Source organism: Phocoena phocoena, chromosome 10, assembly GCF_963924675.1.
Source record: "Phocoena phocoena chromosome 10, mPhoPho1.1, whole genome shotgun sequence".
Lineage (NCBI taxonomy): Eukaryota > Metazoa > Chordata > Mammalia > Artiodactyla > Phocoenidae > Phocoena > Phocoena phocoena.
Genome location: NC_089228.1, coordinates 43,873,071 through 43,945,159, shown reverse-complemented (window position 1 = coordinate 43,945,159; position 72,089 = coordinate 43,873,071). Strand labels below are relative to the sequence as shown.

The window sequence follows — 72,089 nt, the reverse complement described above, 5'->3', positions numbered from 1 at the left end:
AAGGGGATGTGAACAGAAGTTGTATGTGCCATTTGTGGCCGTGGTCCATGAAACCCTTCCTTTGCATTCTTCCATACTCTTTCCTCCTTCCACTTGACTGGGAAGAACAGGACAGTAGTGACCTTGGAAGCCCTGTTCTGAGGATGGCAGGGCCTCTCTCATCCTAGGTCCTTTAATGCCTATGTGGGGGAGAGGGGTCTAGCCAATCCACACACCTGCCCAGGACTGTCACCTGAGCCAAGGCATGAAATTTGATTGTCTTTGATCCATCAATCAGTGTTTGTTACTTCAGCCTAGTATAGCCTAAATAATACATGCGATCGACACAAAGCACAGTAAACCCATATTTTCTATTTGGATTTTGGCAGGGCTTTTTACAGATGGGAAATAGTCTAGACAGACATTCACCCAGCAAACAGCAATTCAGGACATTCCTGGCTTTAGAACTAGTTAGTCCTTCTTTTCAACATTGGAGTAGGTCTCAGCTAGAACAAGGGGTTAGTTAATCCTCAAAAGGGTTAAGCCCAGAACACTTTGGCAGTGTTGCCAGTGAGCATCAGGAAACTTAGGGGACAGGAAGTGTCCAGCTGCAGGGCATCATCAGTTCAAAAACCACAGGATCACAACTGGAGACTGAGGAGCCCACGTTGTCTGTGAATCATTGAGTTGAAACCAGGAAGAAGAGGTCAGTGTCTGGAGTTGGTCAAGTTGGCAAAATCAAGAACCCCAGGGGATGGCAAGTCAATATGCAAGTCAAGAAAGCCAGAATCCAGTCTGCTGGGTTCAAATCCCAGCTTCACTCCTGACTAATTATGAAATCTTGGGCAAGTTATTAACGTTTCCAGGCTGATTTATTTCTCCTTCTACAAAACTTGGGTAATAAAGCTATGTATTTCAAAGGGTCATTGTGAAAATTAAGTATATCTAAAAGGCTTAGATCAGTGCCTGGCACATAGTAAGCATTCAGGAAATGATGACTATTTTTCATGCCTACGAAGCAGAGGATGGTGGAGTACGCCTTGTGGGGCTCAGGATACAGTGCAAACCAGGAGCCTGGCCAGAAAGGGCTGAGCACCAGGCTCTCCTCAATACAGATATTCCCATCTGAAGCTGTGGCCTGTGGCTTTTAGTCTTGGCCTACCTGGATCTGAAGTGGGGAGTAGCTGGGTCATCCCACTACCCTACAACACCCCATGACTCACCACCAGTGGCCACCACTGGCCAGACAGCATGTAGGAGCTTCCTGGCCCCTTACATGGGGAAGAGAGGGCAGCAACAGCAGGAATCGCCTGTCCTGAGGGAAGACACCCCTAAGGCCTCCTGGGCGGACACCAGTCAGTTCATTGAGATTGACCAGGAGAAGAGAGATGGGGAATAGAACTTGCATGGGTGTCAAAGTCTCAGATCCTCTAAATATCAGCTATGTGACTTTTGGTTGAGTCTCTGAACTTTACTCTTTTCTCATCTAAAATGCTATTTTAAATTGCTACATTATGAATAAATAAGGTAATGTGGTATCTTATGAAATACCTGATAGGGCATAGCTCAATAAATCTTTAACACATGTCAGTGGAAGGAGGGAACTGGTGTTTATACGGTATGTGCTGATGGGTGAGTGGCTGGTGGGCATGTGAACAATTTAGTTTATTCCAGAAACCACACTTGGAAGCATTGTTGGTTGTGATTAAACATTTAATTATGTCCAGCGTGTGGTGAGTTGATTCTGGTGCTGTAAGGTATCATTAAGACTCTGTGTGGGGCTTCCCTGGTGGCGCAGTGGTTGAGAGTCCGCCTGCCAATGCAGGGGATAGGGGTTCGTGCCCCGGTCCGGGAGGATCCCACATGCTGCGGAGCGGCTGGGCCCGTGAGCCATGGCCGCTGAGCTTGCGCGTCCGGAGCCCGTGCTCCGCAACAGGAGAGGCCACAACAGTGAGAGACCCGCGTACCGCAAAAAAAAAAAAAAAAAAACTCTGTGTGTGCTCGGTCTAGTGGGCGTACCATGGCACTCTAGGGGCTGCTCCCTGAGTTCCTCTGCATTAGCAGTACTGCTCTGTGGTTTGCCCATGGTCTGGGGACACCTTACTCCAGGGCCTCCTCGTGGCTTCCATCATGGTTCTCCATGGTTCTGCCCCGTGTGTTATGTATGGCTCCTCATTCACAGACAGAAGCCGTGGGTGATTGTGTTTGCACTCCTTTTATTACTGGGCTTTCAATGTTTCCACCATGTGTTGGATCCTCTTCTGGAACTTCACCTCGGGCTGAGTTCTTAGGTACAATGAACATTTCCAGACTTTGCAGGGAAGTCCTAATTCTACGGAAGTGGCCTTATCTCCTGCTTTGCTTCTTCATGCCTCCTAAACCTCATCCACGCTAATCGCTCGGAGACCACCTTCCTGCCTCTGCATGACCATATACAGTATTGCCTCAGCTAGGAATGCCTGGTCCCTGGGGAGCGTAGGGATGGGCAGATGGGTCTTTGTGTCATTTGCTGGTGAGGTGATTTACTCTTACAGATATATTCTGCTTTTTTGACATTAGAGTCCATTCCCTCAACTACTTTCTGGACTTTTAAACAGCCTCCTGTATGTTCTTCCTGCTGGTCTCTCCCTGCTCAACTCTGTCCTCATAGCCTCCAGAATGATGTCACTTACTAAATTGCTCTTCACGATGGAAAGAGTTTTGAACAATGGGTCTGGGTGTGTGCCTTCATCACAGTTTCTCTGAGACACTCAGGGCAGATCATTTACCCTCTCAGGGACTCCGTTTTTCACCTATAAATTAGCCATGTTGGACTATATAAAGTCTAATGTCTGTACTTGTTCTGCAGGTCTGGATGAAGGGAGTGGTTTTACAACCTTCATTGTCTTATAGACTCAGATGACAACTGTGCATGAGGATATTTCTGACTCCAAAATGTCACCGGCTCTTATGAGAAACTATGGGATCCATTTTGTGTAAAAATAATGTTAGTGAAGAATTCATCGGGGCAAAACACCCTCTGTTATATAGAAGAATACAGAGAGAGAGACTGAGCGCATGATGAGAGATGATCAGTATGTTGTGTGTGTATCTTGGGAGGGCGGCATGGAAGCCCATACGTAATAGAATTCAGGTAGAGGAGCAAAGCCAGGGCAGAGATGGTCCAGATTCTCAGTATCAAGAAGCCACTGCCCAGGACCTGGAGGGAAAGCTGGGTTAGGCCACCCAGAGTTCAGATGGTGATAGCAAGAACCAAGAAGAAGGAGGACAGTGTCAAAAAACTACAGGAGAGGGCTTCCCTGGTGGCGCAGCAGTGAGAGGCCTGCGTACCGCAAAAACAAAAAACAAAAAACAAAAAAACAAAAACAAACGGTTGCTTGGAAAAACTTAAGTGTAGGCTTCACATAATTTTTATTAATTGATACACAGCCTTTTCAGTAAACAATTTCAGAGAGTGTGTTTTTCAGGCAATTCTGTTTTATCTTCTCTTTTGCATCATTATGGATTTATGACTCTCTGATACCTTAATGCAACCTTGTTTCCTTTCAACATCTAGAATCTACAAACTAATCCTGATTCTTTTCTTCCCTGCCCAGAAATATGGAGTCAACTATCCTCCAAGGGCATTTGTTCCTTTCATTGGAGAATAGTTTTAGAACCCACAAGCACTAGTTCCACAAATAAGCTTGTCCCACATTCCAACTGGAATTTGGCAGATGGCAGCAAAAATATCCAACGGCATAAATCACTGTAGGGACGGAACAGATAAAGCCTCCTTTAAAAACATGTCCATTGCTATTTCCAATTCATCTCAATTTTAATAAGTTCTTCTTGGCTTGTTCTAACAGAAGAGGTTATCAATCCGTTCTTTTTTTTTTTCAATTTTTGAACAACTGATTTTTCTTGTTTCCATGAGTATTAATTTCTTAAAAGCAATATATTATCATACCAAACCAGAAGTCTGAATATCAGTGTTGCCTCCCCAAATTCAGAAGCCTCCACATCTTTTCTTATCTCCACCCTCAGCTCAGCCATCCTGAAACTAGCTTCACGGTGAGCAGGTCCCATCGATTCTTTGGTCAGCATCGTCTTAGCACCAGTATCTGAAAGGAGAGAAACCCTAGCCTCCATCTAGGGGAACAGCAAAGAAACTAAGATTTTGGAACACTCAGGGTGACACATAGATGGCTTGTTTGCTTAATAAAAGATAATAATAAAACGTAGAATACAAAGTTTAAAAAATCCTCTGTCAATTTTTTCCATTTGAGCTCCCAATTGGAATTTATTTTCTCTTTATATTTTTTCTTTCATTAGTGCCTTCATATATTTACAGGGCAACATTTTTAGGAAAAAATTGTAGTTTCATACAAGCCCATAGGTATATACAGTGTCCTGTACCGACTCACAAGGGTCAACTTTGCACATCTCTTCCCAATTCTGCACTCAGTGATATCACGTTTGTAGCTTACAATCAGCCATAATGGAAGTATTTACACCATGGAAATAGGCAAACACTATCAACCAGGACTTTCCACCCAGAGGGCTGGTTTTTAAGCATATATCAGGACAACTCTGGGTACACACCTCAGTTTTACCAAAACTGGTCAAAATGTCAGAACAAAAAATCAATTGATATACTATACAATTCTATATTCTGATATAGAATTATCAGAATAATATGCCAAACATTATGGTTGAGAATTCCCACTCAAGAAATTTACATAGAGTAGCTTTTGGAGCTTTATGTAATTTTTGTAATATTCACTGCGTAGTGCTCCCCGGAGCCAACCCTTGAAAGACAAAAAGTACAATTGGGTTATAGTACATTTTAGTTATAATTCCATTTAGTTATTCACCAGTTTCAAGTAATTTCCAGATATTTTTGATCCATTCCCCAGAGGCCTTTATTTCCACAACAGACAACATAGAGAATTCAGTAATTTCTAGTTATTAGCATTTCTCTGCTGATATCCAATTTTTTACATGAATTAATACACACCATGCTCTCTCCTCGATGTCACATTCTGTAGTAACTGTGTATTATCTGGATGATGTGGAGGATAGAACCCAGCAAACTTGGAGCATGGGGTCTGGCTTTACCAAAATCTAAAACGAGCTAAAGGAATGTGAAGTTTCCTCATTGGGTCTGAGTGGGGCTGGCCCACTAATTTGTTCTTTCAGGTGGTCTGTCATGGCACCCCTGGTGTTATTCCCAGGAATGTAATGGCCTCAGGTATCTAATCGTTGGAAACTGTTCATGGTAGAGGTTCTCTTTTTGTTGTTCATTTAGCACCTGAATTTAGGCAGGAAACATTTCTACTTGAAGGCTCTGTGTAGTTTGATTCCCTGCCTTGTTATTGCCACTTCCACAGAGAAGTGGCCTCCCAAAGTGAGGAAGCCAGGACACTCTGTCCCTCCAGCTGCCTTGGGACAGTACTCGTCCTGCTTCCTCTTTCTGGGAGTATGGCGTTCTGAGCTATAGCCCATCTGAGTCTAGCACGCTTCCTCCCTACTTCTGGCACTCCCTCTCACCCAGCCCCACACCTCGAGCAGGACTTCCCCTGGCATTGCCCCCAGATTCTCACTTGCCCTTTAAGCTTGGCTAGGTCTGGCTGTGCTCTCTCAAGGACACAGATCCATGGCCTGGTTGGTGCTTCAGGCATCTGCCTGTGCTTGGCCGCCCCAGCTCCCAGCAGAATGCCAGCCCCGATGCCCTCGCTCTCCTGTGCTCTGAGTTTCCCTCCACCTAATACTGTCCATTTTACATCCCTCCACATTCTACTACGTTCCATTATCTTCTACTGTGCTTTCTCACCTGTTACCAAAGGAAAGTTGGGAGAGAGGGAGGGGTACATTCTAACTCTTCCCCCTTTTGCCATGTCAGAAACGAGCAGAAACCACAGTACAACCCAGATAAAAAATTGACTCTGAACAAGTATCTTTGTTTTCTAAGACTTGTAACCTTGGAGAGACCCCAGGTTAATCAGTAGTCTCCCTTACCTCCCCAAGCATGTTTGTGTCTGGCTAATACTGTTGACCATTTCCATATAGCTTTTAATTCTGTTCTTTCTTCAAACCAGGAATTATTTCATATCTTCTTTTTGATTTCCAAGACGATAGATATTTCTTGGATTATATTTCTTGGATATATCTTGTTTTGCTAGTACCCCGAGATTGCAGCCCAGAAATGTTGTAATAGTTTATAAATTCTCATAAGTAGCGTATGAGAATTTTTCCCACATCCTTGCCAAAACTTGATAATTTTTAATTTTTGCCATTGTGGTGGTTGTACAACAATATCTTTTTTCTGCACATCCCTGAAGAAAGACACATATCTTCAGGCTGAAGAAACTTGAGTCCTGAGCAAAATAAATAAAAATAAATCCATACTTAGTGATGTCATAGTGAAACTTCAGAACACCAAAGACAAAACGAAAAATCTCAAAATCAGCCAAAGGGAAAATACGGTTTACTTACAATGGAAGGACCAGCAGACTGACAACGCATTTCTCATTGGCAATTACAGAGGTCAGGAGACAATAGGACAATATCTTCAAAATGCTGTTGGGAGGAAAAAAAAAAAAACCTGTCAAACTAAAACTCTATATTATTCTCCCAGTGGTTTTGTCTGTGCATCCTCAATTGACCTCCCCCACCTTCTTCAGAAATACATACTGAGGGTAGGTGTCGAAGCTGGGAAAATCCTAGAACCTCATGCCTTCTGGTCATATGATTGTTCCCTTCCTTTGTCCAGAGCCTTTTGGCTCTACCCCAGGATTGTAAATACCACTTGGCAAGGCAGAGTTCTTTGGTTAACCAAATATTTCATGTTCCTAAAGCCTGCCCCACCTCAGGGAGCTTTGTTCAATTTGCTTAGCCCTAGTGCATACATGGTTCTAGGTCCAGAGATGGGGACCAACATATGCTTTTCGCAGCCCAGTTTGGCTCCAGACCTTTTTCTATATCAGTAAACAGACTGCCTAGACTCTATCTGATCACAGTAGTCATCACAGCAGTCAGGTTCCTAGAGTTCTAGATGACTAAAAAGTGGTAAGCTGACCTCTGTCAACTAGCCTCCTGTACAAAAGCCTCTCTGAAAAGTTATTTCCATCTAAGTGTGCTAAATCTTTCAGATTCAAAAAGTTTATCTTCTTTGGTCTGCACAGTAGCCCTGTGAGAAAGGGAAGGTGAGGTAGGCGTCATCCTTTCACTTTCACAAATAAAGAAATCACAACACATGGGTCAAATGACTTGACCAAAGTCATACAGCTAATGAGAAACAAAACCATGTCTGAGCCCAGTTTTTGTTATAATTGCCCTTTCCAGAATCCAGGGATTTTTGCCCATTTTCCTGAAACTTTCTTTGACCTACTACTTTCAGTGCCAACAATTGGAAAACGTATTAATTGACAATATTCAATCTCTTTTTTTTTTTTTTTTTTTGCGGTGCGCGGGCCTCTCACTGTTGTGGCCTCTCCTGCCGCGGAGCACAGGCTCCGGACGCGCAAGCTCAGCAGCCATGGCTCAGGGGCCCAGCCGCTCCGCAGCATGTGGGATCCTCCCGGACCAGGGCACGAACCCGTGTCCCCTGCATCGGCAGGCGGACTCTCAACCACTGCGCCACCAGGGAAGCCCCCTATATTCACTCTTATGTGAAGCTATTATATGTTTGCAAAATAGCCAAATGTAGACAGCAAGATAGGAAATATCAAGAAATTGAGTGTATGTTTAGAAATCAGCTAATTAATTTTTTAAAAATCAAGATGTATATTATACTGAGAGGTTAGCATATTCAAATGAAATCTTATTTTATAAATACTCATTGCAGATAAAGCTTAAATAGGAATACTCATAGAAATATTGCTCAGGGCAGAGGAAAAAACGATTTGAAAAATCAAAGAATTTCAGTTGAATAGATTATTATTTTCTGAAAGCTTAAGTAAAATCGCGTACCTTGATCATGAGAGTTACTCTCTGGAATAGTGGCAAGGATCCTTGTGGGATCCTGACATTATATCATTATCTACTTCTAGATACTCTGACAAATGAAGGCAGAGGACCCTGCAACAGAGGAAGGACTCTGCCCATTTCGTTTTTCTGAGTGGATAACATGAGTTCACATTTGGTCTTCCCCTGGCATAGAGTCTGCAGCTGCAGCTCCTCAGATGAAATGCTTTATTCCTCACTAGGGCCAGGGTATGGAAAATAATCACATTTTTCTCTAAGACACAGATGTAATCCCTGAGTAAATGAGCTGGAGGATGAGAGCAGCCTGAAAGTTTTAGGAGGAAGTGTCTTACAGGAAGTCATACAGCATAGGGGACCTTTTGTGTACAAGCTGTTACTAAGCGCATCTTAAGAAAGACAATGACATACTTATTTTAAGGATGATGCTTTTCTTACTATTCTTATTATCTTTTAAAAAGGAATTGCAAACATGGCACATTTCTAGGTAGAGTCTGCTCACCACAGCAGAGTGGAAAGTAGACCACATCCACACTCTGCCAGATCAACAGCACAGTGGAAATGAAGGTTTAAAAAGGGGCCAAAAGGAGATTCAAGGCCATGCTTTCAAAGCTTTTTCCATAAATCCCAGAAAATGACAGTTGTCCATATCATGTAATCGAGGGGAATGAGAAACAACACAGGGATATGAAACCATGGTCCTCGCCCTTATGAGGACTGCGTTCTAGGGGCAAAGACAGGGGATAAGTATACAAATAAGTACATGAGGTAAATACAAGTAGTGAAGAGAACTATGACTATGAGAATGAGTGTCGTGTTTCCCTGTTTTACTGAGTGAGTACTTTGTACATGCCAGTTCTATGTTCATTCCTTGCATGTTCTTCCTACTTAATTGTCCTTATCTATAAAATGAAGCCTAAAGAGCTTTCGTCACTTATCCAAGTTCACACAACCAATAACAGACAGGGGTTTGACCACAGGTGTGTTTCAGCTCCCTCACTCTGAATCACTGCACACACCACCTTTCCTAACAATGGTAAAGTGATAGCTGCCATAGTCAACTCCCACTTCTGTGGAGAGTGTGAGAGGTGCCCTGATCTGTGCCCTTGGCCCAGACCCGTCCCTATACCCTCCCACCCATGAGCCCATCAACCAATAAAGCAAGTGCTAGCCGACCCAGGCTGTACTAAATGCCCCTGTGAATCTAGGCATCCAGCCCCATATGGATGGAGGAGATGGTAGCGTACTCTTAGGTGTGCTCAGCTATCCTCTGGAATAGTTGTGTGACCTTGAGCACCTGAAGTTGTCATCTGGGCCCTCTGCCTGATGGTTGGAATTCTCATTTCTGAGTCTTTACTTACATACTACTCAATAAATCTCTAAATAATTTTCTCTTCAGTATATTTTCATTATTTACTCAGTCAGAAAATATTGACCTTGTTGGCCAGTGACACTGGTGATGAGAAGACTTGTCCATGAACTTGAGGACAGACGCTTTTGTTTTGATCTCTTAGATATAAATTAAAAAGTGCTTCCTGCTCCAGGGTCCCATGTGAAAGGAGAGCTCCTAAAACACATGGGTGGAGAGCAAAGGTCAGGTAGTCCTCTAAAAATTTTAAATGGGGCCTTAGATTTTGAGACAAAATGAGTTCTCTATTTAGGAAGGGAAAATACACACACACACAAACACACCTGATTTTTTCCCCCTGTGTAAATAATGTCCTGGGTTAAACAATTTCATTGGCATAATGAATTCCCTGTATGAGCAAGTCACTGTGTAACCCTGTTCTAAATCAGTTATATCCCAGTAGGGGTTAGAAGTGTTCAGAAAACAGAGCTGCCTTAAGAAGCAGCTTTATAAAGCTTTGTTGGGTGATACATGTACACTAAAGCTTTTCCATTCACAAGTCGAAGGAGAGAGGATATTGGAATGACATGCCAACCAAACCTTCGTGCTGTTTGGGCAAGGAGCACTGCTGGGTTTACCCTGCCAGGAGCTCAGTACCTCCCATCTGCATGTGATTTTGCGTGCAGGGGTGACAGGGAATCAAGGATGGAAGGAAGGGAGCCAACCTCCCCCAGAGCACATGAAGCAGCAGAAGGAAAGAAGCCACAAAAAGGGAAGAATCTCTCTCTCTCTCTCTCTCTCTCTCTCTCTCTCTGTCTCTCTCTCTCTCTCTCTCTTTCTCTCTCTCTCTCTCTCTCTCTCTCTCTCTCTCACACACACACACACACACACACACACACACACACACATACATGCTTGGTGCTAAATACTTCCAGCTCTTCAGTAGGACTCCAGAGATTCTCTTACGAGGACTTCAAAAGCTCACTGAAGGGAAACTAACACCAGAAGAAAAGGGAAGGTATCACGTGAGAAGCTGCATTCAAGTATTTGAGGACTTTTGGAGACTTGAGTCAATGAAAGTAGCAGCAAATTAAAACTGTAGGTGAAAGCAAGTTACAGAGGTAGATTCAGCAATGACGCAACCATCCTAACTCAAGAGAACGCATCTGCGTGACATGTTGGTACCTTTGTACCAGGCCACTTGCGGAAGCGAAGAAAATTGGGATTGGGGAGGCCTGGAGCCAGAATGCACCTGGATGTGGGTCAGCACCCCTCTCAGGGTCATTCTTGGTCACCTGACCGTGGGGACCTGCATGAATCATAGTGGTGCTGGTTTGGGTGGAATCTCAGTTAGCAGCTAAGAACAAGATCTGGAGAAGGCAGCAAAGACGGTGTGAAACCCAGAGCAATAAAAGTACATAAAATTGTTAGTAGCTCTGCTAGAAATCTGAACACCAAGATCTTCTGTGAACTTAAGCTGTGAGAAAACAGATGGGTGAGGGAAAGAGACGGAAGGAAGACAGGAGCTAGAAGGAGAGGAAGGGTAGCAGTTCAACGGGGGCAGAGTGGTCCCCTTCTGCCCCTAGCTTTTTCTGTGTTCCCAGCCCTACCCACTAGGATCGGTGAGCGAATCATTTAAGATCTCAAGTCTCGGGAAGAAGCTGTGGCTTAGAAAAATAATGGAGTTGAAGTTCTCAATAAATCCGCTGTGCATGATCTTTGCATCAGAGGAGGAAAATCATAGGGAATGAAATGAGCAGGATCATTTTAAAAGTAAAGATTTGGTTGGCAGATTACCACAGTAAGAAGATGAAAGAAAAGTCAGGAAAGTCAAATGTGACCAAAATCCACATTAACAAAAGTTGAAGAAAACAGACACCATTTACATTCCAAGCCGAATAATGAGGTGTCAGCAAGGCATCAGCTGGAAGAAAAACGTTGGAAAATGATTCTTTTTTTCACTGCTTGCAGCCAAAGCTCTAGTTGAAAATAAATGCAAAATTTTGCAGCTGGCAGTAGAGATTCTTAATGATCTCCATCAGCAGAAAACTAAGATTCTGTTAAGGGGTCTGACTCAGAAAACTTATAAGCCAGAAGAGAGAGAACAGAAGCTGTCAGCTGCAGAAGGGGATGTTCACAGAGAATTCAAGAAACAGAAGAGAAATTATAGTGAAGATAGATTATGTAAAAATCTGTTGGATCACCCTGTGGGGAAAAAAAGCCCAAGACACCAGGCTTTTTCTTTTTGATGCATCAAGATTTCTTCCTGGAGAGAAGAGAGATGCTGCCTTCCAGAGATAGAAATTGCAGATAGCAAACCCAAAGATTGGTGTACTTCAGAGATTTCAGAAATAAACCAAATCCAGGAAGGTCACGAAGTAAATCCCATCAGTGAGAGGTCCTGGGAGACAGGCTGACTCCCTGAGCACACTCCCTGGGAGTACTGGGGCCCTCGACCCCACTGTGCCCTTCACATCCTTCTTGCTATGGAAGAGGCATGCCTACAAGTGAATGCGTTGTGAATGGGCTGCCACCTGGGTAGAGGGACCTATGAGGTGTCAGGAAAACTTTACGCTCTGATCTGCAAACATGACTTGATGAAAAACTGCCAGAATGTCTACTGAATCCCACACCGTCTGAATGACAGACTACCCAACCTTCCTTGATGGTGGACACAATCGAGATATCTCCACTTCACCATTCATCAAACAGACTTGCCTGGAGGTCAACACAGGGCTGTACATGGACCACCACCTGGACCAAAGGACTATTTTCAGGATCTGATAAAATATCTGCCTCTAATATTGGCCTTGGTGTGGTTTCATTAACAAAGAATGGCCCTAAGAGCTCTTACTTTCTCCAGGGAGGGCTGGCTTAGCTAATGCTGATGCCACTAACTTCCTATCTTTATCAGGAATATCTGTCATAAATATAAATCACATAAACCACTAACACTGCCATCAGCCACCTTCTCAAACATGGACCCACACGTTCCCAACCTTTCTTCCTGGTGAGCTTACAGCTCCTTGCTAAAGAAAACTTTAGAAACATAGATCCTCTTGCCCTAAGAAAGTACCTTCTTTCTTGACCCTAATTACTTGAGATTATCTACCTTTCTCTCTCTACAAAATACATACAACCTTTGGGTTCTAGAAAGGAGCTTGTCCAGATATCACTACCTGCCCCCCCAGGCTTCCAGCCTCAGGTTATGAATGGACCCTTGGGATAGTTCAGGTGTTTCAAAATCCAGTGTGAATGTTACTTTGGTAATTAGGTTAACGCTCTTAGAACTTAGTTTTGTTGTTAAGAGATCTTTTTGAACCAAATGACTCAAATCTGATAGGTATTTGATTTACTATAAAGTATGACCACCGCTTGAGCTGATGCCTCTCACTTTCTCCACTCTCCTCAAACCTGTTTTATGTACTAACGTAGTTTATACAGTTAATGTAGCTTGCGCGACAGAGATGGGTTTTAATATATGCTGAATATAACACTTTTTCATAAATTTGCTTAAAAGGAAAAGTGTAGGAATAATTATCATGACTGTTTGCTAATCTATGTTCTTTTGCTCATCCATACTTTGCATAAACCTTGATCAAAAGTCAAAACACTCAACTTGGTGGTAGGTGAACTGTTGCCTAAGAGGAACTAAGTAGTCACTGAAATACCCATCAACTAAACCCAAACCTGCAGTGTGATGCCAAAGAATACACTCTTCAAGAAATCACTTAGAAGATTACCAACATAAGTATTCTCTCCATGTTTGGGCATTCCCTGGTGGTCCAGTGGTTAGGACTTGGCGCTTTCACTGCCAGGGCACAGGTTCAATCCCCTCGTCAGGGAACTGAGATCCCATAAGCCACATGGCACACACACCCCAAAATTTTTGCTCTCAGCCATGAAAGTGGATTTTGTTGGGCTCCTTTACCCCAGTGGGACCCTTTATCTATATAAAATTAGAAGTCAACACAGACCCTGAAAGCTGCCTTAGTTGACATGCAGGTAGCCTGTCAGCTCCACATCCGTCTCATCTCATAAGGTGGCATCTCCGAGTGCCCCAGGGCTCCACCAAGCTCAGTTTAGCAACTTCTAGGTCACAACACAATAGCAATAAGGTCAAGGTCATGGTTTCAATGGCCACGGAGGCCATAACCAACTTCTTCCATTTACAAACATAAAACACTATGTGGTATGAGATAGATAACAGTTGATACTCAACAGAAAGAAATTTTTATCAGTATTCTTAACCAGCATTCTTGCAAGTGTGTACCTGTGTTACAAATAAGAAGAGTGAGTATGCAAGATCCCTCCAAATTGCAAATATACACCCTACTGTTGGGTCAACAGCATCATCTTTGTCTGTTAAAAACACTTCATTTTATTTCAGCAGAGATAGTAAGTACCTGTCAGTGATGTTATTAACGGGGCCGAGACATGTGCTATGGAGTCAGGCAAGACGCTCTCCTGGGAGAATGACTTTCCACATTTCTCTGGTGTTAGAACGAACAGCAGCCCAGATGGATGCTCAGCAAATTACTGTCTCACAGCACAGCCCCATCTCGCTGTGATCTGTCAGCATTTTTGCAGCTTCCCACAGTGAAAAAGCTTCCTCATGATTCTGTATTCCTTGGGAAGATTAGACTCTGCCTTTTTTTCCTCCAACTCTTACATCTTCCATCTGAGACCATGTGGGTCTCAGATTTAGATCTTAGATTTACATCTAAATGTGAAGTTGTAGGCAATGACTTAGTGGCACAATATTGCCTTGAGCTGTAAATTAATTAATTAATTAATGAAACTCATCTGGAGACAGGTTTTTTTAAGAAGATTTCAAAGACCTTAGATAAATTGGTTTCTTTATAACCCTCTCCACTGTCCTCATATCTCTGACCCCTGCCGCACTGCCACCACTGCCACTCCCATTTGTGAACAGGCCACTTCACCTCCCACTTCAAAAGAAAATCAAAGCCACAGGCAGGAACTGCCTCAGGCTCCTGCAAACCCACAAGAATCTGTGCTCTCCTTTCCTCCTTCCCTTTTTTCCAATGAGAAGGAACCCCTGCTCCATGCCTGATCTCCTTACCTGTGTCCCAGATCCCTCCCGCCAACCTCCTCAGTCCCTGGCTCCATCAGTTATCTCCCCCTCCGCCTCTTACACCCACTCCACTGCCTCTTTCCCAGTAGCATTCAACAGGCCCAAGTGCCAACTGGGTTCATGGAGCATTCCAGCTATTGCCCCATCCTCTGCCTCCCTTCATGGTCGAGCTTAGTTGAGGGAGTTGCATCTACCTTCACGAATTCCTCTCCTCACCTCCCATTGACTCCCAGAGAGGATGCCCTACAAGGTCGCCCTTCAAAGTCTTCACCCTACGAGATTCCTTGTTGCTAAACACAATAGACACCTTTGACTTCTCAAAAGTATCTAAACTTTTGGAAAATTATTCCTATTTAAAAAATAACAAACAAACATCCATTCAGTCAACAAGCATTTATTGAGTTCTGACTAGTGCTGGGAACTTAGAATGTGGCAGTAAACAGGTGTTGGCAACTGTGGAGTTTACATTAGGAGGAGATGGGGACCCAAGCCATAAACAATGAAACATATGAACAAGATAATTCCATAAGTTGGTAGGTGCTAGAGTGATGGGATAGAGAGTAACTATGGAAACCACACTGAGTTCCAAAGGAAGCCTCTCTGAAATGATATTTGAGCTGAAGGCACGAGTACAAAGATCTTGGGCCAGAATGTCACAGGCAGAATAAACAGCAAGAACGGAGTCCTGAGGTTGGCACAAGCACTGAATAGATATGACAACATGTCGTTTACATGTACAAAAGGAGAGACCAGAAAGAGGCAAGAGTGTGTGCTCTTGCTGGGTAAGGAGAGGGCTTCTGAGCCACAAGTGAAGTGGACCAAGTCTGGAAGAACAATGAGCTTTGTACCCTTTTGGGTTGGGGCCTGGCTCCACCTCCCCTCCACGGGCCTCCTGAGTAGAAGTGTTGGAGGAGTAGAGGAGGGTCTGTTGCCTGCCTCCTCCACCCTTCAAATCCAACTTTAGAAGCCAATAAGCAAATCAGCCAGCTTAAAACAAGCTGGAAGAGCTTCTGGAATGGACCCCGCTGGAGCCTGAAGAGAGACGGATCCCCTCACCCCTCTCCGATCCCTCAACTCTGAGCTGGATAGGGAAAGTAGCCCAAGAGGGGTTTCTACAAGGCCACTTCTGGCTACACAGTGGAACCCAAAGTCAAGGTCAGCCCCTGAAGGGAGTGTGTTAGATTTCAGTCTTCTCAGATCAGCTTCAGTGGTCAGGGTCCTGGACTTGGAGGGGCTCTCCAGTATTTGTGCCTGGGAGACAAAATGAGCCCAAAGATATTCTCCCAAAGCCAAGTTCCCAAACACACACACACACACACACACACACACACGCACACCAATCCACAGGAACACAGGTGATCTATGGGTCCTCTGTCTAACCTGGGGGCAATGACCCCCAGCATGTGTGTGTGTGTATAGGGGGTGTGGTAGAACCAGAGTGGAGTGGAGGTTTAGTTCCTGTGGCCCTGATCGAGAGCCCATACTCAAGATCAAAGTCCTTTTCCAGAGCCTGGGACTGTAGATAGTGGGAGCAAATCAAAAAGAAGAGATGAGGGCTTCCCTGGTGGCGCAGTGGTTAAGAGTCCACCTGCCGATGCAGGGGACATGGGTTCGTGCCCCAGTCCGGGAAGATCCCACATGCCACGGAGCGGCTGGGCCCGTGAGCCATGGCCGCTGAGCCTGCGCGTCCAGAGCCTGTGCTCTGCAACGGGAGAGGCCACAACAAAAAAAAAAAAAAAAAAAAGAAGAAGAGATGAGAAGTCAACCCTGGTCCATTATAATTGGCTTCAGACCCCACCACCACAGAATGTCCTCAGATGCAGGGAGGGAAGTCTTGGACGGCTTAACTGGCCTAACTCGCTCCTTCCTTGACCTAGTTATCCTCTCCCCAAGGCCAAGTTCCTCTCCTAGTTTTCCTGATTCCTCTACAGTATGTAAAGGGGCTGAGCCAGGGAGAGTGGGGAGGGGGAGGGGAACCAGGCCTCAGCCCTTCTCAGGAATTTGAGGCTCTATGGCCTGTAAACAGCAACTCTCAGAGCAGCCCTCTGGTTCTCTGTAAGTGCTCTGGGGCCATTGCCTGTGTCTTGAGGTGGGGAGGGTGGGACACAGGGGCCATCTTTGCAGCCTTGTCTCCAGGAGCCCTTAGGAGCGGGGAAGTGGGCAGGGCATTGTGCGTGAGCCCAGATTACTCACCCAGGGTTACACATTTTGCAAAGCAATTAGTTCTGGAGTTGAGACTGTCCAGATGGGTTGGTAAGAGGGTTTGCTCTCACCGGGGTGAGGATCAGTTGGAGACACTCACAAATCCCTGTGTGAGGCTGGAGACAGGGGCCTGGGAGTGGGAGAGAGCTCCTGCCTCATGACTTTCCTCTCAGCTCCTGACACAGCACATCGACTGCCTCTGACATGTGGAGTTAGACAGCTCGTACCCTCCCTGGGAATCTCCTTGCATCTCTGGACCATTTGGTAGCCTAATATCTTATTACAAAAGAACTTGGATCTTCCCCAAAGCCAGCTGTGCCTCAGACTGTGAGCTAGTACAGAGGACTGATTAAGGAGGTCAAATGGAAACCAAAGGACACAGGGGGAGAGAGGAACCCAGGTAGAGGATTAATTACAAAGAAAGAGGTCAAAGGTTAAAAGTCAGACTAGGCAACAGGATGCGGGATGGAGGGGACTAGAGGTTGGAAGACAACACATGGGCTGGCACTGGGGCCATCCTGAGCCAAAGACCCTGGAGGCCTGTGCACATCCTGGGGGAGAAAGGCCTGTAGCTGAGACCAAAAGAGCTCTGGAGCCTGAGGGCTGCTGCTGGGACCCACCGCCTGGAGTATAACACACAGACGTGTCCCCTCTCACCTCCAGGCAGGCTGCCCGGTGGCCCCCGCGCCATTGGGACTATGGGCATCGGCTGTGGCCGCATCAGCAGGTGTGTGCCCCTGCATCATATTCAAAGCCAGATAACCTGTCCCAGGGCACGTGGGTTGAGAAGCAGTGAGTCCGGGAGCTGAGGCCGTCCATTCACTTGAAACTCCTCCATCACTTCTTCCGAGGGGTCGGCTTGGTCCTCTTTTTCAATCTGGTTTACAAAGAGAAACATAAAAATCCCCAGCGTTGCTAAGTGATGTGCTCTTTCTCCATGCTCAGTTAATAGAATTATAAATTTATAGACTACCTCTGCGGTTATTACTCTTCTGCTAAACTCAGCCTTAAAATCTCAATTCTGGAAACTTCTCAATTCTGGAAATATCTGGCCAAAATAATATGATAATTTTTTTTTTCCGGCCTGAGCCTAGGAAAGATATTCTTTAAAATATCTTCTGTTTTTATGTACAGTAATTATTGATTTTGTTTCCTTTTTCTCTTTCTTTCTTTCTTTCTTTTTTTTTTTTTTTAATATATTTTGGCTGCACCGCACAGCATATGGGATCTTAGTTCCCCGACCAGGGATGGAGTCCGTGCCCCCTGCTGTGGAAGCTCGAGTCTTAACCACTGGACCACCAGGGAAGCCGCTCTAACTCCTTTTAATGATTCAAAAAGCCGATTTGGCGAGGACTTAATATTGTTAAAATATTTTTCTAAAAAGAAAATGTTCTAAGTGAAATAGCAGTTTAAACCATATACAAAAACTAGACATACAGATCAGAAATGAAAAAATAAAACTGTCTCTATTTACAGACAACATGATTGTCAGTGTAGAAAATCCCAGAGTCTACCCCCAAAAAAAGCTAGAATAAGTGAGTTTAGCAAGATCACAGGGTACATGATCAATATGTTTTTATATATTGGCAGTGAACAACTGAAATTGAAAAAGTACTGTTTTTAATAGTACCTAAAAGCATGAAATGCTTAAGTATAAAGCAAACAAAATATGTATGTGATCTGTATGCTGAAAACTGCAAAACAAAAAGGACCTAAATGAATGGGGAGATATAGCATGTCCAGTTCTCCCCATGCTGACTTATAAACTTGACATAATCCCATTCAATCCCACCAGGATATATTGTCAAAATTCAATCACTGACACTAAAATTTCTATGGAAAAGTGGAGGAACTAGAATAGCCAAAGACAATTTCAAAAATAAAAAACCGTGTTGGAGAATTTACACTAAACTGATTTTAACACTTACTGTAAGGCTATAGTAATCAAGTTGATGAAAGAAAAGATATATACATTAGTGAAACAGAATAGAAAGTCCAGAAATAAACTCACACATTATGGTCAACTGATTTTTGACAAAATTGCAAAAGTAATTCAGTGGAGAATCTTTTCAACAAGTTGTGCTGGAACTACTAGAGATCCATATGCAAAAAAAAATGGAACCTCAATCCATATCTCACACCATTTACCAAAAAATTAACTCAAAATAGATAATAACATAAATGTGAAACTTAAAATTTTTAATTTCCAGGAGAAAATCTTTGTGATCTTGGGTTAGGCAAAGAACTCTTCCATACAATCCAAAAAGCATACATACAATACAAAAAACATGATATATAAAAGAAAAAATTGATAAACTGAACTTTGCCAAAGTTTAAAACTTTGGTTCTTCACTATTAAGAAAATGAGAAAGCAAACCACAGACTGGGAGAAAATACTTGTAAAACATGTATTTGATAAAGGACTTATTTATGTATTTGATATTTGATTTATGTATTTGATTTATGTATTTGATATTGATAAAGGACTTATGTATTTGATAAAGGACTTATATCCAGATATATATTTTTAACCTCTCAAAACACAATAATAATTAAATAACCCACTTTTTTAAGTGGGCGAAAGGTTGAGCACACACTTCACCAATAAATGTCTTTAGTGGATGATATATAAGCTCATTAAAAGAACATCATTAGTCAATAGAAAAAAACAAAATTAAAACTACAGTGAGGTACCACAACACACAATATTAGAATGGGTAAAATTTTTAAAGCTGACAGTACCAAATGCTGGCAAGAATTCAGAGCATCCCATTTTGCTAGTAGGATACAACCACTTTGGAAAACAATTTAGCAGTTTTATATTTATTTAAACATACACCTTCCATATGTCCCAGCAATACCAGTTCTAGTTATTTACTCAAAGAAAAGCAAACTTACACTCACATGAATGTTTACAGAAGCTTTATTCATAATTACCGAAAACTGGAAACAACCTAAATATCCTTCAACTCGTGAATGGAAAATTCTGATAGGTTCATGCACACAGTGGAATACTACTCAGCAGTAAAAGTGAAAGAACTACTGATTCATGCAACAACGACATGGTTCGATCTCAAATGCATTATGCTAAGTGAAAGAAGCCCGACTCAAAAGGGTACATACTGTATGATTCCATTTATGTGACATTCTAGACAAGACAAAACTATAGGGACAGAAAACAGATCAGTGGTTGTCAGGAGCCTGGGGACTGACTTCAAAGGGGAAGTATGAGGGAAATTTGGAAGTTGATGAAAGTATTCTATATTTTGATTGCGGTGGTGGCTCTGTGCATAGAACTGTTTGCTGAAAATGTTGAATTCTACTGCATGCATGTAAACCTGAAATATGTATGCATGTGTGTGTGTGTGTGTGTGTGTGTGTGTGTATGTGCCTTGTGTATTACACAAACATACATGACACTTTTTGTGTCATGGTCTGTGACTTTCTCCTTTATCCGAATGCAGGTAACTGAACTATGACTTCCCAAAAGAAAACAGTGCTTGGTGATATAATCACCGTAATCCTGCTTTCCACCCAACTACTACTGCCCTGCTGTGTGTTTTTTCCCAGCAATGCTCAAAACTGCCTGGAAACAGATGGGGTGAAGGCAGATGGTTGGCTTCATACAAGGCTGGAGGTTTTCCCAAGAATATGAGATAGATATTCAAAGGGTAGGGGAATGTAAGGTATTTTTGAGAGAGATTAAAATGTTGGGCCATGGTTTCTAATTTGGAGAGGGAGGGAAGTGAAGAAAGAACGAGTCTGAATAGACATTTTTCCAAAGAAGACACATATGGTCAACTGGTACATGAAAAGATGCTCAACATCACTAATCATCAGGGAAATGCAAATCAAAACCACCATGAGATATCACCTCACACCTGTTAAAATGTCTATTATCAGAAAGACAAGAAATAGTAAGTGTTGGTGAGGATGTAGAGAAAAGAAAACCCTTGTGCTCTGTTGAGGGGAATGTAAATTGGTGCAGCCAGTGTGAAAAACAGTATGGAGGTTCCTCAAAAAATTAAAAATAGAACTACCATACGGTCCAGCAATTCCACTCCTGTGTATTTATGCAAAGAAAATGAAAACATTAACTTTAAGAGATATATGCACCCTCGTGTTCATTTCAGCATTATTTATAATAGCCAAGATATGGAAACAAGTGTCCATCAGTGGATAAGTGAATAAAGAAACTGTGATATATATATATATATATATATATACACACACACACACATACAACGAACCATTATTCATCCATAAAAAAGAATGGAATCTTGCCATCTGCAACAACATGGATGGACCTCGAGGGCATTGTGCTAAGTAACATAAGTCAGGGAAAGATAAACACCATAGGATCTCTTCTATATCTGGAATCTAAACAAACAAACAAATGAAAAACAAGCTCATAGATACAGAGAACAGAGGCAGGGGTGCAGGGGGAGAGAAATTGGTAAACTGTTTCGATTTGTTTTTTTAATTTAAATAAATTGAATAATTCATAAGGAGATAATTTAAATTAATAAATAAATGATGATAACTTGAAACATTTTTTAAATCAAGCTACCAGGGAAGAAAAAAGGAATCTGATGGATGGAGAAGGAAAAGCCAGGGCTCAGAGTACCAGAAGCACCTGGTGAAGTTTAAGAACAGTTGCTGTGGGCACACTTAACGAAGCGAGCTGGAAGAAAAGCAGACGGTTGAGGTGGAGTTGGACGGTTCCACTGGCGATTTCAGAGACGGCAATTTGTCTCCCTCACTGGAGAATAAACTTTGAAAGAACAGATGGTTCATATGCAGCTCCATCAGGCAGAGCTCAGCAAGCCTTCAGCACAGCCTCACGGCCTGTTCTAAACCTACCCTAGCCGTCTCAGACCTCCAGCTCTTTCATCCTCGGGGTATGACTTGCCTTCATCCTTTTTTAAATGTTTTCAAATTTTTTTATTATTTATGTATTTTTTTGGCTGCGAGGCATATGGGATCTTAGCTCCCCAACCAGGGATCGAACCCACACCCACTGCATTGGAAGCACAGAGTCTTAACCACTGGACTGACAGGGAAGTCCCCTTAACGACCATTTAATGGGTCTCTATTTTGCAAAAACAAACGGCTTTTCCTGTTCCCATCAGTGGCCTGTCCCTCCACACGTACTATGAAGGAGCCTTGCTTCTCTCACTCTATCCACGATCTCATCCCCTCTCCTTTGTTTCCAATCTCACCCTCACTTCTGCACCCTTTCCCATCAGCTCTTAATGTACTTTAAGTTACGGTAAAAAAACAAAAAAAAAATTCTAGAAAGTAGAATTGGCAGGCATGTGTGTATCTCAAGAGGTTGGAAGTCAGGGTGGGGCTTAGGTTTCCAGTAGGGCTGATTAGAGGGGCTGTAGTGTTATTTGCTGAGGTTGTTGATAAGAGGAAGAGCGAGTGTTCATGGGAAAGAAGTCAAGTGGAGATGAGTTGAGTTTGATAACATCCATGTTGATCTGCTGGGCAATCAAGCCCATATATGAGTTTAATGCCAGGGCTGGAATAAGGTTTAAAAGTCATCACTGTGCCGGTCACGTTTAAAACCATAAGAAAAGTCTACAAATAACAAATGCTGGAGAGGATGTGGAGAAAAGGGAACACTCCTACACTGTTGGTGGGAATGTAAGTTGGTACAGCCACTATGGAAAACAGTATGGAGGTTCCTCAGAAAACTAAAAATAGAATTACCATATGATCCAGCAATCCCACCCTTGGGAATATACCTGGACAAAATTATACTTCAGAAAGATACATGCACCCCTATGTTCATAGCAGCACTGTTCACAATAGCCAAAGCATGGAAACAAATTAATACCCATCGACAGATGAATGGATAAAGAAGATGTGGTGCATATATACAATGGAATACTACTCAGCCATAAAAATAGAATGAAATAATGCCATTTGCAGCAACATGGATGCAACTAGAGAGTATCATACTAAGTGAAGTAAGTCAGAAAGAGAAATACAAATATATGATATCACTTAATGTGGCATCTAAACTACGGCACAAACGAACCTATCTACAAAACATAAACAGACTCATAGACATAGAGAATAGACTTGGGGTTGCCAGGGCGGAGGGGGGAAGGGAGAGGGAGGGACTGGGAGTTGGGGTTGGTAGATGGAAGCTATTACATTTAGAATGGATAAACAACAAGTCCTACTGTATAGCACAGGGAACTATACTGAATATCCTGTTATAAACCATAATGGAAAAGAATATTAAAAATGTGTATATATATATTTACAACTGAAAAAAACCCATAAAACCATAAGAGACTCTGTAATGGCCTATATGGGAAAAGAATCTAAAAAAGAGGGGATATATGTATATGTATAACTGATTCACTTTGCTGTACAGTAGAAACAAACGCAACATTGTAAATCAAGTATACTCTAATAAAAATTTTAAAAATAAATAATTAAAAAAAAAAAAAAAACCAGAAGGCAAAATCAAGGAGAGGGCTCAGAATAAAACCCTAGAGGATCCCAAGGTGAAGTGTTGCCAGAAAAGGAAGGACTCATAAAGAAGACCAAGATGGAAAAATCAAGGGAAGTGGAAGGGCTAGTTTACCCAATCCTGCACAAAGAAAGAGAGTTCTCTCTGGTTTTCTGGAAGGTGAAAATGCAGAATGTACCTCTTGGCATCAGGAAGACAAAAGGAGGACAAGTCACATCATAGAAAGTGTCTGGAATAAGTTTGGGTGTGCCGACCTGAAAAGCAGGCAGACTACCTCTATCTAAGAGCCTGAAACTTAGCAGCTGGCCCCGGAGCCTGGGTCTGTTAGTGCATACTCTCGGACCCCTCACAGTAATTGCTCATGGGTCGGCGCTCTTCTGAAGTAAATCCTAGCTTGTCAAGTATGTAAATGTTTATAATTGCATTTTCCTTTGGCAGTCCTGGTCATTGCAAACAAACCGAAAACTATATACAGGTGCGACCACTGACTGTGGGCTAACTCCCGAGCTCAGGGTTGTTACTCAGGGAACAGCAGCATCACTGAGAGATGGGCCACTCATAAATACCATCTGAGCAGCGGGACCAGGGGCATACATCATCCCCCCTGATTGCCCAGAGTTTGGTGCAGTGCTGTACACGTGGTCTTGATGACCAGGCTTGAAAATACATGTGGAAATAGATTGGTCCTCCAGGCTTCCTGTGTGCAGGGCTCAGTTTGTACAAGACAATGCTGTGAAAGAACACATCAAAGGCACACACAGTACTGCTCACATATGTGTGACTGGCCCCAAATTAGTCACTCAAAGCCACAGCCACAGAAGTTTTCAGAAAACCACAGATCTTAGCTCCTGAAAGCAGAGCACCAAGGAGCCAGAAGAGTCTCAGCTCAGGAAACACGTCTTAACCCTAAAGGCCGGGATGACCTGTGAAATACTAAAACCTTGAAGAACTGAGAGTAAAACAAACTAAAAGGGAGATGCCATGGTTTCTTTCCATCAAATATGAGAATGCTGGCATGTTCAATCAGGATGCAAGGAATCATACCTATTGGATCCTAAGATTTAAATATTCACTGGTTTTTGAAAAGATGTATCCAAGGGAATTACTAAGGACACAAAAGTCCTTTGTCAAAATTGTTTGACCTCAAAGGGTCAGACCTCAAGAATGGCACCATTTCAGAAAGCAAGCCTGCTTCAGGAAAACTTTTTTGACCCTTTCTTCACATGTAATTTAGTAGCTCTGCTTGAGAATGAATTTTTTCCCATTAATCTTCCTCCCACCCCTTTGATTTAGGACAGTCACTTAGTGTCAATAGAGTATGTATGCATAGCGCATACAGCATGGCGAAGCAATGTCTCTAATGCATTACCTTAGGACCTTGGGGAACCTGAGAAGGGAGAATGAGTATCGTAGGAAGGGCTCAGATGGTGCATCTGTGATGTCGTGGGACATTATGAATGGAGCCTGTCAGGTCCCTTGGTCCCAGGGAAGGGACGACAGCTGAGGAGGCAATGACAGACTATAGAGGTGTCTTCCCCGATACCCACCGAGGATGGTTAACTGAGGGACTCAAAATACACCAACACTAAAATATCTCTTGAGTTTAAGTGAATTCAGCAAGGCTGAATCCAGACAAATCTGTGGCTCAGATGAAATTGGCTTTCATTGTCTTCCATCTCCTTTCCATGTCCTGGTTCATTCAACTCCCGGCCACCCAAACAGCCATCACACAGCTCACTGGAGATTGTGGGCTTGAAGCCACCACCATAGATGTCATGCCTCATATACAATTAATTTCCTCTGCTCTGTACATTTCCTAACCACTTCTATATTTCAAAGCTTACCTGTCCTAGGACCTTATTACTCAGGCCCCTCAGGAAGGCATAAATTAACAACCAGGTAACTTGACGCACAACTTCCTATTACAGTTTTAGTGACTTACCAGTCACTCACCAGTCTGTTACTTCCTTCCCAAATTAACCTCACCTGATCTACACTGGGGGTGGGTTGGTTGCTTGTTGACAGTGCAGATCCCTAGAACCTCACAAGTGACCCAAGGAATTAGATTCTCTGGGAGCATTTTAACATGCTCCCCAATTGATTCTTCTACATACTAAATCTGTAAACATCATGAGACATGCATACACTATTATGTGCTATGGAGGTTCTAAGCATCAGAGTATTTATGAGAATCCCAAATACAATTTATATCCATCGTTAACTTATAAAACAGGTTCATTTTCAAATACTAAAAGGACTAAAGAGTTGGCCTGCCGTGCGTGTGGACAGAGAGTATAAGGGAAGTCTCTGTACCTTCTGCTCAACTATGATATGAACCTAAAACTGCTCTGAAAAGTAAAGTCTATTAAAAAAAAAAAAAAACAGGCTGACCTTCCCAAGATGGAGCTGATGAACATATGCTCTTTGGCTCACTTATTCTCTCTACAGGCATCATCCTCTTTTATCCTCTACTTATTCTAACCTAACTTCTGCGAAGCCCCAGACAGGCAGAGCCATTCTCCAGGCTCCCATAGCCCCAATGCACATACTGATTATGAGAGTATTAGAGTGTTTAACCCTACACTGTGACTAACTATTCTCTTGTTTGGTTCTGGTGGATCACACACAACCTGGCTTGTTCTGGCCACGTTCCCATCCCCCAGTATAGTATGTGGAACTCTATACATATGCAATCAAGATTGTTGAATGAATGAATGATCTTGCCACTGAAGTTAACATCAGATGAAGTGTGTTGGGAGGAGGGATGGATGAACTGGCTGAACCTCTCCTTTTGCACATACACAGATACCCCTTAGAGCCACCATTCTTTCTTTCTCTGAGGGACAGGAATCGAGGACCTCATTAATTCAATCTGTTACTGTGGTCCATACTCTGAATTTATAAATTAATCACTTCCAGTCCTACTAGACAAAGGAAGCAACTGGTGCTGCCATCTGAAGTATTGTACCAACAGTGGCTATGTGGAAAACAGAAGCCACACTAGGTGTTTCAAACAAGGGGATTTAATGCAGGGGATTGATTACACAGGTTTGGTAAGGCTGAAGGAGGGCCACTGAGATAACCTATTGTTAGTAAACACAGGAAGCAGCTACTAACCTTAGGGCTGGGGAGCAAAAGGGAAGAGATGGTGTTACCAGAACCTAGAGGCTTTGTTGGGGGACCCCCCACGGCTGGTGCCTGGCCCTTTCTGGGGGCTGCTGCGCGGCTGCTGCTTGGACTTCTGAGGGGAACGCTGCTTGGCTGGTGGAGGTCGGACTTCTGGGCGGGGGCGTGGCTGACGTTCGGACCTCGGAGGGGACCGTGGCTTGGCTGGTGCTCTGACCACCGCGGGGGGTGCAGCTGGCTGGCGCTTGGGCCTCTGAGGGGACGTTGCGCGGCGGCTGGTTCTGAGAGGGCCAAAAGAAGCTGGAGGCTGGAGCAATGGCTCTCCTCTGTTGCTTTAAGGGATGCTGACAGGAGCTGGAAATAGGAAGGCAGCCCTGCTCCTCCCCCCGCCCCACCTTCCAGTCTCCCTCCAGTACCTTCCAATGCCTGAGCCTAACGGGGGGGAGCCGACTGTCAGGGGATTGGGGGAAGCGCAGTTTGCAGAGCCTCAGCCCCAGCATTGCAGAGTAGAGCAGGAAGGGGGAACTCAGAGCTGAGAGACAGAGGCCAACGCCCAGCCCAGGCGCCAGGTGGCAGCGCAGACCACTCACCTGGTCTTCTGGCAGGCACAGCAGATCCAGTCCTCCTCTTTCTTCTGGTAGAAGCAGCCACTTTTACAGATGCTATACTTGCGGTCCACAATCTCGCGTTTGGAGTTGAGGAAGGTGAACGGCGGGCAGCAATGTATGCTGAAGTGCTCCGAGAACTTCTGGTTCTTGGAGAGTCTGGGGCCCTCCTTAACCACTTTCTGACTCATCTCACTGGAAATCAGTGATGCGGGGGGAGGTGGGGAGACATAAAACAGCACATTCATGTGAGGGAGCTTTCTACTCAAGGAACCCACTCCCTGCTATTCCCATGGTCCAAGTTAACATTCAGGGCTATCCTCCATCCTGAATCTGGAAGGTCAATCTCCTGCCCAGCTCTATGGAAATGAACTCAATTAGGAGTTTGTTCTTTTTTTAAAATTTACGTACAATTTTTAAAGGTTACATTCCATTTACAATTATTACAAAATATTGGCTATATTCCCCGTGTTGTACAAATACATCCCTGTAGCCTATCTTACACCTAGGAGTTTGTACCTAGGCAATATAAGGGAAGAGTTTGTTAATTTTTATTTTTAAATCATGTTTTCTGAAAATGGACTCTCTTTTCCCTTATTTATTAGCCACCCACTTAGGACAGGAAAAAATATTGCAAAGCCAAACACATCTATGGCAAAATAATATTCTAGATTTAGGAATGGCCGTTTCTCTAAAAAACCAAGAAAGCTTTGTTAATGAAAGCATAATCTCTATTCATACAATGAAATACTACACCAGAATGAGAAAGAACAGACTGTAAGACACAGGTCAACATGTTTGAATCTCACAAACATAATGTCGAACAAAAGAAGCCGAACACAAAGGAATACACGCTATATGATTCAATTTATATGAGGTTCAAAAACAGGCAAAACTAGTCTAGTACATGGTGCTAGAAATCAGAACATAGTTATATTTGGAAGAGGTGGGGTCTGACCAAGAAGAGGCAGGAGGGAGCCTGCTGGGGGCGGAAAATGTTCTGGATCTTGATCTGGGAGATGACTACACAGGTGTATACATATGTAAAACTTCAGTGAGCTCTACACTTAATTTTTGTGCATTTTACTGTTTACCTCAGTTGAAAAGGAAAAGTAAGAGGAGGAAGAGGAGAGACTAGAGAGTTTTGATTCTTGAAATATTCTGAAAGGGGGGTAAAAACTTAATTACTACAACATCCTTTGTGGAAACGTGACACATGCAGAAATAGTCCTACCTAACACTCCAAAACACTGAAGCACACAGGGTACTTAAATGACTATTAACCAACAAGAGTCTACAAATATACACAGGTAATGTGCATATACCGGCCACTGAGAACGTCCCTCCTCTCAGCAGACTCAAGGTCAAGTTGTACACACAGACGTGCAGTATGTAATTACAAGACACAGTGACATCGACCAACAGAAGTATGTGCAAAGATAAAGGAAACCATGAAAAGGGGATGGATTCTTTGAAGACAGAGAAGATGATCTGGGTTTTAAGGATGAATACATTAAAAACAACTAAGTTACTCTGAGGGGATATTTTGATTTTTTGTTTGTTGGTTGGTTTCTATTGTTTTTTATTGAAGTATAGTTGATTTATAATGTTGTGTAACTTTTTTGTTTTTTGATAGGGTTGCCTTCTGCTACAGATAGAAGTGAGGGCTGAGGAGCAAGTTGAGTGTAGTTATGAGAATACAACCTTTTGCACCTCAGTCTGTAGAGTCCATATTATGTGTTACACCTGTTAGGTTGCAAATGCTGTTTCCCAATGTTTCACCTGCTTTTATCGTGCAAAAGATTAATTTTTATGTAGTTAAGTTTCCTAGTTCTTACTCAGGGTTTTATATTTGAGTTCAGAAAGTCCTCCCTACTTCAGAATCTCTTAATCATGCTCTTGAATATCCCATTTTGAAAGAGAATCCTCTCTGAATCTCACTTTCATGTCTCTTTTCCTCTCTATAACTCCTCACTTTTATAGGCAATGTTCTTGAGAAGTTATCAACACTCTCTTTCTCCATTTCTACGTCTCCTCCCCCTCAGTACACTCCAATCTGGCTTCTGTTCCTACCTCCCAAAGACACGTGTTTCTCATAAAGACCTCCATGCTGCCAGACCAGCGTCTTCTTGCTCGATCTCTCTCTCCATGTAAATGCTTCCCTGTCCTGTCACTCCATGTTCTCCTAGATTCCCTCCTCCATCTCTAGCCCTTCTGTCTCAGTTTCTCTTATAGGCTCATCTGCTTTATCCAAAACTTTTAATATTAGAGTTCTTCAAGGTACAATAAATACTAAATTATTAATAGGGTTACCTTCAAGCATCCACTTCAGCATTTATGATATGTTTAGGTTGTGCCAGACACAGTGCTCAGGCTCTGTAGTGGATGCAAAGCTGAATCATGTTTAGTCCCATCCTCAAGAAAAGTATCCACCAGCTGGGAAGATGGGCAAGGATGCGCATGGTGTACTCATGGCCACAAAACCTACCTATTGACCCCAAACACGTACAAGTCTCTGAGGAGACTGAGGGGATGCATCAGCTAAACATCCTGCTGACATCTTGTAGATGGAGGAATGTTGCATAAATGTTAGTAAGTGCAATACAAGGAAGGGATGCTGTGGAACATGAGAATGTGCTGAGACAATGGCACGGAGAGTCCACAAGAGCGGGGCCATACATTGGGCTGGGGAAGCAGGTAAAACATGGGTAGAAACATCTGGCCCTGAGATTTGGACAGCAGAGATAAGGGTTTGTGGAGGATTGGGAACAGTTGATTCCTAAGCAAAGATACAGAAGGGTGAATTGCAGTCCACCTGAGAGCCCACCCGGTCTTCAGGGCAGTGTGGGAGAGGTGACAGTGCCAGGACACAGGTGATGAGGTAACACAGGAGATACCCATCACTGCGAAGGATCTAGCCCTTGTGACTGGGAGTGTGGTCATGCCATCAGCTGATCGGGAGTCTGAATAGATGAGAGGGAGGGAGATCATCTCATTGGTCTGGGATATCATGAATTTAAGGCGCTCATGACATCCATGTGGAAATGGGCATCCGAAACTCAGGAGCTAGAGCTGTCGGCTCGAGGGTCCTTCACCTCACGGAAGAGGCACAACCTTGGGAGTGGATGTACTGGGTGTGAGCTGAGTGAGGAGCCAGGCCAGGGAAGGCTCCCAGGAGGAGTAGTGGGCCTACCTTCAAGCTCCAGGAAGAAGAGCTAGGGAAGAAGGAGCAGCAGGGGCAGCCAGGGAGGTGGGAGGAGTAGCAGACTCTTAGAAGAGAAATCTGCAAATTTGCAGGGGGAGGAGATGGTCAGCAGTATATATTAAAAAAACAAACAAAAAAACGCTTTGTACAAACAAGCATTTTTAGACCAATGAGAAACTAAAATTGATTTTTAGGATCTGATTCATTGCAGTTACGACCCTAAAGATCTGCCGAAGCCCTACCAAACCCTGCACATGTGGCAAAGTCCAGCTCAAGTTTCTGCTCCCGTGGGAAATAAATGAAACACTCCAGGACTAAGCGGCAGGAGTCATTTCTTTAGGCTCCCAGCACATGGAGATGATGTTACTCAGTTTCACAGGCAACTCAGACGTCCCTAATTCCTCCAGCCTTCTGGGGTCATCTTTCCCCAGATTGTTCAGGCACTCATCACAAATAGCAGAAGATCTAGCACTTGCCCCAGATTTTTATGAATGACCGGCATGGGGTAAGAGGGAGATTTTAAGTCTCCTGTGACTCTGAATTTCTGCTCTGACTGAATTCTCAATTCCCACCCACCTGACAAGATGCCTGGGCCCACTCTATGCCTATCTAGACCCCCTCCCAGCCATCTCTTCCCCAGCACGTCAGGGGAAAGTTCTCAAAGTATTCCCTGGCAACTCTCCTTACTCTCCGCCTTCGCCCACCGTGTCCAGCAGAGAGCAGCCTAACCGCTTGTTACTCATCACATGTGTTCCTAATGGAAAAGCAGTTCTCTGCCCTGGACCCCTGACATTCTTCTAGATTAACCAACTGAAAATTCACCCAGCTTTAACACAGCATTTCCCCCCTTCCTTTAGTAAAATGTTAACAGTCAGTGGAAAGGCTCTGGCTACTATTGCCTGTGGTAGCAGAAGAACCGCATTTAGTTTGGGGTACATTGTAATTGGTTATATATACTCCCCTCCAACTCTGCCCCACACCATGCCCCAGTTTAGAAATGCTAAGGTCCACATGCTAAGCCATAGCAACATACACACGAGCCATCCTTTCCCACCATACCAGGCTTCCTAGTAAATTAGTTGTAACTACAGACAAATAACTAATGGCAGAAGAAATAATTCACATTTCCTGATGCCCTATTCAAGTTGTTTTATATACTTTACTTCATTTTTCTAATATGGCATTATCATCAACAAACTAAAGATGAGATAAGTAAGGAGTATGACCAAGTTCAAAAAGCCAGTAAGAGGCGAACAGGGATTTGAACCCAGGTCCCTGTGACTCCAGCACCCGGTGCCGTCTGACCAGGCTCAACATGGTCTGAGTTCCCTGTGCTCAGCCCTCCTCTCTAGGGAGCAGGTGTCCAGGCGATGGGACCAGCCTGAACTTTGGGGAACTGGAGTTGGGTCCAAGGATGGGATAAGGCTGCAGAAGTGCATGGGTCCATGTCCCAGGGTGAAAAAGACTGAAAGTTGGGGAAACAGCTCCCTGAAGAAAGGAATGGTAGAGGATGGCGTGTGGAGACATCAGGACAGTACGGTGGCCAGCACCTCCTGCCAGAGCACAGAGGCTCACAGTGGGGGGCTGCAATGTAAACTCAGGCAGGGTCCCGAGGGGAGTGTGACCCATGGGTGCTTCCTCTGTCCCTCCCTCACCAGTCCTTAGTAGGTTTTAAGACCTTATTCACTGTTGAGAATTTTAAAACTTGGACGAAGGAAAATGATAAAAGTTCCTAAATTCTTATCTCATAGTTAACCACGTAAAAATATTTGAACGTATTTTTTGCCTTGAGAATATTTACATGTAAATATATAGTTAATAAAAAGTCAGACCATACCTTACATACTTTTCAAATTATATACTTGGAAAAATCATTCATTTTTTAAATAAAGTTTTATAGATGTAGACGTAATGTCACTCATAGCATTTTCCTATAGCTTTTAAAATCTGTGATAAATTTATAGTTGCAGCCCCCTTTATGGTTTATATCATATATTTGCATCTTCTCTCATTTTCTTGATTAATCTTGCCAGAACTTATCCACTTTACAATTCTTTTCAAAAACAAGCTCTTGGGTTTCCTGCTTGTCTTTGTTCTTTTTTTCCCTAGTCCATTAGTTTCTGAGTGCATTTATTATTTCTTCTTTTCAGTTTTCTTTAGGCTTATGTTCTTGTGCTTTTTACATATTCTTGAGACAAACTCTTCTCACATATGCATTTATGACTACAACTTTTTCATACAACTTCAGCTGAATACCACAATATTAACATAAAATTTTCATTTTCTCTTCATTTTAAATATGAATGAGTTCTTCGATTCATCAATTACTTTTAAAAATCTGTTGTAAAATTTCCAAGTGTATGAAGTTATTTTTATTACATTGACTTCTGATTTTAAGGCATTCTGGTCAGAGAGTGGTCTGTATGATTAATGACTCTGATATTGGTTAAGCTTCATGTTTCACAGTCAACGTTTTTAAATGTTCCATGTGTGCTTTGAAAGACTGTGTATTTCCAGAAACAATTTGGAATGATCTACAGAAGATAAGAATGTGAACAAGCTACAATCTAGCAGTTTATTCTTGGGCACAAACTACAATCTAGCGATTTATTTTTGGATCATAGCTCAACCTTGCAGATAAAGCCACTTGGTGGAGCAGAAAGTTGGAGGAGCCTGAATCCTTGATGACAGTGGTTCTAGGCCTGGATCCTTGAACACTGACCACGTTTTACAGGAGAAACAAACTTCCACCTTGTTTAAACCACTATTATTTCAGCTACAAACAGTCAAATTCAATTCTGAATTAATATACTCAGTGTTCTCACCTAAAAGAGGGTGTCTGCCTCGGTTTGGGTGCTATAAAAAATACTATAAATTGGGCAGCTTGTGAATAACAGAAATTTATTTCTCATAGTCTGGAGGCTGTGGAGTCCCAGATGAAGGTGTTGGCAGATTCTGTGTCTGTTGAGAGCCCACTTCCTGGTTCATAGATGGTGGAATGAGTGAGGGAGCTCTCCGGGGTCTCTGTAATAAGGGCACTAATCCCATTCATGAGGTCTCCACCCTCATAACCTAATCACCTCCCAAAGGTCCCACCTCCAACTTCCATCACACTGGGGATTAGATTTCAACATATGAATTTTGGGAGACACAAGCATTCAGTCCATAACAGAGGGGAATAAAAAATAATAATAACATTTAACTCATAGGGGCTTTGATAGTATTAAATAAAATAAAGTAGGTGAAGAACCTAGCACTACCAAGTACAAATAACTTGCTTCATAAACTCCATTTTCCTTTCACTAAGAATTCATTCAAATTCATTTGACCTAATTCTACTGACTTCTTCAGACACACTTTTTATGTATCTCACATGACATTTAATTTAAGCATTAATTAAATGCTTAATGAAGTAAAGACATCATTATTTACTTTCGTGGCTAAAAACAAATCATTATAAACACTACATGATGTTTTCACAAACTATACTACCTAATTGCAAAGCAAATATCATTATAAACTGTCTATCAGGATGAGGAGAAAAAAAGTGACTGAACTTGAAACTGTAAAGTATAATTTCTTCTAGGCTTTCCAGATGTCTCCATATACTCTAAAACTACAGAGGAGGGGAAAGTGAGGCAGGTATTTGAAGAAGGAGAAAAAGGAAGTGAAGGAGAGGAACCAAAGGGAGAACAAGAACCTCCCCTCACTATTTATTGTGCACCTACTATGCTCCAGATGCTTTATATCTGTCATTTTTAATTCCCAATATAAGCCTCCAGGTAGTCCCTACTGTCCCCATGTTAGAGATGAGGAAATTGAAACCTGAAGAAGTTATGTAAACTCACCCAAATCATATAGTAATGATAATAATAATAATAGAAAACTCATAATCGCCAGTACGATTACTGACTACCCAATATCTGCCCTGCCCTTCAATAACAAACCCTGATTTTGTTTGGCAGCATGATATGCCCAGTTAAATATATACAACTCCCTATGTGACCACATTCTGGCCAAGGAGATGCAGGCAAAAGTCCATGGGGAAGATTACTTTTTTTCTATAATAAGGCTTTTATTCAAGGAGGGTCTCTCCCCTGATGAGTACATCCAGCCCAACCCAGCTTTTCCTGGCCCCCAAGAGGCAGGATTATTTCAGCCTTTGGACCTTGAGCCTTAGGGCTCCTTCCGCCTACTTCCTTCCCACCAACAGTTACATAGCAAATGCTTCTAACACCTTGGGGCTCAGCCCAAAGCCAAGTCACTTCCTGGGGAGACTTTCCAGAGCCTTCCCTTCCCCCAAGGAAAAATGATCACTCCTCCCTCTTTTGTGCCCTGGCCTTGTGTGCTGTATATAATTCTAGGAGAGCATCTGGAACCTGTAGGGTTGCCCTTAAGTGTTCTGCCCTCAGAGCTTTGTTTGACGCCTAATTCAGAACAAGTGTTCAATAGATGCTTGAGTAAGGAGAGCATGAACAAAGGGTGCCTCTCACAATGGCTGCAGGAGCCCTCAGCCTGTCGCTGCCTGTCCCCAGATGCTCTTTAGCAGTCCCACATCCCTCAGGGACCTCTGCTCTAACTCAGGCAACAGAGTCTGATGAATGAAAAAGGCAACACAGGAAGGGACTTTTCTAACTGATCTTGAAAGTTATAAAACTGGGCTCTTTAGGAAAAAATAAGAAGCTTTGTGAACTCACTACGCTTTTTTGTTTCTTTTTTTAAAAATTAATTTTATTGAAGTATAGTTGATTTACTATACTATATTTACTATACTAGACTATAATGTTAATTTTGCTGTACAGCAAAGTGATTCAGTTATAGGTATATATTCTTTTTCATATTCTTTTCTATTATGGTTTATCACAGGATATTGAATATAGTTCCCTGTGCTATACAATAGGACCTTGTTGTTTATCTATCCTGTACACCATAGTTTGCATCTGCTAATCCCAAACTTCCAATCCTTCCCTCCCCCACCGCCGCCCCCTTGGCAACCACAAGTCTGTTCTCTATGTCTGTGAGTCTGTTTCCATTTCGTAGATAAGTTCATTTGTGTCATATTTTAGATTCCACCTGTAAGTGATATCATATGGTATTTTTCTCTTTCTCACTTACTTCACTTAGTATAATAATCTCTAGGTCCACTCATGTTGCTGCAAATGGCATTATTTCATTCTTTTTTATGGCTGAGTAATATTCCATTATATATATGTACCACATCTTCTTTATCCATTCATCTGTCAATGGGCATTTAGGTTGTTTCCATGTCTCGGCTATTGTATATAGTGCTGCTGTGAACATAGGGGTGCATGTATCTTTTTGAAGTATAGTTTTGTCTGGGTATACGCCCAGGAGTGGGATTGCTGGATCATTTGGTAATTCTATTTTTAGTTTTTTGAGGACCCTCCATACTGTTTTCCACAGTGGCTGCACCAATTTACATTCCCATCAGCAGTGCAAGAGGGTTCCATGTTCTCCACACCCTCTCCAGCATTTATTATTTGTAGACTTCTTAATAATGGCCATTCTGATTGGTTGTGAGCCCACTATAACTTTTTAATTCACGCAAATTAATTAGCAAGCTTAAATCAATTACATATTCTAGAGATGGCACTAGCATCTCTACGTACCTACCAATGTCATAGGCATCTTTAAACACACTCTCACTATTCCCCAAGGAGACTGCAGGTGGAAATGAGAACCGTGAACATAAAACGGATTTTCTTCCTTCCATCCAGACTTCCTTCCTTTCTACCATCTTTTTTACAAGGCAGTTGGGGTGTGGGGTAATTATTTAATAGAAGCAGCATGTGGCCCTTAGTCCCAGGTGGTCCTCTGGACAGAAAGACAGTGCAAGTTGTAAGTTGCCGTGCTACATCTCCATAGGGTCACGGGAAGTCAGACGTGGAAATGGGTACAGGCTCTACCAAGTGAAGGGTGGATGCAGGTCAGTATTTGGAAGACAGTACATTTATCCAGTTCTTGTCAATCAGATCCCTCAGAACCATGAGCAAAGGCTGCCCTTGTCTTGTGATTAGAGAACTCAACATGGGAAGGACAGGAGGCAACTGACTACCTAGGGCCTGAACCCTCTGTGAGAACAATATTCTGGCTTCAGAGATCAAAACTCCAAAGGAGGACAGCGATCAGTCCCAAGATCTCTTAATACGTTACATGGATTAAGGAAGGGGTGGTTTAATATATACTTGGGAAAAAAATTTTAAGTTAATAAAGCAAGAAATTTCAGATTTATTAAAATTCAGCTCAGTTGTACCAAAAAAAAATCACATAACTTTTCCATTGCTCTATAATTGTATAATTGATACAATACTACAAGAAAGGAGAAGGGACAGGGCAGGAGAAACTCTGAATTCATACTGCCTCGATTGTTTCTGGCATAAACTGCCTCTGGCTAATAAGTAGTCAGTTAAAGTTCAGCTCCTTATCAGGACTATTCCTTACCTCCCTCTATGCCTTCTCAAGGTGGAAAAGAGTATGGGGAAGCCAAGAGTCCTCGTGGCAATGAGGGAAGGAGTGGCTGGTCTTTGTGGTGTCCTTCTCTGCCGGACTCTGCCATAGGTACCTTGTCTGGTCTCACCGGCCCCTTGGCATGAATGACACATGTTACTGCTGACCATTTGACCCACCAAAGCCACCAGTCATCAGGGCCCCTACTCAGCAGCCTCCTATTCTGATCCAAGTGTCCTCTCAGCTCCTCAAAATTGCTAAAGGTCAGAGTAGAGAGTGAGCAGGAAAGGAAGCCCAGCAATGAACAGGACATGAAGATAGATTGAACGTAGGCAGGAAGGAAGGACAAACAGGATCTCTCCAAGAGAGATTAAGGTAGATGATGAATCATTTTGCTAAGATGGGAACAGGTTTAGGGATGGGGAAAGGGAAGAGTCAAATATTTAGTCTGAGGCATGTTCAGTTTGAGAAACTTATGAAGCCTCCAAGCAGCTGTGAAAGGAAGTAATTGGCCACATGGGTCAGGAGATTTCGAGAGAGAGAGAGGATGAGAAATAAATATAAGTGTATTTGACATACAGATGAGATTTACAGCCAAAGGAACACAGGAGAACAGCCAGGGAGAAAGAGAGTATAAGAAATGGAAAAGAATAAGTAGAAAAAAATTTATTCACAGTAGGAACAAAAATCTTTAGATACCTAGAAATAAAGCAGTAATTAATATGTGTAAATTCTTGTGGGGAAAAAATTCAATTCCCATTCTTGATAACTACCCTTAGCATAGTGGTAAGGGAAAGGGATGCCCTTAACATTATAAGGAGCTAGCTACCAAAATATCCACAATCACAGCTTACTGCTGGTGAAATCTTAGAAACATTTTCATCCAAATCAGACACCCCAAGAAGGATGCTGTCATTACTACTCTTCAGCACGGCACCCGAAATCCTAACCGGTACAAAATACAAAATAAAACAAAACAAAAAACCGTGAGACTCCGCAAGCTGTTAGAACTTAAAGAAAGTCCAGTGAGATTTCTGGACCCAAGATCAATGCGCCAAAATCAAAATCATTTCTGTAGGTCAAGAGGATCCAATCTGAAAATGTAAAAGTAAAAGAAGCCATTCACACTGACTACAAAACCGTAGGACACCTACAGGTAGAAGTATATCTGATAAAGGAATCGCGAGACTTTCATGAAGAAATTTGCAAATCCTTTTGAAGGCTGCAAAAGAAATAGCCAATATCCTAAGTATGCTATCTCTTAATAAATCTGTAAATTTAATGCAATTCCAATAAATCAGATTTTCATGTAATTAACAAGATGATTTCATGGTTCTTATGGAAGTATAAAGGACCAAGACGAGCCAAGACAATTTTGAATAAGAATAGGGTTTTGCCCTACCAAGTATCAACGCTCATCATAAACTATACTAATTAAGACAGTAGAGTATTGGCTTGAGAATAGACCAATAAATCAATGGAACAGAATAGAGAGCCCAGAAACAGACCCACATATGTATAGAAGCATGGTTCATAACAGAGGGGACATTTTTTTTTGTAAATGGAAAATGGTTTAACTACTCAAAAGGGAGACAAAATGAAGTAGACAAAAGACCCCAACAAGAAAAATGATAGCAAACATGTCATTAGATGGAAGCCAAACACTATTCAAGGGCTTTATGTATTTAACTCAATTCTCACGACCTCACAATAGCCCCGCTTTGCAAATGAGTAAGCTGAGATACAGAGAAGTCAGATAACCCACCCAAGGACACAGAGCTAGAACACGGGAGCCCCAGGATTCCAACCAAGGTAGGCTAGTCTGTATTCCTAATCCTGACAGTATGCAGCTTCTAACTCAGCACACGTGAAGAGGAGGGAAGCAAAGATTATGATTTTATAGAATAAAAGATACCACTGTGGTTACAAGTTAAAAGACCTGTGCCAGTATAGAAGAAAATGTATGAATACATAAAAGTATAAAGTTTTAATAATCAGAATGTTTAAGAAAAAAGCTACAAATATTTTTAAATGGGCAAATAATAGAAAGAGATGAATCTTTAAAAGCTAGTAATCATATACAAATACGTTTAATTCTGTAGGACTCAAGGAAAGAGACAATAGCAGCAAGGGAATGTCAATTCACGCCCCTTCTGACTGGCCTGAAAAGGGGGTGAGGGGATAACGTTGTTGAAGGAGGGGGAGAGGCAGCCAATGAGAGCGCAGGGAGGGGCACAGGGGCTGGTGCATTCAGTGCTCAAGGCACTGTCCCAGGCTGCCACAGGGCACGCTTGCTGCAGGTGAGGAATGCACTTGGGTGCCTTGTTGAGGAGCTGTTTCTGGAATAAAAAACTGAGGCTTCAAAAGTTCCACTGCAGGCCCAGGCTTCTTTCACGTAGCCCTACCACATCCTACCAAAGGCTGCACAGCCCCAAATCCTCTGCTGTGAAAACCACTATCACTGAGGAGCAAATTCATTCCACATTCACCACCTCCCTTAGAGATCTTGAATAGCTTCTTAAACCTTGCTAATTCTCTCTCAGGTCAGGGGCTAATGCTTTCCCCTGAGAGTAGATTTACACAGTAAAAGACAATGGCTTCCGTGTTGATTGGTCCACAGGATGTCTCTAAGGGTGGCTTTATCCATTTGTACTCATTTATTCATTTGTCTCCTTGGCAACCAAATTGTTTACTACTAATTGAATGTTGCACAGTAGATTCTTGTTGGGAAACCAGTTCCCCCCGTAACAGAAAGCTTCATACAGATATTTATTTTGAATCAGAGTGCTTTGCTTTTCCACAGAGAGCGTCATCTTGCCAAGCTCCAGCACTGATTTGGGGAGCTGCTGAAGCTATGGAAACATAATAGCATAAGAGGATACTGTTGTCTTGAAGTTGGCAACTCATTTGGCAAGACAAAACAAAGCCCTCATTGCTTTGCTTTGTTTCCAGGTGATAAAGACAAATTACAGTGGTCCAAGGACCACACTGCGCACAGATAACTATCTCACAGACCCATGCAAAAGCCCTTTCTGATTGAACAAACTCTGCCTAACCCCCGGTAGGGAAGGGAACAAGTGTGACCAAGGTTGGTATCCATAGCACAAAGATAATATATTTAGAAAATGTTTTAGGAGTGAAAACCTTGCTTATTATAGCGGAGCTCGATAAACATGTAAGAAGTACAGTAATTTTCTGAATGTAATTTTAATAACACAATGTTCATCATTTTCTTACATCTAAAATTTCAAAATACATGGTTTTAGCTTATTAAGAGAACTTGCACTAGGATTGTAGGTGAATGAATAATCCCATACTTTTCTACAGACGGGACAAGAGAGTGCAGGAGAAGGAACCAAAAACACGAGTCTGTCTCCACATCTATCCATTCCCTACGCAAAACCACGGGAACTCTCCCCAGTTACAGAGCAAAGTCCTTGCTTCTTTAATAATATGGCACATAAGACTCCCCATGATTTGGTCCCTGTCCACCTTTCCCCTTTGTCTCCCACCTCCCCCCGCCCCCCGCAACTGCTTTAGGACAGAGGCATCATCCCATGATCAAAAGATATGCCCCTGAACATATTGTTTCCTTTTCCTAGAATGCCTTTTCCCCATCATGGTTGTGTAGTAAACTCCTATTCATTCTGAACAACCCAGCTAAGGTCTCACCTCGTCAAAGGAGCCACCCCTCCTCTGGGCTATAATTTGTACATACTTCTGTTGGTGAACACATCCCACTATGTTATAATTGGCTGTAGGTCTGTGACCTGAGTTTGAACTCTCTGAGGGAAGGATTTCTCTGAATCCTCAGGGTTCTGCTGCTCCTTCTACTAGATGAATGAGTATTAAGCATGATTGATTTGAAAGTGTCTTTAAAATTCCCAGGGGCTTCTGTCCCCTGGGATGTCATATAGGACTCCAGCTGCTTTTGTCAGATTCCCAGCAGGGCTATTGTAAGAATTAAGGTTTTAACATAAAATGATCTCTCCACAGAGACCGTCTTATTATTTTGTTATTTTTTCAAGGTGCGAAAAATTAAGTTATTTGTCTTTCTTAATCCAGTGTTTGTGACGTAAGAAATAAGGAAAATATGTTTCTCTTTCTCTGTGAAAATGATGGGATTCTGGAATGCCCACATATGTAGGTTACACAAATCCTTTCTCTTATAATTTCTTCCTGAATGATGGAGAAGGAAATCAATCTTCCAGATTTGCATTGTCTTATAGAAAAACCTAAATGTTAATTTGGCCTACAGTCCTAGGGGCGGGGGCTAAAGAAGAGAACCTAAATTACCCGATGGACTGATTCATTGCTCCACTGACAGCTATTGTATGGTGAGAGCTTCTAATCTGCCTCGGGTTCTGCCTTTGTGTTCTCCAAGGGCGTCAGTCTCAGGGAGACAAAGAGACCAGGCTAAAGATGAGCTGAAATAAGCACTGATTGTCAACCACACCTTTTCCCAAATTTTATGTCCAAGGCCACCGTCTGAGTCAGCCAATAGCAGTGATACCGGTAGACTTCCTCAGTTTGATGAAATGCCACTTATCTTTGTTCCATTTTGTAATTTGTATTTACCATATTTTACTGAGATCATTCACCTCCTCAAAGACGCAAGAGTCGTCAAAGGTGACTCCAAGGTATATAGTTTGAACAACTATGTCGGTGGTGGAAGCATCCACTGGAGGAGAAGCTTTGAAGGAAGAGGCTAAATCATGAGTTCAGTTTTAGATGCACTCGAGTTGAGGTGTTTGAGGGGCATCTAGATAGAGACATCAAGTGGAGAGTTCAGAGAAGTGTGGGCAGGAGATAGAATTCGAAAGTTGTTGGAGTATAGGTGGCAATTGAAGCCGTGGGGATGGAAGGGATTGCCCAGGTGGCAGAACGTGGAATGAGAAGAGGGTATGACTATGTCCTGGGGCACTCCCACATTTGCAGTTTAGGTGGAGGAACAGTGATTGGCAAAGGAAAAAGAGAAGAATCAGAGAGGACGGAGGGAAACTGGAGCACGTGGTGTCGTAGAAGCCAGAGGAAGGATTATTTCAACATAGGGAGTGGTCAAAGTTGTAGAATGATTCTGAGAGGTGGTGTGATATGAAGACTATAAAAAGTACATTAGCTTAAGTGATACGGAAATATTTGGTGAATTTAACAAGAATTGTCTCCATGGAGTGGTTGAAACAAGTTAGAGGGAAAAGGGGCTGAGGAATTGGAAAGAGAAACTATAGGCAACTCAGGCCAGAAATTTGAGAGTAAAGGGGAGGAGATTGGTGGAAGATAGGGGTTTTTTTTTTTTTGGAGGTGGGGAACGGTGATTTGTTCATTTGTTGATCTATTTTTTGTTGTAATGAGACAGATGAGAGCATGCATAAATGCTGATGGAAAAGGGTCTAATAGAGAGGAAGAGATTGAAATAAAATAAGAAAGAGGTAAAATAATTAATGTTCTTGAGTGAAACCCGAGGAGATAGAGTTCGGAGCACATGTAGAAGGGTTGGCTTTTGTTGGAGGAGGGAAAACACTGGCTGTATGAAGTTCCCATCTAATAGCTTCCATTTTTCCAGTGAAACAGAGGCAAGGTTATCAGCTGAGAGAGAATTGGAGATTTAAGAAGAATAGAATGGGCTTAAAATAGATTTTGCATAAATTTTTAGACCAAGCTACTGGGTATTTTTGATGGCCTAGTTGAGGTCACTGATCATTAATTTGCAGTGGTACCAATCTGCTTCATTGTGTTTTTCTCCAGATGTTCTTAGCAGCCTGGGTGGAGACATGGAGAAGACATATAGGTTCATCTAGGATTGGAGTTTGCCAGAGAATTTGCAGGAGAAAAATTGAAGTGATAAATCCTAACATCTATTCATAACAGGAAGAAAATAAAAGGTAGAAATGAGTGATTGATGAATGGATGGGTGAATGAATTGTTGAATGGGTGGGTGAACGGATTCATAAATGGATGGGGAGGTGAAGGGGCAAGTCAATCAGAAGCACCTAGTGAAAGAATAGTCGTAGTGGGGCACTTAACAAATAAAGTTGAAAAAAGGAAGGTTGTGAATGAGATGCTAGATGTTTGCACTGTTTGATTCAGAGATTGAGTAGTTTCGAGTATTGCTAAGTTCCACAGCATGACGGTGGATGGATGAGACAGAGTGGATAATTCACTGGAGTATTGATAGTTTAGTCACATGGACACTAAAGTCATCTAAGTCAATGGATGGAGCTGAAGTGGAGAGGGAGTGGGGGAGTACGGAGTCTGGTTATGAAGTTATCAGTGAAAGAGGAGGAGTGACTGGGAAGTCAGATGCAGACTGACACAGGGAATGGAGCACAAGCTTCAAATTATGAAGGAATAACTAGAGAGTGAAGGAGCAGTGGCCTGAACGTGGCAATGGGGAGAACACTGCCCCGCTCTCAGATCTGGAGCTACTTGGAGTGTAAAATGGCCTTCACTTGAGAGGCTGACAGATGAAGCCTTGTTCTCAGAAGACTGGCTGGATTCAGTTAAGATAATGAGATGGAAGGAATCTCCTGAGTAGAGTTTGAGGCTACAGGGGATGAAGTCTCCTTTTCCATTTGACTACACACTGTGGTACCTGGGTTCGTCAAAGGCGGACAAATGGTGGCTTGGGTCATAGTCCCTCCGATTGATGCAAGGAAGTGTTTTTCTCATATTTCTATACCCCAAACCTAGAATACTGTGAGACACCTGGAATAGTTTTTTAAAGCGTGTAACTCTTATTGAAAGTTTGATTGTTCCGTCTTTTGCTGATTCTACATTCTACTTTGACATTCTGAATACTAGTAATCATTATACCAGAATTTAGATGCCAATCCAAAAGAGTAAAAGAGATTCATTTGTACCTGTATTTTCATCCATACACATCTGGTGAATAGATCTCTGTTATGAGCTTTTCTTGGTATCATTGGCTTCTTTTTTCCCTAAAATTGAAGCAGTAGAATGCGTTCTGGTTAATTTAGTGTTTTGATTACTGAGATTGTAGTTAAATCAAGTGTCATAATCACCAAGCTTCACAATCACAGCCCTAGGAAGGATCATGATGTAGTTTTTGCACTATAAACTCAATGAAGGATCCGCTTTGACAAGGCATCAAATTGAGAACTTCTAGAAAATATCAATATTGGTTTCTCATGCACTACGGAGATTTATGTGACTATTCATACCATCTGTCCCTTCTTTCTTAATACATCTCAGATCTTGGAAGTGTTGTTTAAACAAAGGGGTCTTATATGCCTAGGAGACAGAGCAAAGACGAAGTAAGTCTGCCCTAACAAGGCCTAAAACCAAGCCTGGACAGGATCAAGGTGATCCTCCAGTAATTTAGCATAATCCAGAACCTCTACAATCTACTATCTACCGTGTTCAGCATACAATAAAATTACAAGATAGGAAGATATAGGAAAATGTTCATCATGGGAACACATAACCCTTTAAGTCAAAATACTTCCTCAACCTCCAGAGTGACTTCGATGGCCCAGATAAAGCAATCATAACAAGTAAGGCTACATTTCCCAAAAGCTGGGTTCCCCAACATTAAAGTGCACCACGTGCAGAACCCCAAACTTCTAATCTAACTCCATGTTTAGGAAAGAAAATAGTTATCTACCTCATCCAGGGAAGAGTTCTGTTAAAATCATAATACATTCACTTGACCACAGAGATCGTATATCAAGTTTAATCAGTTGCCCCACGTTCAGATTTATGATGACTGCAAAGTTTTCTCTGAGAAAAAAAAAATGGATGCTTTATATTTGCTTATCTAAGGAATGCAGTTTAGTAATACTCCCCAAACAAAGGAAGTCTGCTAGGAAATCAAAGTCTCCACTTCTGGAATGATAGCTGCCAGATACCTCCAAACAGAAGTTTTCCCACTTACAAACAAACGAAATGAAAGTTCTTTCTCTACCAAATACCCTGTCAACATGGTAAACGTCAGTGAACCCAAAGTTGCTAATCAGGACGGCTCTTTATTGAACTCTGTTTTTAGCAGATGATTTTACTTAGAAAAGAATGATCGCACTGATGAAATGAATACTCATAGAGCAGTAGACATGAATCCAACACACATGAAGAATCTTGATAAATACTTCACTACATGCCATCAAGTTCATGTACATATCATTGTAAGTACCATTTATAATTCAAAGACAACACTTATACACTTTTGGTGAATACTTGAGAATTACATGTAAAAGCTCTGGATTTTTAATTTTTTTGTATTTTCTTGTAAGATTTTAGGTACTCATTTAAAATCCTAGTTACCATTAGATGAATAAGACCTCAAATTAAAAATTTGTACAATTCAAGCTTGTACAATTCAAATTTGTACAATTTAAGCTTGTACAATTCAAGAATGAATTTGGCTATGTATGATCTAAAATGCAAGCCTATTCCTCCCAAAACTGCATACTCCTGACCTAATCATGAGAAGACATCAGACCAAGCCCAAATTGAGGGCATTTAACAAAATAACGGGCCTATACTCTTCAAAACGGTCAAGATCATGAAGGAGAATGACTGTCTCAGGACTCTTCCAGATTAAAGGACATTAAAAAGCCGTGACAACTAAAGGTGATGGGTGATCCCAGATCAACTCCTGGGACAATTGATGAAATCTAGATGTCTGTAGATTAGACGACACCATTTTCTCAATGTTAATTTTCTGATTTGGATCATGTCTGTAATATAGTCTCAAAAGTCTCAGAAGAAAATATATAAATGTGTATACAGAGAGAGAGTGATAAAGCAAATATGGTAAAATGTCAACATTTGGCTGATGGGGGTACATCTGAAATTTTTGTACTGTTGGTAATTTTTTTGTAAATCCGAAAAAATTTTTAAATCCACCCACCAAGGCATTCTCCTGTTTTTCTAGATGAACGTAAAATGGCATAACCGCGCATCTGACGGCGGTCTGTTCTCTCTCATGTTTTATTCACAAAGCATTCAAAATACTTTCCCCCATTTTCCTCCTGGTATTCTAGCCAGGTTCATTACTTTATTCCCCTGACACATAATCTTTTCATTCCTTTTTCTGTCAACCACAACACTGAAAAACTCTGTGATTTTCAGGAAATTCTGTACAAGACAAAGCATCAGCGTCCTTCCATTGAAGGCTGCGAGTCTACAGGGAGCAAAATTCTAGCAAGATTTAGGCTTTGTTGTTCCACTAGTACTCCCCACACATAAACCCGGCTGTATGAGGAAAGAAGTTCTTCCTACATAAGAAGAAAAACTCTTTCTCAAATTATGACAAGCAATAAAAGAAGAAATAGGGGAAAAGAAGAAAAAGCCAGTAAATGCTATTGATCTAGCTCCAGTAACATGAGACTTTAAACCCAGGAGGACTTGGATTAAGGTTCGGAGACTTTCCTGAGTCTCAGACAATCCCGAACACTAGCCAGAACCTTCCAGGAAGGCCCTCTGCCCGCAGTGGAATAACCTTGGTGTCCTCTGTGCTTATCTCCTCCATTCTTCTATCTCCTCCCAATCTTGACTGTTGTTACCTCGTCTCCCCTGGGATATAAAGAAACAGCCCATACAAAAATGTGCACTTGCCACCTGAAGATGAAGCAGAACATGAAGTGAGATGAAAACCAGTGGCATCACCTTACCTTCAAGTAGCAGTTGTGTGAAACAGGTTCCACGTCTGCACCAGGTCCCTGGGGGGGTTGAGGCTACCTCAATGCATGCAGAATATATAGGGACAGATTATATATCCGGGGTTTTCATTACACAAGGTGTTTTTGATGAGTTCTCAGCCAAGATCCACTTGAAAACAAAAGCTGCACAAAGACTACAAAAAGGCCACACAAGGTTTAAACAAAAGGCTAAAGAAAGACCAAACAAAAGCCAAAGAAAGTTTAAACAAAGAATGAAACAAAGACAAAACAAAGGCCAAACAAAGACAAAGACAAAGACCAAAACAAAGAGCAAAAGAAAATCTAAACAAAAGCTAAGCTAAGCTACAACTGTATCACACACACACACACACACCATATCTACACGCGCACACACACCATATCTACACACTATCCCCACACACACTCACATATTCTGGTCTTCCACCTCCCACAGCCCACATAATTAACACCCCATGTCAAGCTCCTCACTAAGGCTCAGTCCACACCAACTCATCCCAGCAAACCACACACCCTTCCACCAATGAACCACCCCACCACAGCAACCATCTCACCCCACCATACTATATGCCACGCCACACACCACATGCCGAACCCACAAGCCATGAACAGAGTTGGAGTCACACTGACAGATCTTTATTTTTAGGCTTCTATTTCCATACTCTATGCAGATTTAATACCCATCCATACTCCCCTCACTAACACACCTACATACACATGCCCCCAAGACTAACATTCACACACGCCTACCCTCATATACACATACCCTCATAGCAAGACTACCCCAGTCTAGTCACCATTGAGATTGGATTTGAAAGATCCTGTGACAATTACCCTTTGCATTCAAATATATGAAAACTTTTTAAAAATCACCACTTTGGTACATGATTTCTGTAAATGATGAATCTCATTCAATTAACATGATAATATTGGCTTCAGTCTTAGACATTTGCATTTTCTTATCATTGTCCTAAAATTTGGGGATCACACTATTGAGTCCTATAGCTCTGTGACTCTTAAATTTCATGGGTCCTATAACCCTGTGCTTCTGCAAAACTTCATTTTGTATATGCAGAACTACACACTAATGATTTGAAAGATGGAAGGACACTTCTGAAACTAATCCAACCAACAGCAGCCTTGCCTCTTGAATTCCCAGAACGCCTTGCTTGACGGTGAGGTAAAAATGCCAACATTGCCATCAAGTTTCCTTTTAGGCTCTGGTCTCATTGTATGCAAAAAAGAATCACCTAGGGAACCCTAAAAAGGCAATCCAATGAGACTAGAAACAGCCAGTAGAAATCTCATTGTATGCTAACATCCTTCTCTGAGTAGCAAGTTAACGAGTTATAAATGTGTGCTGGCTGATTCACTCCTACGATGAAGCCAGGGCTTTGAAGCCAGGGCTTTGCTTGTGCTGCCGTGGACGTGCTTGAGGGCTACGTGGAGTGAGGTGGTTCAGAGCATGGGCTCTGGTGGTCCTGAACACTGGATGGTCACAGGACTATGACTCCAAGTACAAGCCCGGGGCTTGTTGATGAGTGGTGGAATGGGCAGCCATGCTGGCCTTCACATGGGCAGACCTCAAAATCCATGTAGCTGGAAGATATTCCCCTGGGGTCATTCAGTTTCTTCAAGAAAGAGCAATCCATTTTCCAGCCTGGCAGGGTAGGGAAGGTGGAGGAGTTTGAATATCTTAGTACTGATATTCTGTGATCAGGGTGGGCAAGGGACCCACGTAAGTATGTGGATGTTTCCTTTTCTAAGCCCTGCCCATCGCACTGCTCTCCACAGTTTCTGAGTCTAGAAATTTCTCCATAATAAACTTCCAGGAACTAGGGCAAGCTGTGCAGTGAAGTTGGAAATTTGTTCAGAATGTACACCTTCCCGACACCTAATCCTGCTTTCCACTATACCTGGTCCCCCAAGCCTGTAGACGCTTGGTCTTTTGACACATCCTTTTGACATGCTTTTCTCAGGCATGGCCCCTGCCAGCTCTTAAAATGGAACTTCCTCCAGTCGGCCAAGCCATTTACTGCCCTCCACTCATTTCTACCCCCCAACTTGTGTTATAATCACTCATGTTTTGGTGTCTCCTTTTCTTTGATGGGTTAAAACCTTTTTGAAAATTCTCTACTGCCCCTGTGGGAGTAAAAATTGTTTTTAATTCTTTACCTTTAAAAATATCTTACTACTATAATTTTAGTAATTTGGGGGGAGATAAAAGTAGATAAAATAAGCACGTGTAGTTAACCTGCCACTTTTAACCAAAAAAAAAAAAAAAAAGAAGTAATTGCTTTTTATTGAAATATAATTTGCATACCATAATATTCACAATTTTACAGTGTAAAATTTAGGGACTTTTAATAAATTCACAGGGTTATGGAGGCATCACCACTATCTAATTCCGTAACACTTTCATCACTCTAAAAATAAATCCATACTGTAGCAGTGAAACATAATACTAGTTTATATCAGCACATAGAGAGTCAAGTATAAAAGGGGTTAGAGGGTATGGCGAACATCGTGTTAGGGGGAATCACTGAAAGTTAGTACAAAGTGAGTGAATCATCCACAGAAAAACGTTACCTTAGGAAAGACACTGGTGAGAGAAGGACATCTCCATATTCTCCCTAGAAAGTTAAATGTGCAGAAACTCATATCCACAATCAGACAATTGTTGTTTACCTAACAAAATTATGTACCAAAATACGTGTTGTAGATGTTGTTTTTTATTAAAATTTAAAAGGCCAAGAGATGTTCAGATTAATGACAACAATCCTATTTTTCCTGTAGAAATATGAAAAAAAATGACCTTTATAAATAGCTATAAGACCATTTAATTATTGCAAGGTAAATAATAATGAATTGATCAAATCTGAGAGAAACCAAAACGTATCTTCATTTTTTGCCCTTCAGTCCTCACTTTGAGAGCAAATCTGTCTCCTCTAAGACTTTGACCTGGATCTCACAGATTCTGAGCTATACAGTCCCCAGCTTTCAATGGTAATCAGAGGAATAGACACCCTCTGAGCTGCCAGCCATTCAGACAAAGCCTCTGTGTGTTCCCAAGCTCCACAACCCCACCGAATCTCTCTCTCTCTCTCTCTCCTCGCCCTCCCCCTCCCTCTCCCTCCCTCCCTTTCTCTCTCTCTCTTTCTACTGTGCTTGGGCTCAGTTACAATTGTGTTCTGGCCAGTGGTGACCTGTGTAAATGTACATTATGTTCCATACTTAAGGGACTGGGTTTTATCCAACTTGCTGTGTTAAAACTCAACTCTATACAAGACACGCTTCTGCTGTTCAACTTTCTGGACCTAACCCAGCGATTTTATCCCTTGTAATATTACCATTAGAAAAGGAAAGGGTGGACACAGGGTAGCAATATGCAACGATTCTAGCAAAAGGAGGGATTCAGAATAAGAATATATTGTTGTGATGTGTTAAAGAACACCAAAGCTGAATAGTAATTAAAGTGCTAAAAACAGATTTTATTCAGGAACTATTATAATAGGAAAAAAGAGATCTCACTATAAAACTGGGCTCAATTCCAAATACAGTATGGACAGGTGGGGATTAATAGCCAAGGAGCACATTGGAGGAGGAGGAGCTGGTGGATGGAAAATTACTAAGAGGAAATATCAGTGGTAAGGAGGGGATTTCTAGCTAAACTGACTTGATAGGATTCTTGCTGAAATCAGGCCAGAGTGACCAGACATCATCTGGTGGATGGTGAGGGATGAGGAATTGGACCAGATATTGAGAATGATCTGATATTGAGGGTGGGGGATTCTTGCTAAGATGACTTAGCAAGATTCTTGTTAAAACTAAGTGATACAAAGACAGACATTGAGGTCCCAAGGTCAAGGCGTAGTTGGGAAGAGGGTTCAGAGTTGGTCTGACTAAAGTTGGTCCAGGAGGGTCTTTGTCAGATGTCAGCATGTTGCAGTGGCGGAAACTTTTGATTCTAAATCCTGATGTCAGTTATCCAGAGACAAGAGTGAAGTGAAGGACTCAACTATTATATTAATTATTAATAATATATATTATTAATGGAAATAATCTTTGAAAAAAGAGAACTATCTTTGTTTTAGTTCTATGCTTACCAAGCTGCCAAGCACCTATCATTATGTTATCAAAATAACTCACAAGCCAAAGTGGCACTTTTTTTTTTTTTGGTGGTACGTGGGCCTCTCACTGTTGTGGCCTCTCCCGTTGCGGAGCACAGGCTCCGGACGTGCAGGCTCAGCGGCCATGGCTCAGGGGCCCAGCCACTCCGCAGCATGTGGGATCTTCCTGGACCAGGGCACGAACCCGTGTCCCCCGAATCGGCAGGCGGACTCTCAACCACTGCGCCACCAGGGAAGCCCCAAAGTGGCACATTTTAGAGTGTTATATTCTGCTCCCCTTCATCATGAAAGTGCCTTGAGAAAAGCACAGATCCTGGGTGATCTGTCACCATTTGAGTTAATAGATTGGAATTCATTATCAGGCTCAGTTTAAAAAAAAAGTAATAATAATGCCCATCACACTGCCTGACACACAGTAAGATCTCTACAATAGAAGCTACCTTCTCTAATGTGTTGCCCCTTCACAAACTAAAAATCTCATTCCTGATCCTGTTAATCTGAAATCCATAATAAAGTGTAGACAGCACACATGTGACTAAACTGAAAACAGCCTGTATTTAATATAACCTTCATTGAAGTTTTTACCCAAAGTTCCCATTGACTCTCTTCCTTTTATGTCAAGTTCAGCTTCTCGTCTGGTGTGAGAAAGATCTGCATACTGTCCTAGGGTGAGACGGGACCAGTGCCAGTCTCGCTCTCCAGGGAGAAGACCATCTCACTGTGGTAATTCTCCGTCCCACCGTCCTCGTCTGCTCCCTCTCAGGTTCCCCCTCCTCTCAGCAGTGCCTGCCTCATCAATTCCACTGGGCAGAATTCTCAAAGAGGGCTAAGAGTATGACAAGACTTCTGCAAGATTTCTTTTTAATTAAAAGGGTCCCCAGCGATTGAAATTGTTCTCAAAGTTCAGTGCCTGGTGAGGCCAGTTACCAGTGGGTTTACATTTCCGGTAAATTTGGCCGAGTGTGCCCTGAATCCCAGAGAGGGAATTAAATGGACCATTATTGGGAATTCCCTGGCGGTCCAGTGGTTGGGACTCCAGGCTTCCACTGCATGGGGCACGGGTTCGATCCCTGGTGGGGGAACTAGGATCCTGCAAGCCCGCGGCACCACCAAAAGAAAAAAAAAAATTAAGTGGACAGTTACTTTTAAAGTGCTATGTGAGGAGAAAACGTTCAGTCATTCCTCACAGATCGTGTGCAGTAGTTATTTCACCATAACTTTGAGGGAGGTAAGAGCTGGGAACCTGACATACCATTCAGCACCTGAGAGAATTTCACACAGTACTTGAAGTAAAGAGAAGAGCAACATCTCTCCACTTCATAAAAAGAAATCGCAGAATGAAATTCTGTCCTTGGTCAAACCCATATATTGAACATTTGTCACAAGCAGCTGTTGTTTGTAAAGAAGAGCCTCATTCACTCCAAGTAAAATAATGGTGGGGACTTAACTCCTCTGGTTTTGTCTGAGTCCTGTCATTGGGTGGCATTTTCTTCTCTCACACAGTGCTGTCCATATCTTCACAGTGACAAGGGCAAATGGAGTGAGTGTCCGGGTTTAGAGTTGTATTAGAAAGTACAGTAAGTTTGTTTGGAAAGTAAAGATTTATTTGCACACGGGTGCATTCGTGGCCACGTCCTGTTCACCCCTCAGTGGTGTGCCCTTTATTCAGGGTTTGCTCCTCCCAAGACAACAAGCTGTGATGGGCCACTGCAGGATCCCAGGTAACACGTCACAGAGCACTCCTATGTATAAAACCCATGGTTCTCAAACACTGCAGGAGTCCCTGGTGTGCACAGCAGGCTCACAGTGTGCCATGGAACATTTAAAATGTCAAGAAAAACTCAACAGACCTCTGTCCGACATCCCATGGACCAGCATCTTGAGTTCATCATTTTAACAGTACATTACACTGTGGCGTTTTTTGTTTCTGGCCACGCTGCGTGGCTTTCGGGATCTTAGTTCCCCGACCTGGGATCAAACCTGCGACCCCTGCAGTGGAAGTGCGGAGTCCTAACCACTGGACTGCCAGGGAATTCCCTGTACTGTGTTTTTTTAGATGATGTCATATTCTTTATAAAGGTGGGTTTTTAGATATTTGCTTGATAAAAAGCAAGTACTGCAGGACAATCACGTGGAACAGGAAATGAGAATGGCATTGTCACAATTTGATTCCCGCACATAGCCTGTTAGTAGGTAACTGTGGTTATCTAAGAATAAAATAAATAAATAAATAAATAAATAAATAAATAAAAATATTACTGTTCTTTTCAATTTATGTGTATTTTTCAAATTGCTGCTTAGTTGTTATAACATAAATTCTTATGAAGTTATTTGGGCCTAACTGTTTCATAAAAAGAACTGTTAGGGATTTCTTTTGGCCTATGGGTGCTGTGAAAAAATTACAGAAACCCTAAAAGCTCCTTGAACCGAGATGCTCAAGAATTTCTGATACAAAACATAAAAATGAGAGAGGTGTGCCACACAACACTGTCTTTACTTTTACTAGAAAAATGTGTATTATCTGTAGAACCCCTAAAGTGACTCTGAAGAGCCCTAGGTTTCCTCCTAGAGCAGCAGTATGAAAAACACAGAGAACAGCACAAAAAACGAACAGACAGGAATCGTTCTAAACCCTTGATCCAGACACATCAGTCCCACCTGGGTGTGACAGCTGGAGGTCAGGGCAGAGCATCTGAAATGTCCTGGGCTACCTGGAAGGAACCCTGTACCACAAACCACTAATTGCCCCCCAAGACCTCCTCCACCTTTCCTTCTTTGTCACAGAACCCCTCTAATATCGGAGCAGCCATGTGCTCAGCTGTTAAAAGAACCGACACCTCCCAGCCTTGCCACCCGTGGTGGTCCCCTGATGTGGAAGCAGACACCTTGGTGGGCTTCGGGGGGCTCTTTACGGGGACTTGCTCAGATGGCAGGCGCCCTTGCCCCTTCCCTTTTCCCCCTCCTCCTGCCTGTAACATGAGGTATTTCAAATGGAGCCACAGTGGCCATCTTACAACCATGGGAATAAAAACCAAGGCAGCAGAGCACAAAGAGGAGGACCTTGGGGACTTCCCTGGCGGTCCAGTGGTTAGGACTCCGCCCTTTCACTGCTGAGGGCCTGGTTCAGTCCCCAGTCAGGGAACTAAGATCCCACAAGCCGCTCAGTTCAACAACACAGCAACAAAACAACAACAGAAAAAAACACCCCCAAAAAACAACAAAGGAGGATCCTAGAACACTGAAAGCAGCCAGACAGAGCCTCCAAACAATCTCCAGGTTGCCTAGCTCTGGAAGTCACTTTAAAAGAGTGAAAAATATGTCCCCATCTTAATTAAGGTACAGTTATTTGAGGCCTCTGTAACTAGCAGCTAAACAATTTCTAGGTGATAGAAGCTGGTCTCCACGGGGAATGGAAGAGAGGCAACATGGTTGGAACTGACTCCTATGTGTAATAAATATTCATGTTATAAAACTTCAACAGAGAGAGGGGCATGGACATATATACACTACCAAATGTAAAATAACTAGCTAGTGGGAAGCAGCCGCGTAGCACAGGGAGGTCAGCTCCGTGCTTTGTGTCCACCTAGAGGGGTGGGATAGGGAGGGTGGGAGGGAGACGCAAGAGGGAAGGGATATGGGGGTATATGTATACATATAGCTGAATCACTTTGTTATACAGCAGAAACTAACACAACATTGTAAAGCAATTATACTCCAATAAAGATGTTAAAAAAACAAATTTTTTTCGTGTTATATAACTTTAATGCATCGATTTTTAAATTAAATATATCTCACCTAAAACTCTGTGATCTACTTCAGCAGACAGAGTCGATGATGAAAACACTAGCAATCACAAAAATGTCAAATATATTTCTGAAGTGATTTTCATATATACTATGTTAGCATGTTATATATATATATTAGTATAGATTATAAATAGATAAAATATAGTGATCTACTCTGTATACATAGTATTTTTTTTCTTATCATATGATTAGGAGTTTATTAGTTTCCTAATCCTAATGTAACAAAGTGCCTCAAACTTAGTGGTTTAAAGCAACACAAATCTATTATCTTACAGTTCTGGAAGGCATTCCAGAGTTCTCCATTCCTTTGGAGACTCTAGGGAAGAAGATGTTCCCTTACCTTTCCCAGCTTGCATTCCTTGAGGAGAGGCTGCCTACATTACTTGTGTAAGGATAAATACAAATTAAAAATAAGGGGCTTCCCTGGTGGTGCAGTGGTTGAGGGTCCACCTGCCGATGCAGGGGACACGGGTTCGTGCCCTGGTCCGGAAAGATCCCACATGCCACGGAGCGGCTGGGCCTGTGAGCCATGGCCGCTGAGCCTGCGCGTCCAGAGCCTGTGCTCTGCAACGGGAGAGGCCACAACAGTGAGAGGCCCGCGTACCGCAAAAAAAAAAAAAGACTTTTTTTTTTCCTCCGTGCGGCGTGTGAGATCTTAGTTCCCCGACCAGGGATCAAACCGGCGCCCCCTGCCGTGGAAGCGTGGAGTCTTAACCACTGGACTGCCAGGGAAGTCCCAGATTTTTAGAGACTTAATTCTACTTGTTGAAAATAAAGGACTCTCCCCACCCCTTCTTAGAGCATTTACTTCAGAAAATGTGTAAATATACGTTCTTTCTCTGTCTCTTCAAAATGTATATAAATCCTTTTAAAAGCTCACTAAGCCTCTTGCCAGATTTCTAGCTCAGGAGTGTCTTCCTCGGGGACCTGGGAGCTGACTCTTGAAATATCATCACCAAGGAAGATGGCACCCCATCCTCTTCTCATAAAGATACAGGAAGTTTTATTTTTCCTTTGGATAAAGCCAATTAGCTGATACGGATGGTCACTCCAATTACCAGCTGAATAGAGGATGAACTGTGTGTGACAAAGTCCACGAACCAAATGCGCCTGTGATATCTTTGAAAGCTCTGGGACAGTGTCATTTTCTTTCTTCTAAAATATTTCACCCCTGAAAAGAATCAAATGTCCTTTTTATCAAATGTCTGTCTTAAGAGGTGCTGGCAAGCCCTCTTACTTGAGGACCAGTTATCATTTATCTTGGGAACATGGCTATAATAGGTTGTATCTGCCTGGCTATATACACGGGATGTGGCCAGGCCGAGCCGGAAGAAAGAGCAGAAAGTCATCACTGCCAGGAGGATGGTGATAAAATGTATGGAATAAGGAGTACTTACTATTACTGGCTTGGGAATGGGATTTTTCTAGATTGCAGCCTGGCAGAAATGGTGAGGTGTTAGCCAAAGCACCTTCCTCACTCCACCAAGGCTCACAAGCAGCTGTAGCCGGATGACATGCCTGACATGTGAGCAAACATCCCCATGGGCCTGGGCAGGAGTAGTTTGTGTCTCCTTTCCCTGTGTCCCTTCTGGTTTATCATGTGCGTGAAATTTTTATTTTGTAACAAAACATTATTTTTAATCACTACATTGGAATAAGCCAGGACGAGTTTGGTAGGCCTCCACCGTGTACATCCGATTCTGCCATGATCTCTCCTGCTGGTGTGTGAGATACGCGTGCAGCCAAAGGAACTCTCGCTTAGACGTGCTTAAGTCTGAAAGATGATCCCAGTAACTATCTCTCTTTTCTCTACTCTTTCCAGAAACAGCAGCTTAACTAACGCCTCCCTTTCAAGAACAGCATCAGGACACTTGCTAAAAGTATAGTGAGTTGGGACTCGAGGACCTGGGGACAGTCAATACCTACTTATCTCAGATGGTGAGAGAAGTACTCCAAGCTGCTGCCTCTGCGGGAGACTTGAGTACCAGCCAGATGCACAGTGACAAAGAGCAGTCTGATGGCTTTTGCTACAGTGCTTTTTAGATTTCTCTGTATGATATAAATATGCAACTATTTAACTATTTGGCAATGGTTTTTGCATTTTGCAGTAAAGTTTTTGATGACAAAGAGCTCAAATAAATGAAAGCCAAGGTTTAATAGAAAACTAAGCATTGAATCTCAGTTTCTCCAGAAAGGTGGTGATGAATCTGTAACTTGCACAAAATGTATATAAGAATTTACATACCACTGTAGGTTGATCTTCCCACACCCCCCAAAAATGAGAGAAATCCGCTGACAAAGCATCAGTGTCCACTTCAAAAGTAAGTATTTTAAGAAGACTGCATCCTAGAATGGCAGTTAAACAGGTGCAGCTACAGGACGTGCATTTACAGAGCATTCTGTGAAGATCAAATGACTGCCCTTTTCAGTTTGCTCATTTTTCATCTGAAATTTGCTGCTAATCATCAGATTTTAGAAAAGTTTGAGCCTTTGAAAAACTACTTTATAAATCAAACTGTGTCCCTACTCACTTTCATAAATGAATTACTTTAAATTTTGGTTGCATTTTGTTCAAAATGAATTAGAACTCCTTAAGTAAAATATTCAAAGAAAGGAGCACTGAAAACTTGTCTTTGAAGTTTCAGCAAATCACAGTTATCATTAAACCCAAGAAACTTGTTAATCCCCTGCGCCATCACCCCTCCACTGAGATACTCGTTTTCTGCGCTGCCTCTCAGTTCCCAGTGGCTGCAGCCCCAGTTGCCTGCTCAGTGAGGTGCCCAGCTCCGTCTCCCTTCCCCGCTCCCCTACTTGTGGGGGCCCCCTGCCATCACCTCCCCAATAACTTACTTGTACTAGACTCCTTGTCCCTGGGTCTGCTCCTGGTGGGACCCAATCTAAGGCTAGACCACAGGACAGTCTTCCTGTGAGCCTTGCCCTTTTTTTGTTCATATGATTGGGGGCGTCATCGAACTTGGGGTCTGTATCTACCTTGTATGGGAAGTCAGATTTCCCCATCTGGAACCCTAACCTAGCCCCAGGTCATCCTGAAGTCTGGCATGATTTAGGCAAGTGTTTTCTGCCAAATCAGATGCCTTGTTCCTATTAGCAGCTTCTGCTTTAGCAAGTCCATTAACAGTTGCTGAAACTCAGGACATCTCCCTACGAAAGTATTACCCAGCCACTCAGTTTTAGTTTATTAGCGTCAAAAAATACTCTTTTTTAAAATAATATGAACAGATTATACATACAGTATATACTAAATTGTATAGTATATATGTAAATATATAGCATATGTATGTAAATATGTAATGTTCATTTTGATTATTAAAGGAAAATAACTTTATGCTTGACCATTTGGAGATTACAAATAAGTGCATATCCAATTCCAGTGATACAAGTAAAGCAGTTAAGTCCTCACATGTGAGGCTATAGACTTGGTCTCCTGGAACCAGTGATTGGAAGAACTGAACACTGAAAGGCCGGGCATCCAGGCTTGCAAATAAGGAACTTGTTGCATCTCTCTGCATCTGCAGTGTCTTTGTTAATCATACAAAGTGTGATTTTGCATTCTAATTACAAGTGCCATCAGCCTTTGTACAGATTTGAGCCCAGCAAGTCGCAATCATAATCATTTTATGACATGGGATTCTAATCTCTTCACAAATTATTACCATTTTGAATATTATTTAATTGCAGTGGTTGATTTTAAAAAACACCCAAAAGGCCGAAAACCAAGATCCCACAAATACTTTGGTTGAAAACAGAATATTTCAGGAAGCCCACTGTGCAGGCTGTATTTTATGGTCAGTATTTTTATTTAAATATTTGATATTGGTTAATTCTATTTTTTTCTTAGGAAATTTTAGTGAATGACAGTGTTCAACATAACTTGGTAGTTCGTCTTTATTATGAAGAATTTTAAATGTACACAAGATTAGGAGGGGAATTTTCGTATTTTTTTACCTAGTTTCAGTAACTATCGACATTTGCCTTTCTTGTTTCATTTATACCTAATCCTCACTCACCCTCTCCCCTCCCACATACACTTTTTTTTTTGCTGCGGGTGGATCAGAAGTTTTAAAATCAAATCTCAGCCATCATATTATTTCACCCACAAATCTGCACTATATGTATCTCTAAAAAATTATGACTTTTTAAATGCTATTATCACACCTAACAATTTAATAGTAATTCCATAGCTAACATGATAATTCATTAGTGATTATTGTTGATATCCAGTAATCCAAATTGGCATTGTAGGAAAGAACTCAGCTGGTAGTTTGTTATTTCAAAAATACAAATTGTCACAGGATTTTGCTTCTGTTTCAAATTCACCCGCTAATCTTTTCTGCAAATTCAGTGAATTTGGGGGAAAAAAAACATTGAATTTCTCCTCTATTTAGTATTGTTTAAGATGAAGTTACATAAAAAGAAATTTTCTCCTATCCCTGATTTTAAATGTTTAAGCTATGTTTTGTAAATTCTCAAACAATGTTAGGATTCTACACACAGTTTCCAGAATACGTTCGTGCTGTGTTTATTGCGGTGGAGCATAAGAGGACCCCAGGGGTATTTGGGATCTCAGGAATAAAATGATGCATTTGCATGCAGTGTCAATTTTACTCAGATGTATTATGGAGTAAATTTTCTTATTTTTATAAAGAAACAAGAGCTTTTAAAGAAATACTATTCTTCTTTATTTGGGCTACTTTCCCAGACCCTGTTAGATTTGAGTGCAAGCTCCTCTTTTCCTCCCCGGCTAAAGGGGAGGGGCTGCTTTGCTGGAGAACCTTGTAAAGAATACTGAGTTACGGGATAAAGAAAATGCAACCCTTCCTATTGAGGGATATCTTTATTAGCCAAAGCATTTCAACATGCTTTCAGATGCAAAACCTGCCTTTGATTATACAATCCAGATTCCAGCCTGCAAAACTCAGAGCAAAATCCTAACTAGCGCATTTAGTCATGCCAGACCAAAAGGTCTTTATTATGTTAACAAAAATAATTACAAAATCGAACAGTCCAGAAATTAGCAGACTATCTAAAATATATCCACCCTCATTTAATAAGCATAAAAAATACTGTTATGGATTTTTTTTGGTGCAATGAGTCCCAGCTTTCAAATATTTCAGAACTTACCATTTCTGCTTGCTGTTCACAGTACCTGATTGGTATGAATTTGCAATTATCCACAAGATAAAGGCAAAGGAAAACACAAGGGAGGATCAAACAGTGATCTAAACTTCTAAACAGTGGAGTAAGAGGCTTAGGCCATTATTCTTCATAAGTACTTAGAAAAAAATTGTTTACTTTCAGTTGTATCACTTAATTATACCAGTAACTTACATTTGTCTTTTTTCTTTTTTTTAACTCCAAGGTCAAGTCCTCTTTAATACCACTCCCAACCCCAGAGCCCTCAAGTCCTTCTCAGTAGTAACTGCTACGTGGAGGATCTCCAGTCCTTTCATTACACATTCAGATTTGTATGTTTATTCCTTAATACATGTGAGGTACTGCCTCTTAGTAGGAGGGGTCAACATGAATATATTTGTGCACTTTTGGCTTTTTCAGCAGTGTTTTTAGGATCTATTCAGATGTACAGGTATGTGAATTCCTTTTAACTGCTGGATGTCCTGTGTCATCACATGTAGATATCATCTGTGATTCTGCCTTTCCCCTATGGATGGACATGAAGGTTTTCCCCCAAGTTCCTCTATTATAAATGCTGCTGCAATAATGCTGGTACCCAGTGCCAGGCCAAGCTGGAGGGGTATATGGCAGCAGTTGGCTACAGTGGAGAGAAGCAGTTTATCAAGGACTTCTAGAATTTCTTTCTCATGATGATAATTAGCGGAAAGGCTTTAAGTGAGGTGACTTTTTATAGTCTACACCACGCACTCCTGTTGCCGGTGGGAGTAGACTGCTGCCCTTCCCTCCACCTCTGCTGTTACGTGCCTCCTACTTCCTGGTAGATACGGAAAAGTGGGATCACATTTCAGTTTCCATGAGTGTTGCCAAATATTTGTTCCAAACTTGATGGTTTTTTCATCAGCCTTTAAGACAACTTTACTTAGGATTTTCTTCATTTTCTCTCCCCTGACCTCCTCAGACTCCGACGAAGTTTCTCTCCCTCTACCTGGCCCTGGGATGGGGCTGTCCACCAATTTCTGAGCTCACCTCTCTCAGATCTCATCTAGTTCTGTGGCTCCACATTTATGTTGATAAATCCAGCCCATTTCTGATGCCCTGTCCACACACTGGCCCTCTCTCTGTGAATCTTGGGTGAGCCCAGAGTATCTCTGTTTACAAATGAAGCATCTCTCAAATTGAACTGTACACACCCCTTTCTCTCCAGCATACCCCCAACTTCCTTTACCCCTGCCTCCCCATCTCAGTTAAGGGCAGGGGATAAGCCAGCTACTAAACTCAGCCATCTTCACCCTTGGCTGGATGTCCTCCCAGCCCCACCCCTATCAGAATGATTGGTCTGTGACATATATTCATACTTCTTGTTTATAGCTTAAAAAAAAAAAAAAAGTCGGCCATTCTCCACCGTAAGGACCATCCCTAGCCCAGGTCGTGCTCCCCTCTACCTAGGTCACCCACACAATCTCCTGGCCAGCTTCCTGTCACATACTTGCCCGAGAACTTTGTCCATTGCCCTCAGTGTTCCCAGAACTTCCTTCTACATCACACATCTGATGGCACCTCTCAGCCCTCTTCTTTCCGGACATGGAGGCCTCAGGATCTAGCCTCTACTTTCCTACCCATTCGTGTCTCTCTTCACCCGCTCCTCTGCTTCTAAGGTCCAGCCGCACACTAGTGACCAGAAAGGTTTCCAAAGTCACGACCTTCTCCAGGCACCCCTCCAGGATATCACGCCGTCCTTATCCTTAGCTTACGACACGACACCCTGAAGACCGTCTTCATTTGTCAGCTTCCAGCCCCCTCAACACTGCCTCCTCTAAGGAGCCCGCCCAGCATCAGCGCCCACCCCGCCAGAAAAGGAGGTTAAAATCCAGGGTCGTTGAGAGTCGCTGGGGGCCGGATGCAGGCCTTAGGGTTTGGTTGGGGCCGTTGTGGATTGGCTGGGACCGTTGGGGATTGGCTAGAGCTGTTGTTGATTGGCTGGGGCCGTTGTTGATTGGCTAGAGCCATGCGGGTGGGGGGGGTGGTTTGGTGCAGCCCTTGTTGATTGGTTGGGGCCCTTGTTGATCGGCTGGGACAGTTGAGGATTGGCTGAGGCCGTTGGAGTCGCAGGTAGTTGCAGAGAGCGGTCCCGCCTATGTCCAGGGTAGAGAGCTGAGGCAAACGGAACCAAGGAGGCCAAGGAGTAGGCGCCCCATCAGGCCAGGACTTCGAGTGAGGAACTCCGATAGGGAGTCCACCCGCCCGCCAGCCGCAGAAAGACCGAGACCAGGAGATGAGCAAGAGCCAGGGCGCTCCTGAGCATCCTCCAGGCCGGCCGCGGGCAGGGGCCTCCAGCGAGGGGCAGGTCTGGTGGACGGAGGAGGCCGAGGCCCCTGGACTGTTCCTGGGAGAGTCGGGCCCGCAGGGAGTTCAGCTGGCTCCCAGGTTCGGTGCCACACCTGCTGAGAGCCCAGAAGCCCCAGCGGCCTCAGCCCTGCACCCGCAGGAGCAGCGAGGGATCCTGAACTGGACCCAGTTCCCCGTCTTACTGTGGCTCGTTCAGACCTGTTTGAATACAGGCTCCAGTTTTAGAGGCTGTGGAGGACTAGGAGAGGGAGCTTCCCTGACTTTAGGCTCCCATAGCTCTTCCTCCAAACCCTCACTCCAGCGGAGCTGGGCTCCAGGTGCCTTGGCCGGTACTCTTTCCTTCTGAAGTCAGGGTCGAGATCACCTGCCCCACTCAATCTCAGGAACCTTCTATTTATTTTCACTTTATAATTAGTTGTCTTTTGGGTCTTCTCATTCCTCCATGGGGTAGACTTCGGCCCCTATGTTTGCTCATACCTTCCTATATCCACGATCTTGGGGAACCCTCACCTCCTGAGGCTGGGCTTGGACAGGTGACTTGTTTTGGCCAAGAAGATATCAAAGGTGAGGCAAGAGGAAAGTTGAAAATCTCTTGTTACTCCTGGAATCTGCCTCCATGTGCGCAAACCCTGACTATTCTGCTAGATGACATGGCCCAGGACCCCCAAAGACCCAACTGAGAGAGAGGCCATCTTGAATCATCCAGCCCACTGGCCACCTGACCCCGGACATGTGAGTAAATCCATCGCGGCTTGGCTGAGCCTAGCACAGGTGAAAAGAATCGCCCAGTGGACTTGAGCTAAATAAGTGCTGTTGATTTGAGATAGATTGTTATATAGCAACAGATGACTTATATGCTACTCAAATCCCTTAGTTCTCTCCACCCCCCCACTCCCATCTCTTATCCTGATTCTGTCACTCTAGACAACAAGCCTGGAGGGAACCCCATTAGTGTTTCTAAAGAAATGTTTCCCCAAAAAACTTTTACATAGGCCCCCCTGCATCCGAATCACCTGGAGAATCTTTTGGAAATAGTGAGTCCTGGTAATTGCTGGGAATCTTTGGGAGTGCAGGATGAGCATCTACAACTTAATAAGTCCCTCTGTCCCACTGGACACATTTTAACAGTTCTCTTTCCTCATCCAGTTGTTGCAGTGTCCTTCCTTGCCCTAGTCCCTGTGTAATAGGGAAAAACCACTGTATTCTATACAAGTTAATCAGTAAAGGGATGTTGGCTATGAGCTTAAATTAAACATTCTGGCCCATCTCTGGGAACCCTGTCTCCCAGGTAGGTAACAAGCATTAAGGTAAAATACCCTTGTTTAGCTCACAGGAATCATCCTGACCAGGCCCACCTGTGAATGACTGCAGGGAGGAAGAAAGTAACACATCCCCACCGGAGGCTGACGGGAGCCAGGAAACATTTGACTCGACTCCCTCTCCTTTTAGTTGAAAGAAGCCTGAGTTCCAACTCAGGCAAGATGTTTTTTGGGGACACAAGTCCACCATCTTCTCGGTCTGTTGGCTTCCCTACCAAAGTCGCCATTCTTTGCCCCAGCAACTCGTCTCTCGATTTATTGGCTTGTCCTGCAGCAAGCAGTAGGAGCTTGGACTTGGAAACAAATGTTGGCCAGCCAGCCAGCCAGGAGCCTTGCTACTCGTGGCTAGACGGCCCTGGTTTGGAAATATTCAGATAAGGCCCTAACAGCTGCTGGGACCACTTGTCCTGAGGATCTACCCTTCAAAATTCCCCAAAGCAGCACCAGCAGCACCAGCTGCCCCAGCGCTTGGCAGTTGGAGCAAGGAATCGACATTTGGGAACTGATGGGCTCCATACAGTAGGGTAAGTTGCTCCCCTGTGTACGGCTGGGAATTTTATTTCCCTTCTGTTTGGGGCTCTTTCTCCGGAATAAGCCAACTTGTTTGAGGTACCCTGTTGGAGATAGTTGCATTTCCTGTTTGAGGCTTTTTCCCCAGAATAAGTCAGTTTGTTTGGGGTGCCCTGTTGGAGAGAGGAAAGAGTTGTTGGACTTTTCCCCGATTTGTGAACTGGTTTGTTTGTTTGTTTGTTTGTATGCTAGCATTTGTGTGTGCCGTTTGTGTTTTGTTTGTCTTGAACTTCTGTCTTTAAAAATGGGGAATGTTTCAACTATCCCTGAAGTGCTGTGAGGCACATTTTGGGTAAGTGATCTGATTACAGCCATGAACCCATGGGTGAAAGGAAGATGATATTTTATTGTAACCATGTGTGGCCAGAGTACCTGTTAGGATCTCCACAAGGGGTTTAGGCAGGGTTACCGTGGGACCCTGTGCACCATGCGCTGCTACCCTTGCTGTGTTAATTCCGTCATTTATGGCCTCCTGTGTCCTTGGTATATGTAAAACCCGAAGACCAAACCTGAGGGTTCATTTAGGATTTTCTGTTTGTCCTTTGGGTTTTTTCATTTCATTTTGCTTGGTACTGTTTCTCCATTTACAGTTTTTTGGTATTTAAAATTGATACCAAATCAGTTTTTTGATATTTAAAATCTTTACTGATGTCAAATGGAGGAAAGGAACAAAACACCCTGTCTGTTCTTGGCTAAAAGTGGGACATTCCCAGGAAGAAGAGAAAGGTTCCACTTGGTTCCCCAAATCACCAAATGCTACAAATAGAAATAGAAGTGCCTTTTCCATAAATATTAGTAAAAAGGGTTGAGCCATCTAGACACGTGACCTTGATTTGTCCCATCTGCCAGAAACCCAATTTGAATCCAGCCTCTTTTGTAACTGATGGATTTTATATTGTTGTACCTGATTCATGGCTGAAATTTTGGAATGGGAACTGAGAGGTCCCTGTGTTTGAGTTTGTACGTGAGTTGTAGATGTGCAACATTGCCACAATTGATTTGGGGTGGGGGTGGGGGCTCTGTTTGATTGGCTTGAAGGAAATTAAGTCCTTATATTCATGTTCAAATATGGAGGAGACCGACCAGAAAGACTTTTGGGTTCACGTGATCTAGGAAATATTCAGTATTGCATTAATATCTGGTATTAAAGTTAGCTTAAGCTTGTTGCTGTGATTAATACAGACATGTCTTTTGAGTAATCAACATTAAGTATAATACTTCTATTGTGCCTAGGATTACTAGAAGTTAAATAAGACCTTATTCCTGTTACAAAGTTTGTCAGCAAGAAAAATAACAATATGACAAAGCTTTTAAATAAACAAAATAGAGGTAAATGAGGTAAGAGTTTTAAGTAAACTCTCTAGGAATACTTATGCTTTGGAAATGTCTATCTAAAATAGTCTCTCCAGATTTTCACAACTTGAAATTTTTAAACTAAGTTCAATGAAGAGAATTCATTGACTATCTGGGTCATTTCAAATAGGATAAAATATTCAAACATTAGTTGCTGGGCAGGGAGGAAGACGAAAGCATAAGTTTGTCAATCAGGAGATACTGGTATGATAAACAGTTTACAATTACTTGCCTCTTGGTTTTCACTGAGAGTAAAATGATGAGGGAAACATTTCACTATGCAAAGAGGTAGGATGTGTGCTTTCAGCAAAGAAGGTATGAGGAATGAAAATGTATTTTGTTAAAGGGAAAAAGGTGGTTTTGTCCTCGAGCTGGTTGTTTCTTTTTTTTTTTTTTTTTTTTTTGTGGTACGCCGGCCTCTCACTGTTGTGGCCTCTCCCGTTGCGGAGCACAGGCTCCGGACGCGCAGGCTCAGCGGCCATGGCTCACGGGCCCAGCCGCTCCGCGGCATGTGGGATCTTTCCAGACCGGGGCACGAACCCATGTCCCCTGCATCAGCAGGTGGACTCTCAACCACCGCGCCACCAGGGAAGCCCAAGCTGGTTCTTTCTGAATGGAAAAGAAAGTGAGGGACAGATTAGTATGGATACAGAAAATTGTGGAAGGTTTGCGGAGGAAGAACACTGAAAGGGTTTTATGCATGGTCAGGATTGGCTAAGATTAGATTGAATTTAATTAAGAAAATGAATGTTAAAGGTCAAATGGTACAGAACCTGAATCTGGTTCTCAAAGAGGACAAAGTTCTCTTAAAATGTTGAACCACTTTTGGTAATCGTTGAACCACTTTTGGTAATTGTGAATTTAAGTGATTTGTATTTGCCATTAAGATCTTTTATTACCACTGGTTTAAACTTTTTTATATTTTGACAAACTTCCCAAAAATCAAATTCCAAATGAAGTTCATTTGACCTCTAGCTAACTTTGAGGTTTTCCAAAGGGTCCCTGGAACACCTCAAATTATTTATTTTCTCTCCATCCTCAAGAGAGAAATACTAATTAGGCATTTAATATATTAAATTATGTGATAAGCAGTGTCAAATAGGTGGTGATAACACTTTTTAGATCGTATTATGTGGGTAAATGTTATTAATATACACATTCTAGAAATTATATGGAATTCCTAAGATGCTAGTATATCCTGGTAAATGATATCAGTCATAATTTTAGTAATTATCTTAAATTGTTGTACATCAGTGCAGGGACAAAGTTTCTTTTCAGTTGCCTTGTCACCAGGTTGGTTGACGCCAAAGCAAAAAGGCATCCTTTTAATGGTTAGAGGTGATCAATTGCTATTTATGGTTCTACAGTGGCTTTTGAGTGACTCTCTAGCTATTTTCTGAGGAAGTGGGGGAGAATGATGAAATCCTTTATGTGCAAGCACTTGTGCTATTACATCAAGGAAAATAAGAAAAGGAAGGAAATGAGAGTGAGGATATGTTGCTTCAAACCTTCACTCCTCCAGGTGAGCTCGCTGTCCCAGCCACTCTGGCCGCTATGCCAATATATCCACCCCTTCTACCACCTTCCGTTCCTATCCAGCCCCAATTCCCGACATTGGGGCTCAGGACTGTCCCTCCTTATAAGGATCAATTAGAAAATCCTGTGTTATTTTCCGGAGTACGGGGACTTGGTCTGGTATCACCATCTAAGACCCGAAAGGGCACCCAGCTTGGTCCGGGAGCCACTCCCAGGGCAGGGCAGTTTTCATTGCTATTGCCTCATATAGGGGGCTAAATGCAAACGACCAGCCAGCTGAGTTTCTCAGACTTTTTAACTGGAAATATCACAACCCTCCTTGTAGGGAGGATCCTCTACACCTGAAGCCCAGTTGGCAGCACCCGCAGCTGAACCAAATTGTGGCCCCAATGAGGGAGGTGCCCTTATTAGAGCATTAACATGTTAGTGCATCTTGGACGGGCTTTGAAAAGGGAACCAAATCAAGAATTTGAACAAAATTCAAGAGATTCAGCAAAACGAATACCTCTCTGAATTTTTGGAAAGGATTTATCAGGCCTACAGATGTCATACTAATGCATATCCCGAGGCCCCTGAATATATTAGAATGGTAAATTTGACCTTTTTGGGAGGGGAGCAAAGTGCCTGAAACATCAGAAGAAAGTTGCAAAGATTAGATAGTGCATTTGGAATGAACCCTTCTTGGTAGATGTTGCTTTCCAAGTGTTCAACAGGGAACAACAGAAGAAAGAAGATGCAAAATGGAATGCCAAATTTTTGGCTGTAAGTCACCATTGGGGAAGGAAAACAGATTGCCCTAGGCTAAAACATAAGAAAAACAATAAGACAAGAGCCTCTCATAAGGTGGGGAGGAACACTCTAAAGAAGAGGCCCGGGGGCGCCCTTGGACTTGAGGCACCTAATTTCCCACAGGAGCCTTGGGTAAAATCGACAGTGGAGGAATGAGCTGATTATCTTTCTGATAGACTGCACCCTGAAGTTTTTTTACCAGAACAGCTTGACATCAGAGTCCCACCAGAACAGGCTTGAAGCCTACAGATGGCACTCATGAAAACCCCAGGAAAGGAGACAGAGCTCTTTCCCCCGACCCCCCGAGGTCTACAAAGAGGTAAGACCAGAAGTGTGTGCTAACAGCATCCCAGGTAAGGCCAAAAGACATGGCCAGTATGAATCCCATTAAAAAGGGATGCTGGGACACCTCATCTAAAACAGCCTCCTCTGAGGCAAGAGGATCCCTTCTCCCATAGATTGACTTGTCAAAATACCAGCCAGTGTATTCTTTGTGTCTGCCCCTCCAGGACGTCTACACAATCGGTGGTATTTGTACTGTCCCTGTGGGTCGAGTGGAGACTGGTGTTCTCAAACCTGGCATGGTGGTCACCTTTGCTCCAGTCAGTGTTACAGCTGAAGTAAAGTCTGTCGAAATGCACCATGAAGCTTTGAGTAAAGCCCTTCCTGGGGACAGGGTGGGCTTCAATATCAAGAACGTGTCAGTAAGAGCAGTACAAACTTGGGCTCGGTAACACGTGACGTTGACCCAAGAAGATAACCTTAGGGAATTTGGAAGAGGTTGTCACACAGCATGTGCTGGATAGAGCTGCGGAAGTCCAGTTTCCCCATCTCCTCCTCTCCATGGGTCAGTGCTCTCCTTCAAGCCACCCCGGGGCTGACTCAGGGCCAGCCTTCTCTCAGGCTGATGCACTCAGCCCAGGGACTTCTGAAGACTGAAAATGAAGCTGGAGGAGGAATCAAGGTGAGGTCTTGGAAAATGGTCTTCACCTTTGACTTTGCATTGTGAAGTCAACTAAGGGGAAATTAATTTTACACTAATTCCCTTGCTGCAGTGCTCCTGAGCTTGCTTTTCTAAGAAAAAGAGCCCAGGATTTGTGCCCTAAAGAGAATAAAGTGTACCATTTCACCACTGCATACTTTGCTATCCCCCCTCCTCTAAAAAGTGAGTTCCTAAGAGAAAACTTAGCCTGTTACCAAATAAATCGGGTCCTGCTGCTCTCCGCTTACAAAATCAATTACATACTCATAAATGGTAGAGACGAAAGGTGCCTTTAATCAGAATGCCAGCAATCTGGGGAGATGGTAGACTCAGTGTCCCCCAAAAACCACCTCCCAAGATTCTGCTCAGCCATGAAGCTTTTTTTTAAAATACATCTTTATTGGAGTATAATTGCTTTACAGTGTTGTGTTAATTTCTGCTGTACAACAAAGTGAATGAGCTATATGCATACATATATCCCCATATCCCCTCCCTCTTGAGCCTCCTTCCCACCCTCCTTATCCCACCCCTCTAGGTGGTCACAAAACACCGAGCTTATCTCCCTGTGCTATGCAGCTGCTTCCCACTAGCTAGCTATTTTACATTTGGTAGTGTATATATGCCAGTGCTACTTGCTCAACTACGTCCCAGCCTCCCCTTCCCACCCTGTGTCCTCAAGTCCGTTCTCAATGTCTGCATCTTTATTCCTGCCCTACCACTAGGTTCATCAGTACCATTTTTCTAGATTCCGTATATATGCATTAGCATAAGGTATTTGGTTTTCTCTTTCTGACTTACTTCACTCTGTATGATAGACTCTAGGTCCATCCACCTCACTACAAATAACTCAATTTCGTTCCTTTTTATGGCTGAGTGATATTCCATTGTATATATGTGCCACATCTTCGTTATCCGTTCATCTGTTGATGGACACTTAGGTTGCTTCCATGTCCTGGCTATTGTAAATAGAGCTGCAGTGAACACTGTGGTACATGACTCTTTTTGAATTATGGTTTTCTCAGGGTATATGCCCAGTTGTGGGATTGGTGGGTCATATGGTAGTTCTATTTTTAGTTTTTTAAGGAATCTCCATACTGTTCTCCATAGTGGCTGTATCAATTTACATTCCCACCAGTTGTGCAGGAGGGTTCCCTTTTCATGAAACTTTTTAAAGGAAAACAGGGAAGTAATCTCAGTTAATCATTGAGGTAGGGGGTCAGAGTTTTCGCCAACCCCCACTGTGTGTAGGCTTGTCGACTCCTCGTGATCTTCCTTTAGATGTTATCTCTTTCTTTCTCTTTTGGCCACACCTCAACGTTTATGGGATCTTAGTTCCCTGACCAGGGATGGAACCCGGACCTTTGGCAGTGAATGCGCTAACCACTGGACCGCCAGGGAATTCCCCCTCTAGATGTTTTATTGTTTTATTTTTTTGCTGTATGCGGGCCTCTCACTGTTGTGGCCTCTCCCATTGTGGAGCACAGGCTCCGGACGCGCAGGCTCAGCGGCCATGGCTCATGGGCCCAGCTGCTCCCCGGCATGTGGGATCTTCCTGGACTGGGGCACGAACCCATGTCCCCTGCATCGGCAGGCAGACTCTCAACCACTGTGCCACCAGGGAAGTCCCTAGATGTTGTCTTTATTTTTTTTTAAAGCTCTTTTGTGTTTTTTAAAATTAATTAACTTACTTATTTTTGGCTGCGTTGGGTCTTCGTTGCTGCACGCAGGCTTTCTCTAGTTGCAGCAAGTGGGGGGCTACTTTTCATTGCAATACGCTGGCTTCTCATTGCAGTGGCTTCTCTTGTTGCAGAGCACAGGCCCTAGGCATGCGGGCTTCAGTAGTTGTGGCACGTGGGCTCAGTAGTTGTGGCGCATGGGCTTAGTTGCTCCGTGGCATGTGGGATCTTCCCGAACCAGGGCTCGAACCCGTGTCCCCTGCATTGGCAGGCGGATTCTTAACCACTGCGCCACCAGGGAAGTCCCTAGATGTTGTCTTATTCACACAGTTTGGGAGATTACTGAAAGGGAAGCTAGGGAAGAGATCTGGTCATCTATTAATTACAAGTTAGGCCAGGTATTGTGTGTGATTGAAAGATTTGAAAGGTATGCTTGGGCTGGAGATGAGTAGATCGTGGGGGAGCCTGGTTTAACAGTTAGTTACAATACAGCTTTGCTAAAGTGCCAGGAAAAGGGGCTTCCTACTGAGGGTGGTTTCCTGTAAAGAGCTGCTTATAAGCCCACTGCTTTCGTCTAACACGGGCTTTTCCCAGCACTGGCTAAGGGTGAGTGCTCAAAAGGCCTTGCCAGCTGCCCAGCCAGTTCTCACCCACAGGCTGCGTGCTTATGGCTGGAACACTGAAGACCAAGCCTGACCTCAGTGATGTGGAACGAAGGGATGATGTGAGCCTGTGAAGGCCCTGAGATGTCCTAACGCCCCAAACCAAACTCCTGGGCAGGGTTTCCCCATGTCAGGCTGAGATCAGCTAGACTTGTCCACTTTTCCCAAAAGCTTTCCTGACAAAGGCCTTGCCAGACGAGAGCTGTGCCTTTTACTCCTAAGAATGAGCCACCATGGAGGTGTGACAAGGCAGCTTCTTAAACCCACACTGTTAAAATAGACAAATGCATAAAAATAAGCAAGGAAGATAGAATCATGAAGGCCTGGTTGTGATGGTGGCCAGGACCAGGGACCACTTTGAATCTTCCAAGGATGGCCCAAAGCTAGTTGCCTTAATCCTTTCAGTCCCAGCCCTGTTTCTGGATGAAAGAAGAATTTGCTGCCTAATTCCTTTAGTGGTTACAAGTTTCTCTTTCCTTTGAATATTAAGTATCCCTCCAAAGTGAGTTTGTCCTGCTCTGTTTTTTTCTAGCAACGCCTTGAATTTAAGATTTCTTTGGTATTTGAAGGTTCTCCGCTCAGTAATATTTATGGGACCGTCATCACAGACAGATGCCCTTCTTTTAAGTTTTATTAGACTATCTGAGCTCAGAGAAGGGGCCAAAAGAGAACTGGGAATGTGAAATGTGGACTCTTGAGACCATTGTTTGTGTTCCTTGAGAAGGAAGAGGAGAAAGGAAGGGAACAGTCATTGTACAGCCTCCATGTGCTGCCTGAGGTCAGTCCTTTGTCCCTGAACGATCTCAGGTACACGTTCCCATCCTTGTACCTGTGAGGACAGGTGTATGAAATACAATTATTTCTCTGTGTGAGATGATTGCCAGTGTGTACTAGTGGGGTTACAAGTGATTTTAGTTAAACTGCCTCAAACTAGTTCTTGTTCTTCAAATTAGAAGATCCACTGGATTCTACCCAGGTTTTAGCTGTCCTGCTTGGGAGGGACAGAGGTTGACCAAAGGACCAAAGCCACACACACACACACACACACACACACACAAAAAGGAAACTCATCTAGTGACTTTCTTCCTATAGGGGTCTATTCCCCTCCAGAACTTCTGCTTTTGTTTTTTCTTCGGTATCTTCCAGCAATAGTTTTTTTAAAAAACTTTTTTATTGAAGTATAGTTGATTTACAACATTGTTTTAGTTTCAGGTATACAGCACAGTGATTCAGTTATACATACAGATTCCTTTTCCTTTTCAGATTCTTTTCCCTTATAGGTTATTATAAAATATTGGGTATAGTTCCCTGTGCTATGCAGTAGGCCCTTGCTGGTTATCTATTTTATATATAGTAGTGTGTATATGTTAATCTCAACCTCCTAATTTATCACTCTCCCCCAGCCTGCTTTCCCCTTGGTTAACCATAAATTTGTTTTCTATGTCTGTGTGTCTCTTTCTGTTTTGTCAATAAGTTCATGTGTATCATGTTTTTAGACTCCACATGTAAGCGATATCAGATGATATTTGTCTTTGTCTGATTTACTTAGTATGATAGTCTCTGGGTCCATCCATATTGCTGCAAATGGCATTATTTCATTCTTTCTTATGACTGAGTA

General features: G+C 42.8%; 1 protein-coding gene across 2 annotated transcripts; it reads right to left on the bottom strand.

Moving 5' to 3' along the window:
• Positions 1-17,429: 17,429 nt before the first annotated feature.
• MOBP (myelin associated oligodendrocyte basic protein) lies at positions 17,430-46,180 on the bottom strand. 2 transcript variants are annotated; one of them, XM_065886073.1, is made up of 4 exons: positions 46,122-46,180; positions 43,350-43,427; positions 26,802-27,011; positions 26,093-26,492 (listed from the first exon to the last, which is right to left on the bottom strand). In XM_065886073.1, exons 3-4 carry the CDS (start codon positions 27,005-27,007, stop codon positions 26,237-26,239), a joined length of 462 nt encoding a protein of 153 aa, XP_065742145.1. In that variant the 5' UTR covers positions 27,008-27,011; positions 43,350-43,427; positions 46,122-46,180; the 3' UTR covers positions 26,093-26,236. The 2 variants fall into 2 exon arrangements, with proteins under 2 accessions (XP_065742146.1, XP_065742145.1); XM_065886074.1 differs by lacking the exons at positions 26,093-26,492; positions 43,350-43,427; positions 46,122-46,180 and adding an exon at positions 17,430-17,469 and having other exon boundaries at positions 26,802-27,007.
• Between the last annotated feature and the right edge of the window lie 25,909 nt (positions 46,181-72,089).

Coding starts and splice junctions, on each gene's coding strand:
- MOBP (XM_065886073.1), bottom strand. CDS start 27,007: ATGAGTCAGAAAGTGGTTAAGGAGGGCCCCAGACTCTCCAAGAACCAG. Junction 26,493..26,801: donor TGTGCCTGCCAGAAGACCAG/GTGAGTGGTCTG, acceptor TGGCCCTCTCAG/AACCAGCCGCCGCGCAACGT.